Source organism: Salvelinus namaycush, unplaced genomic scaffold (assembly GCF_016432855.1).
Source record: "Salvelinus namaycush isolate Seneca unplaced genomic scaffold, SaNama_1.0 Scaffold1553, whole genome shotgun sequence".
NCBI lineage: Eukaryota > Metazoa > Chordata > Actinopteri > Salmoniformes > Salmonidae > Salvelinus > Salvelinus namaycush.
This window is the reverse complement of record NW_024058290.1, coordinates 1-52,500: the sequence shown is the minus strand read 5'-3', so window position 1 is coordinate 52,500 and position 52,500 is coordinate 1. Positions and strand designations below refer to the sequence as shown.

The 52,500-nt window shown below is 42.8% G+C and overlaps 1 protein-coding gene across 1 annotated transcript; it reads left to right on the top strand.

The window, feature by feature from the left end:
- The first annotated feature begins 13,970 nt into the window (after positions 1 to 13,970).
- On the top strand, positions 13,971 to 44,915 carry arrb1 (arrestin, beta 1). The gene is made up of 16 exons (XM_038983264.1): positions 13,971 to 13,990; positions 14,500 to 14,530; positions 16,293 to 16,353; positions 20,834 to 20,878; positions 21,531 to 21,727; positions 22,385 to 22,444; positions 24,163 to 24,230; positions 26,620 to 26,755; positions 31,817 to 31,901; positions 32,273 to 32,345; positions 32,597 to 32,734; positions 35,254 to 35,337; positions 39,020 to 39,043; positions 39,283 to 39,353; positions 39,489 to 39,537; positions 44,810 to 44,915. The coding sequence occupies exons 1-16, from the start codon at positions 13,971 to 13,973 to the stop codon at positions 44,913 to 44,915; spliced, it is 1,248 nt and encodes a 415-aa protein (XP_038839192.1).
- Positions 44,916 to 52,500: the final 7,585 nt, after the last annotated feature.

The following is a 52,500-nucleotide window of genomic DNA, read 5'->3' as shown; positions in this document are numbered from 1 at the left end:
GCTGTCTGTCTCTCTGCTCATGGATAGATACTAGCTAGCTGTCTGTCTCTCTGCTCATGGATAGCTGCTAGCTAGCTGTCTGTCTCTCTGCTCATGGATAGATACTAGCTAGCTATCTATCTCTCTGCTCATGGACAGATACTAGCTAGCTGTCTGTCTCTCTGCTCATGGATGGATACTAGCTAGCTGTCTGTCTCTCTGCTCATGGATAGATACTAGCTAGCTGTCTGTCTTTCTGCTCATGGATAGATACTAGCTAGCTGTCTGTCTCGCTGCTCATATATAGATACTAGCTAGCTGTCTGTCTCTCTGCTCATGGATAGATACTAGCTGTCTGTCTCTCTGCGCATAGATAGATATTAGCTAGCTGTCTGTCTCTCTGCTCATGGATAGCTGCTAGCTAGCTGTCTGTCTCTCTGCTCATGGATAGATACTAGCTGTCTGTCTCTCTGCCTCTGAGCTCTTCATTGATCCCGTTAGCCATCATGGTGGACACTGACATGCATTTGGGGGGAAAAGGGAAAGCTTGTTTGCATCTCCCTACTGAAGGCAGTCTGTCGTGGCCTGTGTGTTAAACAGGGAGAGACTGTCATCCCTCCTTCCCCTGTCCCCCCCCCCCCCCCCTCTCTCTCTTCCTCCCTCTCTCTCTACTCTTCTACTTATCTGCCTCCAACCCCTGCTCTGCCTTCCTGGACCTCGCTCTCTCTCCATCTCAAATGAGTTTCAGCAGGCTATGTTGCCAATAGAGAATGATTGATTGATAGGGTCTAGAAAGCAGATCGGAGCAGCAGGAGATGATTGATTGATTGATAGGGTCTAGAAAGCAAATAGAAAAAGCAGCATTTGATCGCAGACAGAGAGGCAGAGGGGATGGCAGCCGTTTTACGGGCTCCGAACCAACTGTGCTATTTTGTGTGTTTTCTCGCGTTGTTTGAAATTTATGTTGCTGCTATCGTCTCTTATGACCAAAAAGAGCTTCTGGACATCAGAACAGTGATTACTCACCTCGGACTGGACAAAGATGTTTTCTTTAATGAGTCCGACGTGAATTATATACTGCTTCTCCGAGACCAGGCCCAAATCCTTGTCATTTGCGTGAAGAAAAGACGGAAATACAGGGGGCAGAGTTCGGGGTGCCTTGTGAGAATTCGTCGGCAATTGGGTAAACCCACCTCTACCATCCGTTCGTTCTATTGGCCAACGTGCGATCACTGGAGAATAAACTGGATGATCTCCGTTCGAGACTATCCTACCAACAGGACATTAACAGCTGTAATATCGTATGTTTCACCGAGTCGTGGCTGAACGACGACACGGATAATAAACGGTTGTCTGGGTTTTCCGTGCATCGGCAGGACAAGAGGAGGTGGTGTGTGTCTATTTGTCAATAACAGCTGGTACTCAATGTCTAATATTAAGGAAGTCTCGAGGTATTGCTCACCTGAGGTAGAGTACCTCATGATAAGCTGTAGACCACACTATCTACCAAGAGAGCTTTCATCTATATTTTTTGTAGCCGTCTATTTACCACCACAAACCGATGCTGGCACTAAGACCGCACTGAACAAGCTGTATAGGGCCATAAGCAAACAAGAAAATGCTCATCCAGAGGCGGTGCTCCTAGTGGCCGGGGACTTTAATGCAGGCAAACTTAAATCCGTGTCACCTAATTTCTACCACATGTGTAACCAGAGGAAAAAAATACTAGACCATCTTTACTCCACACACAGAGATCGATACAAAGCTCTCCCTCACCCTCCATTTGGCAAATCTGACCATAATTCTGTCCTCCTGATTCCTGCTTACAAGCAAAAAACTAAAGCAGGAAGTACCAGTGACTTGCTCAATATGGAAGTGGTCAGATGACGCAGAAGCTACACTACAGGACTGATTTGCTAGCACAGACTGGAATATGTTCCGGGATTCATCCAATGGCATTGATGAAATCCGGGTGAAATGGCCACCCGGACTATTTACATTGTGCCCCCCCTTTGTTTGTACACTGCTGCTACTTGCTGTTTATTAGCTATACATATTCCCTTTACCCCCACCTACATGTACAAATTACCTGCACCTTAAAGTCAACAAGCATAATTCCAAAATGTTGAATTTATTTCAATTTAGTACAGCAGTAGATATATAAATAGTATGTGAACGTTATTAAAGTGACCAGTGTTCAATGACTATGTACATAGGGCAGACGTCTCTAAGGTGTGGTTTCCTAACTGTGGGGCAGGAGGGGTCGGCAATGAGGCCCCCCCCCCCCAAACACAAAAAATGAATAATAATAATAATAATTTGGAAGGAACTTAGTCCGGTTTTAAACTTGCTCTTGAAAGTTGTAATAGTAGAATGTACAAGGTACAATTTCTAATATTGGGTATTACATCATCAGTTCCTCTTGTCATGTTTGTCTTCACAAACCTTAGAGAGATATTTATAACGTGAAATGTCCAGATCAACCAGACCACGTCAGTCTTTACAAACCTCAGAGAGATATTTATAACGTGAAATGTCCAGATCAACCAGACCACGTCAGTCTTTACAAACCTTAGAGAGATATTTATAACGTGAAATGTCCAGATCAACCAGACCACGTCAGCTAACGTTTTTGCCAAAAGATATTGTAGTAAATGTTTGATTTACTCACATATCACATGAATAAACATTAGACATGGCAACATGTGTAGAGTAGCAAGAAAATGTGCTTTAAAACCTGAAAATGTTTTCTCTCCACCAACAAGAGGGGTGTGAACAGTTTGTGTTATGAACGGTGCTTGTGGCCATAGAAGTAGACATAGGGAGGGAGGGAGGGAGGGAGCGAGGGAGGTGGGGAGCGAGGGGGGGAGCGAGGGAGGTGGGGAGCGAGGGGGGGAGCGAGGGAGGTGGGGAGTGAGGGGGGGAGCGAGGGAGCGAGGGAGGGGGGGAGCGAGGGAGCGAGGGAGGGGGGAGCGAGGGAGGGAGAGGGGGGGCGAGGGAGGTGGGGAGCGAGGGGGGGAGCGAGGGAGTGAGGGGAGGGAGGAGGGGAGGGAGGGGGGAGCGAGGGAGGGAGGGAGGGGGGGAGCGAGGGAGGGGAGCGAGGGAGGGAGGGAGGGAGGGAGGGAGCGAGGGAGGGGGGGAGCGAGGGAGGGAGGGGAGGGAGGAGGGGAGGGAGGGAGGGAGGGGACGTTCCCCAATACCGGAAGGCCCCGATTGAAACAGTTAGTTGAAGGTTGAGCTGTAGTCGATGAACGGCATCCAGGTATTCCTTTTGTCCAGGTGGGATAGGGCAGCGCCAATGGCATCGTTCGTGGATCTGTTTTGTCCAGGTGGAATAGGGCAGCGCCAATGGCATCGTTCGTGGATCTGTTTTGTCCAGGTGGGATAGGGCAGCGCCAATGGCATCGTTCGTGGATCTGTTTTGTCCAGGTGGGATAGGGCAGCGCCAATGGCATCGTTCGTGGATCTGTTTTGTCCAGGTGGGATAGGGCAGCGCCAATGGCATCGTTCGTGGATCTGTTTTGTCCAGGTGGGATAGGGCAGCGCCAATGGCATCGTTCGTGGATCTGTTTTGTCCAGGTGGGATAGGGCAGCGCCAATGGCATCGTTCGTGGATCTGTTTTGTCCAGGTGGGATAGGGCAGCGCCAATGGCATCGTTCGTGGATCTGTTTTGGGGCGGTGGGATAGGGCAGCGCCAATGGCATCGTTCGTGGATCTGTTTTGGGGCGGTGTGCAAATCGCAGTGGGTCTAGGGTGTCAGGTAAGATGGAAGAGATATTGGTCCTTAACCTCTCAATGCACTTCATGATGACAGAAGTCATTTAGTTCAGTTACCTTTCTTGGGTTACAGGAACGATGGTGGAGTCATCAGAGTCCATGACGTCCTGCTTCAGGAGAGATGTTCAGTCTGCTAGGGTTAGGGTAAGGGTTAGTCCGGTCAAAGAACACACTAACATTAAGTGTGGCAACACTAGTAGTGAGAAATATCATTGTTTTATTTGAGGGGTCAAATGTGGGTGAAAAGCCTCTTGGTGTAGTTATCCTCACAGTAATCTCAATAGGCCTTTTTCTAAGTGTTGTTTTTCTGCACAAAAACTGTGTAACAACTGTAAACAGTGTAATAATTTGCATACCAAAGATAATATTCAACTGAGTACAGGAGCTGCAGAGTCAAATAGCCTGAGTCATCTGTTGTTGCCATGTAAACCACAACCCTAATCCTAACCTTGTTGCCATAACCCTAACCCTGTTGCCATGTAAACCCTAACCCTGTTGCCATGTAAACCGCAACCGCAACCCTAACCCTGTTGCCATGTAAACCGCAACCGCAACCCTAACCCTGTTGCCAGGTCAACCCTAACCCTGTTGCCATGTAAACCATAACCCTAACCCTGTTGCCAGGTCAACCCTAACCCTGTTGCCATGTAAACCATAACCCTGTTGCCAGGTCAACCCTAACCCTGTTACTGTAACGGCGTTCCTCCTCCTCTTCATCCGAAGAGGAGGAGCAGGGATTGAACCAAACTGCAGCGTTGTATTTAGACATAATGAATTTATTTAAGTGTAGACGAAAAACACGAACTTCACTTGAATATTTACAAAACAACAAAACGAATGTAGACGAACCTGAACATACGAACTTACATAAAACACGAACTTCACTTGAACACTTACAAAACAACAAAACGAATGTAGACAAACCTGAACATACGAACTTACATAAAACACGAAGAACGCACGAACAGGAAAAATGACTACATAAAACGATGAACGAACGAAACAGTCCCGTATGGTGCAAACAAACACAGACACGGAAAACAACCACCCACAACAATCAATGTGAAAACACCTACCTTAATATGGCTCTCAATCAGAGGAAATGAAAACCACCTGCCTCTAATTGAGAGCCATATCAGGTCACCCTTTAAACCAACATAGAAACAGAAAACATAGACTGCCCACCCAAACTCACATCCTGACCAACTAACACATACAAAACTAACAGAAAACAGGTCAGGAACGTGACAGTTACCATGTAAACCATAACCCTAACCCTGTTGCCAGGTCAACCCTAACCCTGTTGCCATGTAAACCATAACCCTAACCCTGTTGCCATGTAAACCACAACCCTACCCCTGTTGCCATGTAAACCACAACCCTACCCCTGTTGCCATGTAAACTACAACCCTAACTCTAACCCTGTTGCCAGGGAAACCACAACCCTAATCCTACCCCTGTTGCCATGTAAACCACAACCTTAACCCTAACCCTATTGCCATGTAAACCATAACCCTAACCCTAACCCTGTTGCCATGTGAACTACAACCCTAACCCTGTTGCCATGTAAACCACAACACTAACACTGTTGCCATGTAAACTACAACCCTAATCCTACCCCTGTTGCCATATAAACCACAACCTTAACCCTAACCCTGTTGCCATGTAAACCACAACCCTAACCCTGTTGCCATGTGAACTACAACCCTAACCCTAACCCTGTTGCCATGTAAACCACAACACTAACACTGTTGCCATGTAAACTACAACCCTAATCCTACCCCTGTTGCCATATAAACCACAACCTTAACCCTAACCCTGTTGCCATGTAAACCACAACCCTAATCCTACCCCTGTTGCCATATAAACCACAACCTTAACCCTAACCCTGTTGCCATGTAAACCACAACCCTAACCCTGTTGCCATGTGAACTACAACCCTAACCCTAACCCTGTTGCCATGTAAACCACAACACTAACACTGTTGCCATGTAAACTACAACCCTAATCCTACCCCTGTTGCCATATAAACCACAACCTTAACCCTAACCCTGTTGCCAGGGAAACCACAACACTACATCATGTCAGAGCTGCAATGTTTATCAGAAAGATTTACATTGTTTTTGTTTTTAACATTTTAATAATTTGTTTTGTTTAAAAAAACTCTGTCATACAGCACAGTATCTGCTATGTTTCTGGGAAGTATTTCCTGTTAGTTAATCCCACAACCGTCATTCCAAGAGGAAGTAGGGGAGGGTCTGCTACTCTGGACAGTAACAAGAGGAAGTAGGGGAGGGTCTGCTACTCTGGACAGTAACAAGAGGAAGTAGGGGAGGGTCTGCTACTCTGCTCTGGACAGTAACAAGAGGAAGTAGGGGAGGGTCTGCTACTCTGGACAGTAACAAGAGGAAGTAGGGGAGGGTCTGCTACTCTGGACAGTAACAAGAGGAAGTAGGGGAGGGTCTGCTACTCTGGACAGTAACAAGAGGAAGTAGGGGAGGGTCTGCTACTCTGGACAATAACAAGAGGAAGTAGGGGAGGGTCTGCTACTCTGGACAATAACAAGAGGAAGTAGGGGAGGGTCTGCTACTCTGGACAATAACAAGAGGAAGTAGTGGAGGGTCTGCTACTCTGGACAGTAACAAGAGGAAGTAGGGGAGGGTCTGCTACTCTGGACAGTAACAAGAGGAAGTAGGGGAGGGTCTGCTACTCTGGACAATAACAAGAGGAAGTAGGGGAGGGTCTGCTACTCTGGACAATAACAAGAGGAAGTAGGGGAGGGTCTGCTACTCTGGACAATAACAAGAGGAAGTAGTGGAGGGTCTGCTACTCTGGACAATAACAAGAGGAAGTAGTGGAGGGTCTGCTACTCTGGACAGTAACAAGAGGAAGTAGGGGAGGGTCTGCTACTCTGGACAGTAACAAGAGGAAGTAGGGGAGGGTCTGCTACTCTGGACAATAACAAGAGGAAGTAGGGGAGGGTCTGCTACTCTGGACAGTAACAAGAGGAAGTAGGGGAGGGTCTGCTACTCTGGACAGTAACAAGAGGAAGTAGGGGAGGGTCTGCTACTCTGGACAGTAACAAGAGGAAGTAGGGGAGGGTCTGCTACTCTGGACAGTAACAAGAGGAAGTAGGGGAGGGTCTGCTACTCTGCTCTGGACAGTAACAAGAGGAAGTAGGGGAGGGTCTGCTACTCTGGACAGTAACAAGAGGAAGTAGGGGAGGGTCTGCTACTCTGGACAGTAACAAGAGGAAGTAGGGGAGGGTCTGCTACTCTGGACAGTAACAAGAGGAAGTAGGGGAGGGTCTGCTACTCTGGACAATAACAAGAGGAAGTAGGGGAGGGTCTGCTACTCTGGACAATAACAAGAGGAAGTAGGGGAGGGTCTGCTACTCTGGACAATAACAAGAGGAAGTAGTGGAGGGTCTGCTACTCTGGACAGTAACAAGAGGAAGTAGGGGAGGGTCTGCTACTCTGGACAGTAACAAGAGGAAGTAGGGGAGGGTCTGCTACTCTGGACAATAACAAGAGGAAGTAGGGGAGGGTCTGCTACTCTGGACAATAACAAGAGGAAGTAGGGGAGGGTCTGCTACTCTGGACAATAACAAGAGGAAGTAGTGGAGGGTCTGCTACTCTGGACAATAACAAGAGGAAGTAGTGGAGGGTCTGCTACTCTGGACAGTAACAAGAGGAAGTAGGGGAGGGTCTGCTACTCTGGACAGTAACAAGAGGAAGTAGGGGAGGGTCTGCTACTCTGGACAATAACAAGAGGAAGTAGGGGAGGGTCTGCTACTCTGGACAGTAACAAGAGGAAGTAGGGGAGGGTCTGCTACTCTGGACAGTAACAAGAGGAAGTAGGGGAGGGTCTGCTACTCTGGACAGTAACAAGAGGAAGTAGGGGAGGGTCTGCTACTCTGGACAGTAACAAGAGGAAGTAGGGGAGGGTCTGCTACTCTGGACAGTAACAAGAGGAAGTAGGGGAGGGTCTGCTACTCTGGACAGTAACAAGAGGAAGTAGGGGAGGGTCTGCTACTCTGGACAGTAACAAGAGGAAGTAGGGGAGGGTCTGCTACTCTGGACAGTAACAAGAGGAAGTAGGGGAGGGTCTGCTACTCTGGACAATAACAAGAGGAAGTAGGGGAGGGTCTGCTACTCTGGACAATAACAGGAGGAAGTAGGGGAGGGTCTGCTACTCTGGACAATAACAAGAGGAAGTAGTGGAGGGTCTGCTACTCTGGACAGTAACAAGAGGAAGTAGGGGAGGGTCTGCTACTCTGGACAGTAACAAGAGGAAGTAGGGGAGGGTCTGCTACTCTGGACAATAACAAGAGGAAGTAGGGGAGGGTCTGCTACTCTGGACAATAACAAGAGGAAGTAGGGGAGGGTCTGCTACTCTGGACAATAACAAGAGGAAGTAGTGGAGGGTCTGCTACTCTGGACAATAACAAGAGGAAGTAGTGGAGGGTCTGCTACTCTGGACAGTAACAAGAGGAAGTAGGGGAGGGTCTGCTACTCTGGACAGTAACAAGAGGAAGTAGGGGAGGGTCTGCTACTCTGGACAATAACAAGAGGAAGTAGGGGAGGGTCTGCTACTCTGGACAGTAACAAGAGGAAGTAGGGGAGGGTCTGCTACTCTGGACAGTAACAAGAGGAAGTAGGGGAGGGTCTGCTACTCTGGACAGTAACAAGAGGAAGTAGGGGAGGGTCTGCTACTCTGGACAGTAACAAGAGGAAGTAGGGGAGGGTCTGCTACTCTGGACAGTAACAAGAGGAAGTAGGGGAGGGTCTGCTACTCTGGACAGTAACAAGAGGAAGTAGGGGAGGGTCTGCTACTCTGGACAGTAACAAGAGGAAGTAGGGGAGGGTCTGCTACTCTGGACAGTAACAAGAGGAAGTAGGGGAGGGTCTGCTACTCTGGACAGTAACAAGAGGAAGTAGGGGAGGGTCTGCTACTCTGGACAATAACAAGAGGAAGTAGGGGAGGGTCTGCTACTCTGGACAATAACAAGAGGAAGTAGGGGAGGGTCTGCTACTCTGGACAGTAACAAGAGGAAGTAGGGGAGGGTCTGCTACTCTGCTCTGGACAGTAACAAGAGGAAGTAGGGGAGGGTCTGCTACTCTGCTCTGGACAGTAACAAGAGGAAGTAGGGGAGGGTCTACTACTCTGCTCTGGACAATAACAAGAGGAAGTAGGGGAGGGTCTACTACTCTGCTCTGGACAATAACAAGAGGAAGTAGGGGAGGGTCTGCTACTCTGCTCTGGACAGTAACAAGAGGAAGTAGGGGAGGGTCTGCTACTCTGCTCTGGACAGTAAGAAGAGGTAGTAGGGGAGGGTCTACTACTCTGCTCTGGACAGTAACAAGAGGAAGTAGGGGAGGGTCTACTACTCTGCTCTGGACAGTAACAAGAGGAAGTAGGGGAGGGTCTGCTACTCTGCTCTGGACAGTAACAAGAGGAAGTAGGGGAGGGTCTGCTACTCTGCTCTGGACAGTAACATAATGTCTTCCTGGAATCATTAAGACCCTGCATAGAGGGAGGACAGGGAGAGAGAGTGGGAGGGATAGGGAGGGAGAGCGGGCGGGATAGGGAGGGAGAGCGGGCGGGATAGGGAGGGAGAGAGAGAGGAATGACAGGGAGGGCGAGAGAAAGGAGAGGGAGGGCAGGAAGGGGGAGCGAGGGAGGACAGGGAAGGAGGGAGGGAGGATCGGAGGGAAGGGAGGGAGGGAGGATACGGAGGGACGACAGGGAGGTACAGTAATTGCATTGGACACCATTTAACAGTCAGGATAGGAGAGCGCCATCGGTGCTGAGTAAAGGACCGACCTGGATCCAAATACTGTTTGTTGTCTTTCAATTACTTGAACTGCGTTTGATTAAGCTTGACTGCAGCAATGAAACCAATAGAATAGTGCCAAAAGTGTAAGAACATCTGGCGCTCCAGGCAGGCTCAATCAAATGCTCAAAGTATTCGAAAAATTATACAAACGCTGCTTGACCCCAGGTGTGGTGAGAATGCCTGCCTCTCCCGTCATGGTTGTACAGTATTTAGAAGCCTTAGAGAGTCTGTGTTGTGCTATTGGCCAGCTGAGTATGGAATGCTGTTTGGGTCAAAATAAGTTTTATGACAAATCAAGACCTGAATATGACCGCATGTCACATAATAATTTGACACGTTCATTCATTCTTTACGGAGTTATTACACATTGATTACACTATGCCTCATATTTCACAGCGATTCACCTATACGCATGCTATGATGCACAAGGCAGACTCACACTTCTAAGCTCAGGTCAGAATAAAAGTTTGCTAGCAGATGGATGCAAACTTTAAGCATAGCTTTAAGCACCAGATGTCAGAGCAGCTCACAGATTACTGCACCTGTACATAGCCCATCTATAAATTGGCCCAAACAACTACCTCTTCCCCTACTGTATTTATTTATTTATTTTGCTCCTTTGCACCCCATTATTTCTATCTCTACTTTGCACTTTCTTCCACTGCAAACCAACCATTCCAGTGTTTTACTTGCTATATTGTATTTACTTCGCCACCATGGCCTTTTTTTTTTTTGCCTTTACCTCCCTTATCTCACCTCACTTGCTCACATTGTATATAGACTTATTTTTCTACTGTATTATTGACTGTATGTTTGTTTTACTCCATGTGTAACTCTGTGTTGTTGTATGTGTCGAACTGCTTTGCTTTATCTTGGCCAGGTCGCTGTTGTAAATGAGAACTTGTTCTCAACTAGTCTACCTGGTTAAATAAAGGTGAAATAAATAAATAAATAAAAAACAATGTTCTCCCCCAAAAACATGGCAAAACGACATCATCTGTTTCTGTAGTTATAATTAGCTAACTATCTAGCTAGGTGTCAGCATCTAAAATACCGCTAATTTATAAGACAGTTTTCATATTTGGTTGATGATGGTCGGGACCCGGTCCGGTCAAGTCACACTAGCCAGATGAAGCTAGCTAGCTGCTTATATGGTTAGCTTGGGACAACAGGGATAGGTATGTAACGACCCTGGGTTTATAAGCGTGGAAATCGACTCTGCCGCACGAGCATGCTTTTGCGGCACAGTCGATAACGCGCTGGACTTTGGGATCCCACTTCTGACACCAATGTAATGAAACGGCAGGGAGCAGGTCTCGAACCCTTGACCTTCTAGCCCAAAGTCCAGCGCGTTATCGACTGTGCCGCAAAAGCATGCTCGTGCGGCAGAGTCGATTTCCGCGCTTATAAACCCAGGGTCGTTACAGGTAGCTGGCTAGCATGTTTGGTTCGTTATCTAGCTGGCTAGCGTGTTTAGTTCATTATCTAGCTGGCTAGCGTGTTTAGTTCGTTATCTAGCTGCCTAGCGTGTTTAGTTTGTTATCTAGCTGGCTAGCGTGTTTAGTTCGTTATCTAGCTGGCTAGCGTGTTTAGTTTGTTATCTAGCTGGCTAGTGTGTTTAGTTCGTTATCTAGCTGGCTAGCGTGTTTAGTTTGTTATCTAGCTGGCTAGATAGTTATTTTCATGAACTGAAGTACGATTTAAATAGGAGACTAATAAGTAGCTGCCTAGCTAATACTTAGACACATGGATTCCTAAATCATTGCTAAAAATATAGAAAATGATTGCAGTTTCTGGTCATTGTTTTCAGTCTGGTTGCATTGATGCTAGGTACCAGGCTAAAGCTAATTACAGTAGCTACTCCACACTGTCTCCAGAAGTTGCTAATAACGTCAGTATCAAAGATACATTTGTGAGTGACTTCCCAACGTAGCAGGTAGACAGCCTATCTCCAGTTTCCAAACGGTCATCAACGTTGACAAAATGCTTGATTATTATTCTGTATTTTGACTAGCTAGGATGAATCAGGTGCAACTGCTTGGAATGTGGCTGGCAAAAGATCACCGTCCTTTCTCCCCCGCCTCTGGGATGGTTGCATGTCGGGGAGAATGTTGGACTACCTAGCTAACATTCTTTTGATCCTGCTAGTTTGATCCTGATCTTATTTCAAATGCTCACAAAGACGTTTTCCCGTTTGGTCTGACAAATCATGTCGTATTTACCAACGCGGTATTGTAAACACGTCATGGCGGTGTGTGTGATTTTTGTTGTTGTTGCAGATTCGTTTTAGTATTTATTTCATGCTTCAAATGGTGTTATTATGTTTAGAGAGTCCGTGTGTTGTACTACAGCCATGCTGCTCTGATGTTAACAGGGAGATCTAGAATGGAAATAATGGGCTTGGCAACATTGTGATGTTATCTAAGGTTATTATAGTTTAGTGATTTTCTATTCGTTTTATCTCTATTCGTTTTGGGGGGGGAGTGGGGGGGGATTCAGTTTAGTTTCAGTTATCAGACTTGATTTACTACGTATGTAGGATCTTAATATGATCACTCTTTTTTTTGCTGAGAATTTTCCTTATTGGCAGGAAATGCAAACTTGTAGTGTATTTGAGTTGTAGTGTATTTGAGTTTTAGTGTATTTGTCATTTCTGCTTTCCACTTTCAGACTTGATTTGCACTAACGAAAAATGTATCAACCCCTACAATGTTTTATAATCCACGTAATAATTCACATTTCCTGACGCTGCAGGATTATTTTCCTGTTGTAGCAAACTGGCTAAAATATGTGGTATCAATTTGAAGAAAAAAAACATTTCTATTTCGTTTTTTTATATGATTTAGTTTTAGTGTTAGTGACAGAAAGTCTCCTTATGCATGGTTGTCTAGGAGGCGTTTATGTGTTGTAGGCCTATAGCAGAGGTACTCTCTCTATGTGAGAGGGTCCAGTCACACACATTTCCTGGAGGTGGCAAAGGTCCGGATGGATATTGTCATTTATCAGCGTAGTAACAAACCTCCACCTTGCAACCCCAAACTGTTCACAGCCCTTTTTGTTGATGGAGAGAAAAATGTGGAGTTTTAAACTAATTTTCTGTAATTCTACACATTACGCCATGGAGTGAAGAGAACATTTAGTCGTTTTAAAGCTAATTTCCTGCAATTCAACACATTTTTCGAGTCTCCTTTTTATGTCTGTTCATAATACCAGGAGTCGAATCTAGACGGATTCCAAAAAATGTAGTAATATCTCTAATAATAATATCACACCTTGTCTTTATCCTGCAAGTCTTTGTGGGTGCAGGTCAGATGAACTTTGAGGTTGGTTGGGCTTTTCATCTCTGTTCCACTTACACTTCTGACACAATACAACATACTGAGAAAACATCTATTTTTTTTAAAATACACAGGGTGGTCTATTCAGGAATCAAATTACCGGAGATTATTATACACATCAAGGGCTTGTTTGGATTTAACCCATTTTTAAAGATTGTTTATATAACTTTACCTTGTTTAAGAAGACAATAAACAGGGGTATTTTTCAAAAAACATTTGTGAATGAAATATAATAATGAAATATGTTCATATTTTTGAATAAAACATTGTAACCATTTTAACCTGATGGTACCATTTAATTGGATCAAAGTCAATTGCATTTAGACTTCCTCAATAGACTTTACAATATCCCCTTTTCTTAAATACTGATGTTAATTTTTTACAAAACTGTCATTGTTAATTATCTTGATTAACTTCTCAGGCAGACTGTAGCTAATGACTAATCTGGATTAGTTAGTCTTGATAGACTCTCCATTTTAGTAAGTGGAATATGTCCAAAAATGGATAACTCCCTTTGTAGCCAACTATTGAGAATAATTGGACTCTTCTGTCAATTATTCTGTATATTGGACTTTTCCCTAAATATTAAATCCTTTGTAATTACAATATCTTAATATTTGACTTAATCTTTAACTGGTATATAATGCACAGTAATCAACGGGTGATCATGAATAGCCATTAATTAAAAAAAATATAACATTTAAATGTAAACCAGAAGGTTTCAAATGCTGGAATCTGTGCTGTGTTCTTAAAGGAACAGAGTAGTGTCATCTGCTAATTGACTGATAGCCAATGAACAGTAATGGTGAGCTGGGACATCCTTGACGAATTCCTCTCGTCACGTCAAACCTTTTAGCTGTTCCATGCTGAAGAGATACTGAACTAGTATTACCATCATCTAACATTCCAATCACCTTTACACATTTCACCAAAAACTAAATATTCCAGTGTTCAATGTACTTAAAAATAATCCCACATTGCCTTTTGCGAACGATCACTGCTGGTGTTGGGTTTGCTTCCGCCATTGTTCACTCCTATGGTTCTATCAGGTTTCAGGTAAGACCCAAGCATTTACCCACCAGATTCAGAAGCTTGAAAACCCCATTAGGGAAAAAAAAACATTTTTATTTCAGATAGTTGTCTTACTGGACAAATATGGAGCTGGTACAGTCTTACTATTTGAATGAAGAAACTGATTGAGAAATGATATCAACTCCTAAATATCTCTCTCTATTTTCTCCCCCCCTATCTCTCCCCATCTCTCTCTCTCTCTCTCCCCCCATCTCTCTCTCTCTCTCTCACCCCATCTCTCTCTCTCTCCCCATCTCTCTCTCTCTCCCCATCTCTCTCTCTCTCCCCATCTCTCTCTCTCCCTACATGTCTCTCGCTCCCTTTCCCCCCATCTCTCTCCCCATCTCTCTCTCTCTCTCCATCTCTCTCTCTCTCTCCATCTCTCTCTCTCCCCATCTCTCTCTCTCTCTCTCTCTCTCCCCCCATCTCTCTCTCTCTCTCTCTCTCGCTCTCCCTACATGTATCTATCTCTGTCTCTCTGTGTCCTTTTTCAGGGTATTCAAAAAAGCAAGTCCCAATGGAAAGGTGAGTTCTACTTTGTGTTATTAATAATGACTTATTACATAATAACAGCATAATGAGCAACATTCCTCTACTAAGACTTTTCTTAGACAATCCAGAAGGAATCAACTAACCTCCATTAAAGTGTTTTTGATCACAGTGTAACCAGTCTAGCGTTATAATACTTTTCAAAGGTTTAATTTAGCTGGAGATAGCAGCTATAATAACTACCTATCTGATAGCAGCTATAATAACTACCTATCTGATAGCAGCTATAATAACTACCTATCTGATAGCTGGAGATAGCAGCTATAATAACTACCTATCTGATAGCAGCTATAATAACTACCTATCTGATAGCAGCTATAATAACTACCTATCTGGTAGCTGGAGATAGGGTTAGGGTCAATAGGACTCTGCTAAGAGCTGTGATTCTCCTGTCGGGGCCGTGCTGACTGGGCGGTGCTGGCTGGGCGGTGCTGACTGGGCGGTGCTGGCTGGGCGGTGCTGACTGGGCGGTGCTGGCTGGGCGGTGCTGGCTGGGCCGTGCTGACTGGGCGGTGCTGGCTGGGCCGTGCTGACTGGGCGGTGCTGGCTGGGCCGTGCTGACTGGGCGGTGCTGGCTGGGCCGTGCTGACTGGGCGGTGCTGGCTGGGCCGTGCTGACTGGGCGGTGCTGGCTGGGCGGTGCTGGCTGGGCGGTGCTGGCTGGGCGGTGCTGGCTGGGCCGTGCTGACTGGGCGGTGCTGGCTGGGCGGTGCTGGCTGGGCGGTGCTGGCTGGGCCGTGCTGGCTGGGCCGTGCTGGCTGGGCCGTGCTGGCTGGGCCGTGCTGGCTGGGCCGTGCTGGCTGGGCCGTGCTGGCTGGGCCGTGCTGGCTGGGCCGTGCTGGCTGGGCCGTGCTGGCTGGGTCATGCCTGTGTCTCCATGTACAGTAGTCTGTAGGCCACAGCAGAGTAGATGGCTAGCTGTCTGATGCACCGGTCCTCACAGCAGCAGCAGCAGAGACTGTGGGAAGAATATGAAGCAGCTGCCTGGAGCTGACTCAGCTCCTGCTCTCTTTAGCTAGCTGGCCGTGTCAGGGTTCTAAACAGGGTTCTAAACAGGGATCTAAACAGGGTTCCACACATGGTTCTACTCAGGGTTCTAAACAGGGTTCCAAACATGGTTCTACTCAGGGTTCTCCACAGTGTTCTAAACAGGGTTATACACAGGGTTGTCCACAGGGTGCTTCACAGGGATCCACACAGTTCTTAATATAGTTCTCCACAGGGTTCTAAACAGGGTTCTACACAGGATTCTACTCAGGGTTCTAAACATGGTTCCACACATGGTTCTACTCAGGGTTCTCCACAGTGTTCTAAACAGGGTTATACACAGGGTTGTCCACAGGGTGCTTCACATGGATCCACACAGGGTTCTTCATATAGTTCTCCACAGGGTTCTAAACAGGGTTCTACACAGGATTCTACTCGGGGTTCTAAACAGGGTTCTACAAAGGGTTCTAAACAGGATTCTAAGCAGAGTTCTCCTGGTCAACCACAGGATGAACATGGGATATTGGGGACAGACATAGTGAATGTAAATACTTACAGAAGCCTGAAGATGCATTCCTCATTTATTCATCAATATTTACACTGTTGAGACAATTGTAACACATTTCAAGGGTATGTGATATTTTAGTCCAAAAAATATATATAATATTTAGCTTTTTAGAACTGTGAAATCTGGTACTTAAACTCATTATCTCATTACACTATTCTCTGCAACCCCCTGTTGTCATCCTCAGCTCACAGTGTACCTGGGGAAGAGGGACTTTGTGGACCACGTTGACCTGGTGGAACCCGTAGGTAAGACAAACCTAACCTCTTCTAGTTAACACAACCCTAACCATAACCTCCTCTAGTTAACAAAACCCTAACCATAACCTCCTCTAGTTAACACAACCCTAACCATAACCTCTTCTAGTTAACACAACCCTAACCATAATCTCCTCTAGTTAACACAACCCTAACCATAATCTCCTCTAGTTAACACAACCCTAACCTTATGCTCTGTGTACTGTGTGTCCCACTCTACCACCCTGCTCTGTGTACTGTGTGTCCCACTCTACCACCCTGCTCTGTGTACTGTATGTCCCACTCTACCACCCTGCTCTGTGTACTGTATGTCCCACTCTACCACCCTGCTCTGTGTACTGTGTGTCCCACTCTACCACCCTGCTCTGTGTACTGTCTGTCCCACTCTACCACCCTGCTCTGTGTACTGTATGTCCCACTCTACCACCCTGCTCTGTGTACTGTCTGTCCCACTCTACCACCCTGCTCTGTGTACTGTCTGTCCCACTCTACCACCCTGCTCTGTGTACTGTCTGTCCCACTCTACCACCCTGCTCTGTGTACTGTATGTCCCACTCTACCACCCTGCTCTGTGTACTGTCTGTCCCACTCTACCACCCTGCTCTGTGTACTGTATGTCCCACTCTACCACCCTGCTCTGTGTACTGTCTGTCCCACTCTACCACCCTGCTCTGTGTACTGTCTGTCCCACTCTACCACCCTGCTCTGTGTACTGTATGTCCCACTCTACCACCCTGCTCTGTGTACTGTATGTCCCACTCTACCACCCTGCTCTGTGAACTGTCTGTCCCACTCTACCACCCTGCTCTGTGTACTGTCTGTCCCACTCTACCACCCTGCTCTGTGTACTGTCTGTCCCACTCTACCACCCTGCTCTGTGTACTGTATGTCCCACTCTACCACCCTGCTCTGTGTACTGTATGTCCCACTCTACCACCCTGCTCTGTGTACTGTATGTCCCACTCTACCACCCTGCTCTGTGTACTGTCTGTCCCACTCTACCACCCTGCTCTGTGTACTGTATGTCCCACTCTACCACCCTGCTCTGTGTACTGTGTGTCCTACTCTACCACCCTGCTCTGTGTACTGTCTGTCCCACTCTACCACCCTGCTCTGTGTACTGTATGTCCCACTCTACCACCCTGCTCTGTGTACTGTATGTCCCACTCTACCACCCTGCTCTGTGTACTGTATGTCCCACTCTACCACCCTGCTCTGTGTACTGTCTGTCCCACTCTACCACCCTGCTCTGTGTACTGTATGTCCCACTCTACCACCCTGCTCTGTGTACTGTATGTCCCACTCTACCACCCTGCTCTGTGTACTGTATGTCCCACTCTACCACCCTGCTCTGTGTACTGTCTGTCCCACTCTACCACCCTGCTCTGTGTACTGTCTGTCCCACTCTACCACCCTGCTCTGTGTACTGTATGTCCCACTCTACCACCCTGCTCTGTGTACTGTATGTCCCACTCTACCACCCTGCTCTGTGTACTGTCTGTCCCACTCTACCACCCTGCTCTTGTAGGAGTAAATGAGATGTATAGGACAGCACATAGATGTATAAAATGGCTGACCATTAAAAATAGACCACAGTAATGAAAGGGAGAGACACATGGTCTGCTGACCTGACACTAATGATAGAGAGACACATGGTCTGCTGACCTGACACTAATGATAGAGAGACACATGGTCTGCTGACCTGACACTAATGATAGAGAGACACATGGTCTGCTGACCTGACACTAATGATAAAGAGATTCATAGTCAGCTGCTTCTAAAAAGAAGGCCTATAGGACAGAATCTGCTGATTCCAATAAAGGCAAACTGAACAAAGAGTACATTGACACATTAATGAAAGGAAGTGAGACATTATGCTGACACACTAAAAGATAGAGGGTCCAGCCACCATTATAATCTAACTGAAAACAGATATGGGCGTTATTGGGCGTGAACAAGTAGGAAGCTTGAACTAAAAGATAATGGTGGTGAAAGACTTAAGAAAAGAAAGGTCATTTGCATAAGGGATGGACATAATATTATGTGTGTATAAATATAACAGCTAGGGTTCTGGGAAAGTGTGTGTTCCGCGGGACATTCCGGCTGGCAATGCTCTGTATTAAAAGCCTAATTGATTTCACAAGTTCTTACGAGTGTTATATTTCTGAGACGATGTTCCACGACATATTTGGCGAGCTTGCCAGGAGGGACAGGGACTGAGGAATGGCGTTCAGGGTTGGTGATAGTTTCTTTGGACAATCCTGCAAACAATATGGCCACAACTATAACAAGGTAAGCTTGTTCTTACATAGTTGAAATGTTTGTATGGATTGCTTCAGAGATCCTGTCTCAGCGAGAGGGGCGCCACGTAAGTCTCTCTTTCAAATTTCCTAAAAAGAAACCAGTAAATACTAAAAATGTTCCACGACACTCTGTGAACTGTCTGTCCCACTCTACCACCCTGCTCTGTGTACTGTATGTCCCACTCTACCACCCTGCTCTGTGTACTGTATGTCCCACTCTACCACCCTGCTCTGTGTACTGTATGTCCCACTCTACCACCCTGCTCTGTGTACTGTATGTCCCACTCTACCACCCTGCTCTGTGTACTGTATGTCCCACTCTACCACCCTGCTCTGTGTACTGTGTGTCCCACTCTACCACCCTGCTCTGTGTACTGTCTGTCCCACTCTACCACCCTGCTCTGTGTACTGTGTGTCCCACTCTACCACCCTGCTCTGTGTACTGTCTGTCCCACTCTACCACCCTGCTCTGTGTACTGTATGTCCCACTCTACCACCCTGCTCTGTGTACTGTCTGTCCCACTCTACCACCCTGCTCTGTGTACTGTCTGTCCCACTCTACCACCCTGCTCTGTGTACTGTGTGTCCCACTCTACCTTCCTGCTCTGTGTACTGTCTGTCCCACTCTACCACCCTGCTCTGTGTACTGTATGTCCCACTCTACCACCCTGCTCTGTGTACTGTCTGTCCCACTCTACCACCCTGCTCTGTGTACTGTATGTCCCACTCTACCACCCTGCTCTGTGTACTGTCTGTCCCACTCTACCACCCTGCTCTGTGTACTGTCTGTCCCACTCTACCTTCCTGCTCTGTGTACTGTCTGTCCCACTCTACCTTCCTGCTCTGTGTACTGTATGTCCTACTCTACCACCCTGCTCTGTGTACTGTATGTCCCACTCTACCACCCTGCTCTGTGTACTGTCTGTCCCACTCTACCACCCTGCTCTGTGTACTGTATGTCCCACTCTACCACCCTGCTCTGTGTACTGTATGTCCCACTCTACCACCCTGCTCTGTGTACTGTATGTCCCACTCTACCACCCTGCTCTGTGTACTGTGTGTCCCACTCTACCACCCTGCTCTGTGTACTGTATGTCCCACTCTACCACCCTGCTCTGTGTACTGTATGTCCCACTCTACCACCCTGCTCTGTGTACTATATGTCCCACTCTACCACCCTGCTCTGTGAACTGTATGTCCCACTCTACCACCCTGCTCTGTGTACTGTCTGTCCCACTCTACCACCCTGCTCTGTGTACTGTCTGTCCCACTCTACCACCCTGCTCTGTGTACTGTATGTCCCACTCTACCACCCTGCTCTGTGTACTATATGTCCCACTCTACCACCCTGCTCTGTGTACTGTATGTCCCACTCTACCACCCTGCTCTGTGTACTGTCTGTCCCACTCTACCACCCTGCTCTGTGTACTGTCTGTCCCACTCTACCACCCTGCTCTGTGTACTGTATGTCCCACTCTACCACCCTGCTCTGTGTACTGTCTGTCCCACTCTACCACCCTGCTCTGTGTACTGTCTGTCCCACTCTACCACCCTGCTCTGTGTACTGTATGTCCCACTCTACCACCCTGCTCTGTGTACTGTATGTCCCACTCTACCACCCTGCTCTGTGTACTGTCTGTCCCACTCTACCACCCTGCTCTGTGTACTGTCTGACCCACTCTACCACCCTGCTCTGTGTACTGTATGTCCCACTCTACCACCCTGCTCTGTGTACTGTGTGTCCCACTCTACCACCCTGCTCTGTGTACTGTATGTCCCACTCTACCACCCTGCTCTGTGTACTGTCTGTCCCACTCTACCACCCTGCTCTGTGTACTGTCTGTCCCACTCTACCACCCTGCTCTGTGTACTGTGTGTCCCACTCTATCACCACTATAGTATTCCTCTGTAATGGGGTTGATTCAGAAGCACTACTTGTGGTGGTTGGGAGACCCAGCTTTATGCACCGCTCCATAACACTTACTATGGTTTAGTCGGCAGGGTTTTGTGTGTTTGACTTCAAGCAATGTGTGATATTATCGATAATTCTCTGATGAAAATCACCTGTTTTTCCTTGAGACGTTGCCGTGTTCAGTCGGCTACTGTGTCTGATGATGAAAGGTGTTTGATTTCACCTCGATAACATTTACATCTCGTTATTTTTCCAGACGGCGTGGTGTTGATAGATCCGGAGTACCTGAAAGAGAGAAAAGGTACTGTAAAAAGATAATGTTTACTGTGAAAGAGAATGTCTACTGTGAAAGATAATGTTTACTGTGAAAGAGAATGTCTACTGTGAAAGAGAATGTCTACTGTGAAAAGAGAATGTCTACTGTGAAAAGAGGAATGTCGACTGTGAAAAGAGAATGTCTACTGTGAAAGATAATGTTTACTGTGAAAAGAGAATGTCTACTGTGAAAAGAGAATGTCTACTGTGAAAAGAGAATGTCTACTGTGAAAAGAGAATGTCTACTGTGAAAAGAGGAATGTCGACTGTGAAAAGAGACTGTCTACTGTGAAAAGAGAATGTTTACTGTGAAAAGAGAATGTCTACTGTTCTAATAGCAGCTTGAAATTAAGCTTAAATCAACCAGTGGACAAAACTGCTTGTCATGACGTCATTAGTGGTCATCATGACCTCATTAGCCTGATCATCATGATGTCATTAGTCTGCTTATCATGACATCATTAGACGGGTTGTGGTTTCAGCAATATATTGCATTTCTAAAAGGTATAATTAAACAAACCCCCGAGGTGCCTTACTGATATATCGGTCTGATACACCACGGCTGTCAGCCAATCAGCATTCAGGACTCGAACCACCCAGTTTTATAATGATATTTCACTCTTTTCTTCTCTCCTCAGTGTTTGTGACGTTGACTTGCGCCTTCCGTTATGGACGTGAGGACTTGGATGTTCTGGGCTTGACGTTTCGAAAGGACCTCTTCGTGGCCAACATCCAGGCCTTCCCTCCAGTGCCCGAAGACAAAAAGAGGTTAACTCGCCTTCAAGAACGCCTGATCAAAAAGCTTGGGGAACATGCTCACCCTTTCACCTTCGAGGTAATGGTCGACACCACTGTGACCATCTCTATTAGGAGTAGTTGTTGTTATTTTTGTGTTTTGTGTTTATTGTTTTTTGTCGTATGTGAATTGTGTAATGTTTTTGGTACCGTGCAGTTTAGGGACTACAGTGGAAATAAGTCTCTCACTCCATTGTACTGTGTGTATATGTATTATTTTAACTGACAGGTAAAATGTATCCATCAATGATCTCGTACTAATTTTAAACCTCCTGTCAGCTGTTTTAAGTACTAATTTTAAATCTCCTGTCAGCTGTTTTAAGTACTAATTTTAGACCTCCTATCAGCTGTTTTAAGTACTAATTTTAAACCTCCTGTCAGCTGTTTTAAGTACTCATTTTAAATCTCCTGTCAGCTGTTTTAAGTACTAATTTTAGACCTCCTATCAGCTGTTTTAAGTACTAATTTTAGACCTCCTGTCAGCTGTTTTAAGTACTAATTTTAAACCTCCTGTCAGCTGTTTTAAGTACTAATTTTAGACCTCCTGTCAGCTGTTTTAAGTACTAATTTTAAATCTCCTATCAGCTGTTTTAAGTGCTAATTTTAGACCTCCTGTCAGCTGTTTTAAGTACTAATTTTAGACCTCCTGTCAGCTGTTTTAAGTACTCATTTAGAAATTTCATATTTCTGTTGACAGATTCCACTGAATTTACCGTGCTCAGTCACCCTGCAGCCTGGACCGGAGGACACGGGGAAGGTGCTTCTTGGGTTCAGCCAAAATCTACACTACTGGTCACAAGTTTTAGAACACCTACTCATTCAAGGGTTTTTCTTTATTTTTTAAACTATTTTCTACATTGTAGAATAATAGTGAAGACATCCAAACTATGAAATAGCATATATGGAAACATGTAGTAACCAAAAAAAGTGTTAAACAAATCAAAATATATTTAAGATTTTAGATTCTTCAAAGTAGCCACCCTTTGCCTTGATGAGGGCTTTGCACATTCTTGGCATTCTCTCAACCAGCTTCACCTAGAACGCTTTTCCAACAGTCTTGAAGGACTTCCCACATATGCTGAGCACTTGTTGGCTGCTTTTCCTTCACTCTGCGGTCCGACTCATCCCAAACCATCTCAATTGGGTTGAGGTCGGGTGATTGTGGAGGCCAGGTCATCTGATGCAGCACTCCATCACTCTCCTTCTTGGTCAAATTGCCCTTACACAGCCTGGAGGTGTGTTGGGTCATTGTCCTGTTGAAAAACAAATGATAGTCCCACTAAGCCCAAACCAGATGGGATGGTGTATCGCTGCAGAATGCTGTGGTAGCCATGCTGGTTAAGTGTGTCTTGAATTCTAAGTAAATCACAGACAGTGTCACCAGCATAGCACCCCCACACCATCACACATCCTCCTCCATGCTTTACAGTGGGAAATACACATGCTGAGATCATCGTTTCACCCACACTGCGTCTCACAAAGACACGGCGGTTTTGAACCAAAAATCTCCAATTTGGACTCCAGACCAACGGACTGATTTCTACCGGTCTAATGTCCATTGCTCGTGTTTCTTGGCCCAAGCAAGTCTCTTCTTCTTATTGGTTTCCATTAGTAGTGGTTTCTTTGCAGCAATTTAACCATGAAGGCCTGATTCACACAGTCTCCTCTGAACAGTTGATGTTAAGATGTGTCTGTTACTTGAACTCTGTGAACCATTTATTTGGGCTGTAATTTCTGAGACTGGTAACTCTAATGAACTCATCCTGTTTTAGGCTGGGTTTCTGTACAGCACTTCGAGATATTAGCTGATGTACGAAGGGCTATATAAAATAAACTTGATTTGATCCTCTGCAGCAGAGGTAACTCTGGGTCTTCCTTTCCTGTGGCAGTCCTCATGAGAGACAGTTCTTGAAAGTTTCCGTATTGACTGACCTTCATGTCTTAAAGTAATGATGGACTGTTGTTTCTCTTTGCTTATTTGAGCTGTTCTTGCCATAATATGGACTTGGTCTTTAACCAAATAGGGCCATCTTCTGTATACCACCCCTACCTTGTCACAACACAACTGAAGCTCAAACGCATTAAGAAGGAAAGAAATTCCACAACTTAACTTTTAACAAGGCACACCTGTTAATTGAAATGCATTCCAGGTGACTACCTCATGAAGCTGGTTGAGAGAATGCCAAAAGTGTGCAAAGCTGTCATCAAGGCAAAGGGTGGTTACTTTGAAGAATCTCAAATATAAAATATATTTTGATTTGTTTAACACTTTGTTGGTAACTACATGATTCCATTTGTGTTATTTCATAGTTTCGATGTCTTCACTATTATTCTACAATGTCGAAAAAGCCTTGAATGAGTAGCTGTGTCCAAACTTTTGACTGGTACTGTAAAAGTTACAATCCATAATGACATTTATGCAGAAAAAGAATCCAACCCAAAGTGAAATCCTGTTTTTATATCTTGTCTCTGAAGGCCTGCGGGGTTGACTTTGAAGTCAAAGCTTTCTGCTCAGAGAACGTCCAAGACAAAATACATAAAAGGTAAAACTATTTAATAATAATGATACACAATGTTAAGCACATAAATACGTAAATTATTAAATGTAGTTCAAATTATGTAGTGATGTTTTGGAAAAATACTTTTGAAATCAGTCCAGAAGGTCTCAGAGATCTTAATTTCACACCATGAAGTTCAGACTTGATTGGGTGGGGAGGTCCTATAAGCACCAACAGGATAAATGGAGTCACACCACAATGACTGCATCAGCAAAATGGCATATATGTATATATATATATAGCTATTATTATTACCTCATATATATACAGTGGGGAGAACAAGTATTTGATACACTGCCGATTTTGCAGGTTTTCCTACTTACAAAGCATGTAGAGGTCTGTAATTTTTATCATAGGTACACTTCAACTGTGAGAGACAGAATCTAAAACAAAAATCCAGAAAATCACATTGTATGATTTTTAAGTAATTAATTTGCATTTTATTGCATGACATAAGTATTTGATCACCTACCAACCAGTAAGAATTCCGGCTCTCACAGACCTGTTAGTTTTTCTTTAAGAAGCCCTCCTGTTCTCCACTCATTACCTGTATTAACTGCACCTGTTTGAACTCATTACCTGTATAAAAGACACCTGTCCACACACTCAATCAAACAGACTCCAACCTCTCCACAATGGCCAAGACCAGAGAGCTGTGTAAGGACATCAGGGCTAAAATTGTAGACCTGCACAAGGCTGGGATGGGCTACAGGACAATAGGCAAGCAGCTTGGTGAGAAGGCAACAACTGTTGGCGCAATTATTAGAAAATGGAAGAAGTTGAAGATGACGGTCAATCACCCTCGGTCTGGGGCTCCATGCAAGATCTCACCTCGTGGGGCATCAATGATCATGAGGAAGGTGAGGGATCAGCCCAGAACTACACGGCAGGACCTGGTCAATGACCTGAAGAGAGCTGGGACCACAGTCTCAAAGAAAACCATTAGTAACACACTACGCCGTCATGGATTAAAATCCTGCAGCGCACGCAAGGTCCCCCTGCTCAAGCCAGCGCATGTCCAGGCCCGTCTGAAGTTTGCCAATGACCATCTGGATGATCCAGAGGAGGAATGGGAGAAGGTCATGTGGTCTGATGAGACAAAAATAGAGCTTTTTGGTCTAAACTCCACTCGCCGTGTTTGGAGGAAGAAGAAGGATGAGTACAACCACAAGAACAACATCCCAACCGTGAAGCATGGAGGTGGAAACATCATTCTTTGGGGATGCTTTTCTGCAAAGGGGACAGGACGACTGCACCGTATTGAGGGGAGGATGGATGGGGCCATGTATCGCGAGATCTTGGCCAACAACCTCCTTCCCTCAGTAAGAGCATTGAAGATGGGTCGTGGCTGGGTCTTCCAGCATGACAACGACCCAAAACACACAGCCAGGGCAACTAAGGAGTCGCTCCGTAAGAAACATCTCAAGGTCATGGAGTGGCCTAGCTAGTCTCCAGACCTGAACCCAATAGAAAATCTTTGGAGGGAGCTGAAAGTCCGTATTGCCCAGCGACAGCCCCGAAACCTGAAGGATCTGGAGAAGGTCTATATGGAGGAGTGGGCCAAAATCCCTGCTGCAGTGTGTGCAAACCTGGTCAAGAACTACAGGAAACGTATGATCTCTGTAATTGCAAACAAAGGTTTCTGTACCAAATATTAAGTTCTGCTTTTCTGATGTATCAAATACTTATGTCATGCAATAAAATGCAAATTAATTACTTAAAAGTCATACAATGTGATTTTCTGGATTATTAGATTCCGTCTCTCACAGTTGAAGTGTACCTATGATAAAAATTACAGACCTCTACATGCTTTGTAAGTAGGAAAACCTGCAAAATCGGCAGTGTTTCAAATACTTGTTCTCCCCACTGTAAATAGCTATTATTATTACCTCATATTGCTATATAGTATTGCATTGCTGCCCAATAACTCAGTGTGTCTAACCCTTGTGTCTGAACAGGAAGTCAGTGTGTCTAACCCTTGTGTCTGAACAGGAAGTCAGTGTGTCTAACCCTAACCCTTGTGTCTGAACAGGAAGTCGGTGCGTCTAACCTTAACCCTTGTGTCTGAACAGGAAGTCAGTGTGTCTAACCCTAACCCTTGTGTCTGAACAGGAAGTCAGTGTGTCTAACCCTAACCCTTGTGTCTGAACAGGAAGTCAGTGCGTCTAACCTTAACCCTTGTGTCTGAACAGGAAGTCAGTGTGTCTAACCCTTGTGTCTGAACAGGAAGTCAGTGTGTCTAACCCTTGTGTCTGAACAGGAAGTCAGTGTGTCTAACCCTTGTGTCTGAACAGGAAGTCAGTGCGACTAACCCTAACCCTTGTTTCTGAACAGGAAGTCAGTGTGTCTAACCCTAACCCTTGTTTCTGAACAGGAACTCAGTGCGCCTGGTGATCCGTAAGGTCCAGTACGCCCCAGAGAAGCCCGGCCCCCAGCCCATGGCTGAGACCACCAGACAGTTCCTGATGTCTGACAAGCCACTGCACCTTGAGGCCTCACTGGATAAAGAGGTGATGAACATGTTTGTTTCTGCTGGTAGAGGACATCTCTACATTACTCTACATTCTTAGGCCTCACTCCCCCCTATCTGAGATATCTACTGCAGCCCTTAACCTTCACATACAACACCCGTTCTGCCAGTCACATTCTGTTAAAGGTCCCCAAAGTACACACATCCCTGGGTCGCTCGTATTTTCAGTTCGCTGTAGCTAGCGACTGGAACGAGCTGCAACAAACACTCAAACTGGACAGTTTTATCTCAATCTCTTCATTCAAACAGTCAATCATGGACACTCTTACTGACAGTTGTGGCTGCTTTGCGTGATGTATTGTTGTCTCTACCTTCTTGCCCTTTGTGCTGTTGTCTGTGCCCAATCATGTTTGTACCCTGTTTTGTGCTGCTGCCATGTTGTGCTGCTGCCATGTTGTGTTGCTACCATGTTGTTGTCATGTTGTGTTGCTACCATGTTGTGTTGTCATGTGTTGCTGCCTTGCTATGTTGTTGTCTTCGGTCTCTCTCTTTATGTAGTGTTGTGTTGTCTCTCTTGTCATGATGTGTGTTTTGTCCTATATATATATATTTTTTTTTATCTCAGCCCCCGTCCCCGCAGGAGGCCTTTCGGTAGGCTGTCATTGTAAATAAGAATTTGTTTTTAACTGACTTGCCGAGTTAAATAAAGGTTCAATGAATTCAAATAAAATAAGTTGCATTACTCTTCATTACTATACATTACTCTACATTATACTACATTACTCTACATTACTATACATCACTGTACATTACTCTACATTACCCTGCATTACACTACATCACTCTACATTACTCTTCATTACTATACATTGCTATACATTGCTGTACATTGCTCTACATTACTCTGCATTACTCAGCATTACTCTTCATTGCCATACATTAGTCTTTATTATACTACATTACTCCACATTATACTACATTACTCTACATTGCTCTACATTACTCCACATTACTCCACATTATACAACATTACTCTACATCACTCTACATTGCTCTACATTACTCCACATTACTCCACATTATACAACATTACTCTACATCACTCTACATTACTCTACATTACTCTACATTACTCTTCCTTACTCTTCGTTATTCTACATTACTCTACATTACTTTACATTACTCTTCATTCCTCTACATCACTCTTCATTACTCTACATTACCCTGCATTACTCTTCGTTATTCTACATTACTCTACATTACTCTTCATTACTCTACATTACCCTGCATTACTCTTCGTTATTCTACATTACTCTACATTACACTACATTACTCTTCATTACTCTACATTACTCTTCATTGCAGTTCATTGCTCTACATTACTGTGCATTACTCTGCATTGCTCTACATTACACGCGATTACTCTACATTACAGTACATTATACTACGTTAATCCACATTACTCTACATTACCCTACCTTTTTGTATTGTATTTATTATGGATCCCCATTAGTTCCTGCCATGGCAGCAGCTAGTCTTCCTGGGGTTTATTATGGATCCCCATTAGTTCCTGCCAAAGCAGCAGCTACTCTTCCTGGGGTTTATTATGGATCCCCATTAGTTCCTGCCAAGGCAGCAGCTACTCTTCCTGGGGTTTATTATGGATCCCCATTAGTTCCTGCCAAAGCAGCAGCTACTCTTCCTGGGTTCTGGCAAAATTTAGACAGTTATACATTTTAAAAACATTACAATACATTCATAACAGATTTTACAACACATTAAGTGTCTGCCCTCAGGTCCCTACTTCACAACCACATATCTACAACACAAAATCCATGTGTACTTGTGTGTATAGTGCGTATGTTATCATGTGTGTGTCTGTGCCTATGTTTGTGTTGCTTCACAGTCCCCGCTGTTACATAAGGTATATTTTTATCTGTTTTTAAAATATGATTCTACTGCTTGCATCAGTTACTTGATGTGGAATAGAGTTCCATGAAGTCATGGCTCTCACAAATACAAGTAGTGATGAAGTCAATCTCTCCTCCTTTTGAGCCAGGAGAGATTGACATGCATATTATTAATGTTAGCTCTCTGTGTACATCCAAGTCCCTCTGTAATACAGTAGGGGAAGAGGTAGTTGTTTGGGCTAAATTATAGATGGGCTATGTACAGGTGCAGTGATCTGTGAGCTGCTCTGACAGCTGGTGCTTAAAGCTAGTGAGGGAGATAAGTGTTTCCAGTTTCAGAGATTTTTGTAGTTCGTTCCTGTCATTGGCAGCAGAGAACTGGAAGGAGAGGCGGCCAAAGGAGGAATTGGCTTCGGGGGTGACCAGAGAGATATACCTGCTGGAACGCGTGCTACGGGTGGGTGCATCTATGGTGACCAGCGAGCAGAGATAAGGCGGGACTTTACCTAGCAAGGTCTTGTAGATGACCTGGAGCCAGTGGGTTTGGCAACGAGTATGAAGCGAGGACCAGCCAACGAGAGCGTACTGGTCGCAGTGGTGGGTAGAATATGGGGCTTTGGTGACAAAACGGATGGCACTGTGATAGACTGCATCCAATTTATTGAGTAGGGTATTGGAGGCTATTTTGTAAATGACAACGCCAAAGTCGAGGATCGGTAAGATGGTCAGTTTTACGAGGGTATGTTTGGCAGCATGAGTGAAGGATGCTTTGTTGCGAAATAGGAAGCCGATTCTAGATCTAACTTTGGATTGTAGTAGAGTAGTAAGACATGTATAAAAGCAACAGATACCATTAATAAGAAGGGGCTAGAAGCGTCTTATATGGTGAGCTACCGAGTGGCTAGGACAGGCAAGCCCCGTACTATTGTGGAGGACTTCATTCTTCCTGCTGCCGGGGGAAAAGGCAGAAAAAAAACTATACAGACAATGCCTTCATCAAACAACACTGTTTCACGATGCATTAGTGACATGGCAGGAGATGTTTTGAAACAATTACTGCTTCGCATACCAGTGAATTGTGTGTGTTACAGCTGGATGGGAATGGGAATGCCTTGGCAGCAACAGCTTGAAAGACGGTTTGGACACTACAGTGAAAATGGTTCACTTTGTTAAAGCAAGGCCCCTGAACTCTTGTGTATTTTCTGCGTTATGTAATGATATGGGCAGCGACCATGTAACGCTTTTACAACATACAGAAGTGCGCTGGTTATCAAGGGGCAAAGTATTGACGTGTTTGTTTTTTTAATTGAGAGATGAGCTTAAAGTTTTCTTTACCGACCATTATTTTCACTTGTCTGACCGCTTGCAGGATGACGGGTTTCTCACACGACTGGCCAATCTGGGTGATGTTTTTTCTCACCTGAATGATGTGAATCTAGGATTACAGGGACTCTCTGCAACTATATTCAATGTGCGGGAAAAAACTGAGGCTATGATTAGAAGTTGGAGCTCTTTTCTGTCTTCATTAACAAGGACAACACACAGGTCTTTCCATCATTGTATGATTGTTTTGTGTGTAAATGAACTCAAGCTCACGGACAATGTCAAATGTGATATAGCAAAGCACCTGAGTGAGTTGGGTGCGCAATTACGCAGGTACTTTCCCGAAACGGACGACACAAACAACTGGATTCGTTATCCCTTTCATGCCTTGAACATGTTATTGATGCAGAGTTATGTGCATCCTTTCAAGCACACCCTTCTCATTAACCTGTTGTGAGTTATTCACCATTTTCGATTAACAAATAAGGTTTAATATGTAAGATAGTTAAATAAAGAGCAAAATTATTGATTATTATTATATTATTATTTGTGCCCTGGTTCTATAAGAGCTCTTTGTCACTTCCCACGATCCGGGTTGTGACAAAAACTCACACTCATTCTTATGTTTAATATATGTATCGTATAGTGTGTGTGTGGCAGGTTTACAATGATGGCAAAAAACGACATTTGAGAGTACTTTGACCCTGTTGCTAGAGGGGGTACAGCTGGAGGTTGAATGTTTGAAGGGGTACGGGACTATAACACGTTTGGGAACCACTGCTCTACATCATACTACAGTATACTGCATTACTCTACAGTATAATACATTACTCTACATTATACTACATCACTCCACACCATACTATATTATACTACATTACTCTACGTCATACTACAGTATACTGCATTACTCTACATTATAATACATTACTCTACATTATACTACATCACTCCACACCATACTATATTATACTACATTACTCTACAGTATACTACATTGTACTACATTACTCTACATGCTGCTACATCACTCGACATTATACTACGTTACTCCACATTATACTGCATTACTCCACATCATATTACATTATTATTATACTACGTTATACTATATTACTGTACATTCTACTACATCATACTACATTATACCACATTATACTACATTACTCTACATTATACTACATTCTTCTGCATCATACTACATTATACTACATTACTCCACATTATACCACATTACTCTACATCATACTACATTACTCTACATTATACTACATTCTTCTGCAACATACTACATTATACCACATTATACTACATTACTCTACATTATACTACATTCTTCTGCAACATACTACATTATACTACATTATGCTACATCACTCTACATTATACTACATTACTCTACATCATACTACATAATACCACATTACTCTGCATTATACTACATCGTACTACATTATACCACATTACTCTACATCATACTACATTACTCTACATTGTATTACATTACTCTACATTATACCACATTACTCTACATCATATTACATCATACTACATTACTCTACATTGTATTACATTATACTACCTTACTCTACATTATACCACATTATACTACATTACTCTACATTATACTACATTACTCTACATAATACTACATTACTCTACATAATACTACATTACTCTACATTATACTACATTACTCTACATTATACTACATTACTCTACATTATACTACATTATACTGCATTACTCTACATGATACAGTGTTAATCCACATTACTCTACGTTACTAGGCCTGCTGTTTTTCTGGGGGGAGGAGGGTGTTTGTTTGGGGGGTAATACAGTAATGTCTTTTGCATCTTTCCTTCCAGATCTACTACCACGGGGAGCCAATCAGTGTCAACGTTCACGTCACAAACAACACCAACAAGACAGTGAAGAAAATGAAGATTTCAGGTGACTGCAACATACACATCAGTATCAAATTACTGGTAGTCCTGTGTGTTTCTTTCAGAACGTTGATACGTTCTACAGATGTAGGATCTTTGACCTATATTGTCATAGCAACAAAACAAAAAAATATCCTTGCAGCAACAGGATTTTGAATGTTTAGTCCATAATGTTGTTTGAACGGTGGTTAATGTTATTAGCTGGCCAAAAGTAGGCTACATGAAACGTGCGCTACTGTTAATGTAACACTGTATTATTGTGAGGTTTTCAGTGAATTCATGTAAATCATGACGCTCATCTAAAATGTCCTGCAGTGCAACCAAAGAGTGATCGAATTAAGATACTACATCTGTAAGGATTGTAATTTCTATTCACAGTGCGTCAGTATGCAGACATCTGCCTATTCAACACGGCACAATACAGATGCCCGGTCGCAACAGAGGAGACAGAGTACGTTTCTTTACCTTCTTTATAGAGATATAGAGATACAATACTATCTTCATAGTGTTTCTTAGGATTGAGACATTGCTGGATGGTATGCCTGGTTAACCGTCATAAACACAAATTGAGACTATAAGTCAATGAAAAAACAGGCCAAGCATTAGTCATTATCACAGATAAGAACCATCTTCATGTACAGTACGTCAACCTCATGTACCTGATCTGGTGTTATTGATTACAATTGATTATTGTTGTTCCAGTGACGTGGTGGCTCCAAGTTCAACGTTTTGTAAAGTTTACACCCTCACCCCCTTCCTCAACAACAACCGAGAGAAACGTGGTCTGGCATTGGACGGGAAACTGAAACACGAGGACACAAACCTGGCTTCTAGTACATTGTGAGTACAATATGTTAAGCTATTTTATACAATGCTGTGCTAGGCTATAATATACTATGCTATACTATGTTATTGTATACTATGTTATACTATATTATATGATGTTATACTATACTATGCTAAACTATACTATGCTATACTATTCTAAACTATGTTATACTATACTATGTTATACTACACTACGTTATACTATAATATTCTAAACCATTTTATACTAAATTATGTTATACTATGATATACTATACTATTTTAAACGATGTTATACTATACCATGTTATACTATACTATTCTGTTCTTTACTATGTTATACTATTCTATACTATGTTATACTATACAATCATATACAATGTTATACTATACTATACTATACTATACTATACTATGTTAACTATTTTATACAATACTATATCATAGTTATACTATACTATTCTATACTATGTTATACTGTACTATACTATTCTCTACTATGTTGTAATATTCTATACTATGTTATAATATACTATTCTATACTATGTTACACTATTCTGTAATATGTTGTGCTATACTATTCTATCATATGGTATAATATACCATGTTATACTATTCTATACTATGTTATAATATACTATGTTATACTATGCTATTCTATACTATTATATGCTATGTTATACTATACTATTATATACTATGCTTTACTATACTATACTATTATACTATACGATGCTGCTATACTATACTATGCTATTATATACTATGATATACTATTCTAGTATATACTATGCTGTGCTATACAATACTGTTATACTATACTATAATACAGTGCCAGTCAAAAGTTTGGACAGACCTACTCATTCAAGGGTTTTTCATTATTTTTACTATTTTGTACATTGTAGAAAAATAGTGAAGATATCAAAACTATGAAATAAGACATATGGAATCATGTAGTAACCAAAAAATAATTTTGTAAACAAATCAAAATATATTTTATATTTGAGATTCTTCAAAGTAGCCACCTTGCCTTGATGACAGCTTTGCACACTCTTGGCATTCTCTCAACCAGCTTCATGAGGTAGTCACCTGGAATGCATTTCAATTAACAGGTGTGCCTTGTTAATTTGTTAACTTTCCTTCTTAATGCGTTTGAGCCAATCAGTTGTGTTGTGACAAGGTAGGGGTGGTATACAGAAGATGGCCCTATTTGGTAAAAGACCAAGTTCATATTATGGTAAGAACAGCTCAAATATGCTAAAATAAACGACAGTCCATCATTACTTTAAGACATGAAGGTCAGTCAATCTGGAAATGTTCAAGAACTTTGAAAGTCTCTTCAAGTGCAGTTGCAAAAACCATCAAGCGTTATGATGAAACTGGCTCTGATGAGGACCGCCACAGGAAAGGAAGACCCAGAGTTACCTCTGCTGGAGAGGATAAGTTCATCAGAGTTAACTGCACCTCAGATTGCAGCCCAAATAAATGCTTCACAGAGTTCAAGTAACAGACACATCTCAACATCAACTGTTCAGAGGAGACTGTGTGAATCAGGCCTTCATGGTCGAATTGCTGCAAAGATACCACTACTAAGGACACCAATAAGAAGAAGAGACTTGCTTTGGCCAAGAAACACGAGCAATGGACATTAGACCGGTGGAAATCTGTTCTTTGGTCTGATGAGTCCAAATTTGAGATTTGTCTTTGTAAGACGCAGAGTAGGTGAACGGATGATCTCTGTATGTGTGGTTCCCACCGTGAAGCATGGTGGAGGAGGTGTGATGGTGTGGGGGTGCTCTGCTGTGTCATGTTAAGGTTTCCCCCACTGTGGAGGGATAAAAGTTAGGCTCGCTGGAGTTAGGCTCGCTGTCTTCAGACATATTGTGTATTGACCCTATTATTGTCTTGATGTTGTCATCTGATATTTTCTCCTATTACACAGTTCATATCTGAATACAACAATCGCACCAGTTTCCACAATCCCACCAACAATCCCACCAGCTTCCACAATCCCACCAGCTTCCACAATCCCACCAGTTTCCACAATCCCTCCAGTTTCCACAATCCCACCAGCTTCCACAATCCCACCAGCTTCCACAATCCCACCAGCTTCCACAATCCCACCAGCTTCCACAATCCCACCAGCTTCCACAATCCCACCAGCTTCCACAACCCCACCAGCTTCCACAATCCCACCAGCTTCCACAATCCCACCAGCTTCCACAATCCCACCAGCTTCCACAATCCCACCAGTTTCCACAATCCCACCTGCTTTCCACAATCCACCCTCCACACCCCAGCTTCCACAATCCCTCCAGCTTCCACAATCCCATCAGCTTCCACAATCCCACCAGCTTCCACAATCCCACCAGCTTCCACAATCCCTCCAGTTTCCACAATCCCATCAGCTTCCACAATCCCACCAGCTTCCACAATCCCTCCAGCTTCCACAATCCCTCCAGCTTCCACAATCCCAGCTGGTGAATGAATGGTGATAATCAGAAGATGTCAGTCAGTGTATTTTTTATAGATTGTTTTTGTCCCTTCAACAGGTTAAGAGAGGGAGCCAACAAGGAGATCCTGGGTATCATCGTATCCTACAAAGTCAAAGTGAAGCTTGTTGTGTCTCGAGGAGGGTATGCACTTTAAACATACATCTTGGTGTTAGATTTAGAGTTTAAACATACATCTTGGTGTTAGGGTTTAAACATACAGCTTGGTGTTAGGGTTTAAACATACATCTTGGTGTTATATTTAGGGTTTAAACATACATCTTGGTGCTAGGGTTTAAACATACATCTTGGTGTTAGATTTAGGGTTTAAACATACATCTTGGTGTTAGAGTTTAAACATACATCTTGGTGTTAGGGTTTAAACATACATCTTGGTGTTAGAATTAGGGTTTAAACATGCATCTTGGTGTTAGATTTAGGGTTTAAACATACATCTTGGTGTTAGAGTTTAAACATACATCTTGGTGTTATATTTAGGGTTTAAACATACATCTTGGTGTTAGATTTAGGGTTTAAACATACATCTTGGTGTTAGGGTTTAAACATACATCTTGGTGTTAGAATTAGGGTTTAAACATGCATCTTGGTGTTAGAGTTTAAACATACATATTGGTGTTAGAGTTTAAACATACATCTTGGTGTTAGGGTTTAAACATACATCTTGGTGTTAGGGTTTAAACATACATCTTGGTGTTAGATTTAGGGTTTAAACATACATCTTGGTGTTAGAGTTTAAACATACATCTTGGTGTTAGATTTAGGGTTTAAACATACATCTTGGTGTTAGATTTAGGGTTTAAACATACATCTTGGTGTTAGGGTTTAAACATACATCTTGGTGTTAGATTTAGGGTTTAAACATACATCTTGGTGTTAGAGTTTAAACATACATCTTGGTGTTAGATTTAGGGTTTAAACATACATCTTGGTGTTAGATTTAGGGTTTAAACATACATCTTGGTGTTAGGGTTTAAACATACATCTTGGCGTTAGATTTAGGGTTTAAACATACATCTTGGTGTTAGAGTTTAAACATACATCTTGGTGTTAGAGTTTAAACATACATCTTGGTGTTAGATTTAGGGTTTAAACATACATCTTGGTGTTAGAGTTTAAACATACATCTTGGTGTTAGATTTAGGGTTTAAACATACATCTTGGTGTTAGGGTTTAAACATACATCTTGGTGTTAGAATTAGGGTTTAAACATGCATCTTGGTGTTAGATTTAGGGTTTAAACATACATCTTGGTGTTAGAGTTTAAACATACATCTTGGTGTTAGGGTTTAAACATACATCTTGGTGTTAGAGTTTAAACATACATCTTGGTGCTAGATTTAGGGTTTAAACATACATCTTGGTGTTAGAGTTAAAACATACATCTTGGTGTTAGAGTTTAAACATACAGCTTGGTGTTAGATTTAGGGTTTAAACATACATCTTGGTGTTAGAGTTTAAACATACATCTTGGTGTTAGATTTAGGGTTTAAACATACATCTTGGTGTTAGATTTAGGGTTTAAACATACATCTTGGTGTTAGAGTTTAAACATACATCTTGGTGTTAGATTTAGGGTTTAAACATACAGCTTGGTGTCAGGGTTTAAACATACATCTTGGTGTTAGGGTTTAAACATACATCTTGGTGTTAGAGTTTAAACATACATCTTGGTGTTAGATTTAGGGTTTAAACATACATCTTGGTGTTAGATTTAGGGTTTAAACATACATCTTGGTGTTAGATTTAGGGTTTAAACATACATCTTGGTGTTAGATTTAGGGTTTAAACATACATCTTGGTGTTAGAGTTTAAACATACATCTTGGTGTTAGGGTCAGGGTTTAAACATACATCTTGGTGTTAGAGTTTAAACATACATCTTCGTGTTAGATTTAGGGTTTAAACATACATCTTGGTGTTAGGGTTTAAACATACAGCTTGGTGTTAGATTTAGGGTTTAAACATACATCTTGGTGTTAGATTTAGGGTTTAAACATACATCTTGGTGTTAGAGTTTAAACATACATCTTGGTGTTAGGGTTTAAACATACATCTTGGTGTTAGATTTAGGGTTTAAACATACATCTTGGTGTTAGGGTTTAAACATACATCTTGGTGTTAGATTTAGAGTTTAAACATACATCTTGGTGTTAGGGTTTAAACATACATCTTGGTGTTAGATTTAGGGTTTAAGCATACATCTTGGTGTTAGATTTAGGGTTTAAACATACATCTTGGTGTTAGGGTTTAAACATACATCTTGGTGTTAGATTTAGGGTTTAAACATACATCTTGGTGTTAGAGTTTAAACATACATCTTGGTGTTAGGGTTTAAACATACATCTTGGTGTTAGATTTAGGGTTTAAACATACATCTTGGTGTTAGAGTTTAAACATACATCTTGGTGTTAGAGTTTAAACATACATCTTGGTGTTAGAGTTTAAACATACATCTTGGTGTTAGATTTAGGGTTTAAACATACATCTTGGTGTTAGAGTTTAAACATACATCTTGGTGTTAGAGTTTAAACATACATCTTGGTGTTAGAGTTTAAACATACATCTTGGTGTTAGGGTTTAAACATACATCTTGGTGTTAGAGTCAGGGTTTAGACATATATCTTGATATATCTCAGCATATTCATTTTGCCTAATAACCGTAACCCTATTTTATTGGTGTCTGTGGGTTAGGGTTATGTTCATAGACATCCTATTAAATTACTAGAGGGGAAATGTCATAAACTCTCAAAGTTCTAGAATGGTATGAAAATGGCAGCCATTGTGGTCAGGGAGAAATCTAAACCAGTCTAATGAATGGCAATAGAGACATAGGTGGTGCATTTCCTGATTTAACTTATGCAGGATAGTAAGTAAGTAAGTAAGGCATGTGCTATATAAAAATTGCGTAATTGAATTATTGTCATCTAATTATAAAGTTTTACACAGTTTACACAGGTTTTACACAAATGTTCTGTATTAATAGCTTCTAAAATATATGTAAACAGACCATAAATGTCTCAATGTTGTTTTTTTGGAAAGCTGCGAGTGTTACAATGTGACGCAATATCAGTACTTGCTGCATTTATAACTTGTCTTAGGGCCCTATTCAATCCGTATCGTGGAAATTCAGCGTTACAGCGTGATTGAAATTTAAAGGCAACGATTCCGCTTCAGTGGAGACAACGTTCACGTAAAACGCTGCGTAATGTCGGCTCCATCGGAAATTATCTTCATATTTCGATCGCGCAATCTGTAACGCTCCAGCGATACCGACTGAATAAAGTCCTACCGTCAACTGATGCCAGCCAGTGTGTCGCTGCGGATTGACTGTATTTTTTATGTTTGGAATGTTGGGCATATTGGCAGTTAACTGGAAAAATGATTGGAATCATTCCACATAAACTGTCTGGTTAGCTATTAATTAATTAATTCCATTTTTATTAATCTTTGTTTTTAAAGGGAAGTCATCCTGAGACTAGGATCTCTTTTACAGATGAGCCCTGCATAAATACATCAAACACATGCAATATATAATATACAAAATTACAAAACATATTTACGAAAAAAACCAACAAACATATTGTGACGATCATTTTCAAATTCATTGTTTTACACAATATCTTATCACGGCACTGGCTGACCACTGGCTTTACCAGCTCCCTTACCAAAATGGCTGACCTTTTATGCCATCATAAGAAGGTTAATGTACATTCTAGAAGTTCTAATTCCTAATTTTATGTTACTGTATTGCTGTCTGAGGTAAAAAAATAAAAATAAAAAAAATGACAATGTTTCATTGATTTCAGAATCTTAGGAGATCTTGCAACAAGGTAAACATATATGTTTCTGTAAGGACATGTTGCATGCCAATATTGGTGGCTAGAGATGTAGAGCGATTTTGTTTTGCTGAAGAGATGTACATATACTGTACGTGTTATAAAAGAGCAGACTGTACTATTAGTATAATAAATACAAGATGTAACGTAATACTACATTGAAATGCTAATTCATAAACTTGTTTGTTCATCATACATCAATCATCGACATGTAGTTTCATTTTCTTTTCCAGTGATGTCCATGTTGAGCTCCCCTTTACGTTAATGCATCCCAAACCGATCGAAGATGCAATCTACAGAGATGGTATGTTTTTTTTCCCGACACATGCAGTATTTTCAGTTCACACGTTTTCAATGTCTTTCTGTATCAATCAATCAACAAAAAACCTTTCTTGGTCTAAAATGGTTGAATTATAATGGTCCATTAATTCTATTTCAGCTGCAGACGAGGCGCCAATAGACACAAACTTGATAGAATTTGACACAAAGTAAGAAGCTCTACCTCTGGTCTGTCTGATAGTTTTTCACAGTTATAACATAGTCACCCTGTTTGTCTATCTGTCTGACACTCTAACATACTGGCCCTTGCTGCTTGCTGCCTCTACTTGCTGCTTACTGCCTGCTGCTTACTGCCTGTTGCTTACTGCCTGTTGCTTACTGCCTGCTGCTTACTGCCTGCTGCTTACTGCCTTCTGCTTACTGCCTGCTGCCTCTACTTGCTGCTTACTGCCTGTTGCTTACTGCCTGCTGCTTACTGCCTGTTGCTTGCTGCCTGCTGCTTACTGCCTGTTGCTTACTGCCTGCTGCTTACTGCCTGTTGCTTACTGCCTGCTGCTTACTGCCTGTTGCTTACTGCCTGTTGCTTACTGCCTGTTGCTTACTGCCTGTTGCTTACTGCTTACTGCCTGTTGCTTACTGCTTACTACCTGTTGCTTACTGCCTGCTGCTTACTGCCTGTTGCTTACTGCCTACTGCTTACTGCCTGTTGCTTACTGCTTACTGCCTGCTGCTTACTGCCTGTTGCTTACTGCCTGTTGCTTACTGCTTACTGCCTGCTGCTTACTGCCTGCTGCATACTGCCTGCTGCACCACTTGTCCTCGTCAATAAAACATGGCTTCACTTCCTCCTGTTTCATTTCCTCTCTATAAAAGTCCATCTCTGGCCATGCAGCCTAACAGCCCATCTCTGGCCATGCAGCCTAACAGCCCATATCTGGCCATGCAGCCTAACAGCCCATCTCTGGCCATGCAGCCTAACAGCCCATATCTGACCATGCAGCCTAACAGCCCATATCTGACCATGCAGCCTAACAGCCCATATCTGACCATGCAGCCTAACAGCCCATCTCTGGCCATGCAGCCTAACAGCCCATCTCTGGCCATGTAGCCTAACAGCCCATCTCTGGCCATGCAGCCTAACAGCCCATCTCTGGCCATGCAGCCTAACAGCCCATCTCTGGCCATGCAGCCTAACAGCCCATCTCTGGCCATGCAGCCTAACAGCCCATCTCTGGCCATGCAGCCTAACAGCCCATCTCTGGCCATGCAGCCTAACAGCCCATATCTGACCATGCAGCCTAACAGCCCATATCTGACCATGCAGCCTAACAGCCCATATCTGACCATGCAGCCTAACAGCCCATCTCTGGCCATGCAGCCTAACAGCCCATCCCTGGCCATGCAGCCTAACAGCCCATCTCTGGCCATGCAGCCTAACAGCCCATCTCTGGCCATGCAGCCTAACAGCCCATCTCTGGCCATGCAGCCTAACAGCCCATCTCTGGCCATGCAGCCTAACAGCCCATCTCTGGCCATGCAGCCTAACAGCCCATCTCTGGCCATGCAGCCTAACAGCCCATCTCTGGCCATGCAGCCTAACAGCCCATCTCTGGCCATGCAGCCTAACAGCCCATATCTGGCCATGCAGCCTAACAGCGCATCTCTGGCCATGCAGCTTAACAGCCCATCTCTGGCCATGCAGCCTAATAGCCCATCTCTGGCCATGCAGCCTAACAGCCCATCTCTGGCCATGCAGCCTAATAGCCCATCTCTGGCCATGCAGCTTAACAGCCCATCTCTGGCCATGCAGCCTAACAGCCCATCTCTGGCCATGCAGCTTAACAGCCCATCTCTGGCCATGCAGCCTAATAGCCCATCTCTGGCCATGCAGCCTAACAGCCCATCTCTGGCCATGCAGCCTAACAGCCCATCTCTGGCCATGCAGCCTAACAGCCCATCTCTGGCCATGCAGCCTAACAGCCCATATCTGGCCATGCAGCCTAACAGCCCATCTCTGACCATGCACATTAACCAGCAAAATAGGCCCAATTATGAATAATACATTCAATATTCAATGTCTTTCGTGTAATGTAGTCTCTCCCAGCACACCTCTTTAGCGTTTCAATCCCCCTGTTTTATGGCCATTTATATGACTGACAGCAGGAAAGAGATGTATCCATGGCAGGTTTCTGTAGCTCTCAGGCTGTTAGAAGCATTAGTGTTGTTGATGGACTTGTATCATGATCTGCTGACAATACCATTTCAGACGTGATGTGCTGACATGTTTCTACGCCCCTGTAATGTCTGTAAATGACTATGACCAGGATTCGATCCAAAATGCGTTTTGTCCGCAATGCGCACGTTTTAAAAGGCAATGTTCCTGGTGTTCGCCGGAGCCTACGTTCACGGTAAACGCTGCATATTGTATGTCGGGTTCAGTGGGAAGTTAACTTTTAAATGGTGCATTGTCCAACTCCGCGATCGGATCGAATACCGAAATAAATAACGGCAACAATAACAACACAACAACAACGACAACAACAGAATAAGCTAAGACGTTTTCTGAGCTGACCATAGGCCTACAGTAAATAAATAATCTAAATAATTGTGTGGTAATCTTGATTTCACCCCTTTTTGAACCACCTATGTGTAATGCAATATGAACGGGTTATAAAGAGTTATAAAGGACTTGGAGCGTTATAACTGCTTAAACAGTATAGTCTCTAATCAATGCACTTTACTAAACATCTGATCTAGTACACTTTACCAAACATCTTTGATCTAATACACTTTACTAAACATCTGATCTAATACACTTTACTAAACATCTGATCTAATACACTTTACTAAACATCTGATCTAATTCACTTTACTAAACATCTGATCTAGTACACTTTACTAAACATCTGATCTAATTCACTTTACTAAACATATGATCTAATACACTTTACTAAACATCTGATCTAGTACACTTTACTAAACATCTGATCTAATACACTTTACTAAACATCTGATCTAGTACACTTTACTAAACATCTTTGATCTAATACACTTTACTAAACATCTGATCTAGTACACTTTACTAAACATCTGATCTAGTACACTTTACTAAACATCTGATCTAATACACTTTACTAAACATCTGCTCTAATACACTTTACTAAACATCTTTGATCTAATACACTTTACTAAACATCTGATCTAATACACTTTACTAAACATCTGATCTAGTACTCTTTACTAAACATCTGATCTAATACACTTTACTAAACATCTGATCTAAAACACTTTACTAAACATATGATCTAATACACTTTACTAAACATCTGATCTAGTACACTTTACTGAACATCTGATCTAATACACTTTACTAAACATCTGATCTAAAACACTTTACTAAACATCTTTGATCTAATACACTTTACTAAACATCTGATCTAGTACACTTTACTAAACATCTGATCTAGTACACGTTACTAAACATCTTTGATCTAATACACTTTACTAAACATCTGATCTAATACACTTTACTAAACATCTGATCTAAAACACATTACTAAACATCTGATCTAACACACCTTACTAAACATCTGATCTAATACACTTTACTAAACATCTGATCTAATACACTTTACTAAACATCTGATCTAATACACTTTACTAAAAACCCGATCTAATACACTTTACTGAACATCTGATCTAATACACTTTACTAAACATCTTTGATCTAATACACTTTACTAAACATCTGATCTAATACACTTTACTAAACATCTGATCTAGTACACTTTACTAAACATCTTTGATCTAATACACTTTACTAAACATCTGATCTAATACACTTTACTAAACATCTGATCTAATACACTTTACTAAACATCTTTGATCTAATACACTTTACTAAACATCTGATCTAATACACTTTACTAAACATCTGATCTAGTACTCTTTACTAAACATCTGATCTAATACACTTTACTAAACATCTGATCTAAAACACTTTACTAAACATATGATCTAATACACTTTACTAAACATCTGATCTAGTACACTTTACTAAACATCTGATCTAATACACTTTACTAAACATCTGATCTAAAACACTTTACTAAACATCTTTGATCTAATACACTTTACTAAACATCTGATCTAGTACACTTTACTAAACATCTGATCTAGTACACGTTACTAAACATCTTTGATCTAATACACTTTACTAAACATCTGATCTAATACACTTTACTAAACATCTGATCTAATACACTTTACTAAACATCTTTGATCTAATACACTTTACTAAACATCTGATCTAATACACTTTACTAAACATCTGATCTAGTACACGTTACTAAACATCTTTGATCTAATACACTTTACTAAACATCTGATCTAATACACTTTACTAAACATCTGATCTAGTACACTTTACTAAACATCTGATCTAATACACTTTACTAAACATCTGATCTAAAACACATTACTAAACATCTGATCTAACACACCTTACTAAACATCTGATCTAATACACTTTACTAAACATCTGATCTAATACACTTTACTAAACATCTGATCTAGTACACTTTACTAAACATCTTTGATCTAATACACTTTACTAAACATCTGATCTAATACACTTTACTAAACATCTGATCTAATACACTTTACTAAACATCTTTGATCTAATACACTTTACTAAACATCTGATCTAATACACTTTACTAAACATCTGATCTAGTACACTTTACTAAACATCTGATCTAATACACTTTACTAAACATCTTTGATCTAATACACTTTACTAAACATCTTTGATCTAATACACTGAATCAAAATGGCTCCCCGTCTGCCATGAATCAAAATGGCTCCCCGTCTGCCATGAATCAAAATGTCTCCCCGTCTGCCATTAATCAAAATGTCTCCCCGTCTGCCATTAATCAAAATGGCTCCCCGTCTGCCATGAATCAAAATGTCTCCCCGTCTGCTATGAATCAAAATGTCTCCCCGTATGCTATAAATCAAAATGTCTCCCTGTCTGCCATGAACCAAAATGTCTCCCCGTCTGCCATGAACCAAAATGTCTCCCCGTCTGCCATGAACCAAAATGTCTCCCCGTCTGCCATGAACCAAAATGTCTCCCCGTCTGCTATAAATCAAAATGTCTCCCCATCTGCCATTAATCAAAATGTCTCCCCGTCTGCTATGAATCAAAATGTCTCACCGTATGCTATAAATCAAAATGTCTCCCTGTCTGCCATGAACCAAAATGTCTCCCCGTCTGCCATGAACCAAAATGTCTCCCCGTCTGCCATGAACCAAAATGTCTCCCCGTCTGCCATGAACCAAAATGTCTCCCCGTCTGCTATAAATCAAAATGTCTCCCCATCTGCCATGAATCAAAATGTCTCCCTCTGTCTGCCATCAATCATTAATGCACTTAAACTGTAGTTCTGGATCCTGACTAACTGAGTTTACTCTCTCCAGCGACGATGACATCATCTTTGAGGATTTTGCGCGGCAGCGGCTGATCGGAGCGAAAGACGATGAGGATGAGGAGGGTACAGACTCTCCCAAGCTGAACCACAGATAGAGGAGGGAGATGGAAGCTGCTGTGTTGTTCCTGTGTTGTGGTACAGAGGAGCTACTGTGACTGGAGGAGAGAGGGAGACCCTTTAGAGTCCAGGGAGACCTTTTAAACACACTCACAGTGGTGCCGTTGTCCTGTTTTTGTTCACATTCGTCTTCTCCATACAGCAAGGATGTTAGAGAGAAAGTGTAGAGGAAATGAGGCCTAGGTGTGGTTTGAGGTGGGTGGACCTTGAGGCCTAGTCGTGGTGTGATTTGAGGGGGGTGGACCTTGAGGCCTAGTCGTGGTGTGGTTTGAGGTGGGTGGACCTTGAGGCCTAGTCGTGGTGTGGTTTGAGGAGGGTGGACCTTGAGGCCTAGTCGTGGTGTGGTTTGAGGGGGGTGGACCTTGAGGCCTAGTCGTGGTGTGGTTTGAGGGGGGTGGACCTTGAGGCCTAGTCGTGGTGTGGTTTGAGGGGGGTGGACCTTGAGGCCTAGTCGTGGTGTGGTTTGAGGGGGGTGGACCTTGAGGCCTAGTCGTGGTGTGGTTTGAGGAGGGTGGACCTTGAGGCCTAGTCGTGGTGTGGTTTGAGGGGGGTGGACCTTGAGGCCTAGTCGGGGTGTGGTTTGAGGGGGGTGGACCTTGGAGTATGGACATGGAGGAGGAGGTCTTGCTAAAAGCAGCACAAACTTGTGATAAATAAACTCCAGTGGTAGCATACCATTAATGACTTTATTATACATGGTTTCATTAGGACTGAACAGTCACCTTTAACGACTCTGTTATACATGGTTTCATTAGGACTGAACATTCACCTTTATAGACTTTATTATACAGTGCCTTGAGAAAGTATTCACCCACCTTGGCATTTTTCCTATTTTGTTGCCTTACAACCTGGAATTAAAATAGATTTTTGGGGGGTTTGTATCATTTGATTTACACAACATGCCTACCACCTTGAAGATGCATAATATTTTTTATTGTGAAACAAAGAAATAAGACAAAAAAACGGAAAACTTCAGTGTGCATAACTATTCACCCCCCCTCAAAGTCAATACATTGTCAAGCCACCTTTTGCAGCAATTACACCTGCAAGTCTCTTGGGGTATGTCTCTATAAGCTTGGCACATCTAGCCACTGGGAGTTTTGCCCATTATTCAAGGAAAAACTGCTCCATCTCCTTCAAGTTGGATGGGTTCCACTTGTAAACAGCAATCTTTAAGTCATACCACAGATTCTCAATTGGATTGAGGTATGGGCTTTGACTAGGCCATTCCAAGACATTTAAATGTTTCCTCTTAAACCACTCGAGTGTTGCTTTAGCAGTATGCTCATTGGTCATTGTCCTGCTGGAAGGTGAACCTCTGTCCCAGTCTCAAATCTCTGGAAGACTGAAACAGGTTTCCTTCAAGAATTTCCCTGTAATTTAGCGCCATTCATCATTCCTTCAATTCTGACCAGTTTCCCAGTCCCTGACAATGAAAAACATCCCCACAGCATGATGCTGCCACCACCATGCTTTACTATGGGGATGGTGGCCCCGGGGTGATGAGAGGTGTTGGGTTTGCACCAGACATAGCATTTTCCTTGATGGCCAAAAAACTAAATGTTAGTCTCATCTGACCAGAGTACCTTCTTCCATATGTTTGGGCAGTCTCCCACATGCCTTTTGGCGAACACTGAACGTGTTTGCTCATTTTTTTCTTTAAGCAATGGCTTTTTTTCTGGCCACTCTTCCACAAAGCCCAGCTCTGTGGAGTGTACGACTTAAAGTGGTCCTATGGACAGATACTCCAGTCTCCGCTGTGGAGCTTTGCAGCTCCTTCAGGGTTATCTTTGGTCTCTTTGTTGCCTCTCTGATGAATGCCCTCCTTGCGTGGTCCATGAGTTTTGGTGGGTGGCCCTCTCTTGGCAGGTTTGTTGTGGTGCCATATTCTTTCCATTTTTTTTTATAATGGATTTAATGGTGCTCCGTGGGATGTTCAAAGTTTTGGATATTTTTATAACCCAACCCTGATCTGTACTTCTCCACAACTTTGTCCTGGACCTGTTTGGAGAGCCCATTGGTCTTCATGGTGCCGCTTGCTTGGTAGTGCCCATTGCTTAGTGGTGTTGCAGACTCTGGGGCCTTTCAGATCATGTGACACTTAGATTGCACACAGGTGGACTTTATTTAACTAATCATGTGACTTCTGAAGGTAATTGGTTACACCAGATCTTATTTAGAGGCTTCATAGCAAAGGGGGTGAATACATATGCACGCACCACTTTTCCGTTTTTAATTATTCTTTTTTTTGTGTATGTCCATTACATTAAATAAAAATGTAAATATATTTAAATTACAGGTTGTAATGCAACAAAATAGGAAAAACACCAAGGGGGTGAATACTTTTGCAAGGCTCTGTACATGGTTTCATTAGGACTGAACAGTCACCTTTGTATTGAAATTATATTTAATGTAACTACAGTTCTGGCCTTCATATGTAAGGAAAACTGGAACTACTGCCTAAACCAATAACTTGATAATAGCAATGCACAGAGCAGGACAGTCCCACTGTATCACCCCAAGAGCAGGACAGTCCACTGTATCACCCCAAGAGCAGGACAGTCCACTGTATCACCCCAAGAGCAGGACAGTCCACTGTATCACCCCAAGAGCAGGACAGTCCACTGTATCACCCCAAGAGCAGGACAGTCCACTGTATCACCCCAAGAGCAGGACAGTCCACTGTATCACCCCAAGAGCAGGACAGTCCACTGTGTCACCTCAAGAACAGGACAGTCCACTGTATCACCCCAAGAGCAGGACAGTCCACTGTATCACCTCAAGAACAGGACAGTCCACTGTGTCACCCCAAGAGCAGGACAATCCACTGTATCACCCCAAGAACAGGACAGTCCACTGTGTCACCCCAAGAGCAGGACAATCCACTGTATCACCCCAAGAGCAGGACAGTCCACTGTATCACCTCAAGAACAGGACAGTCCACTGTGTCACCCCAAGAGCAGGACAATCCACTGTATCACCCCAAGAACAGGACAGTCCACTGTGTCACCCCAAGAGCAGGACAATCCACTGTATCACCCCAAGAGCAGGACAGTCCACTGTATCACCTCAAGAACAGGACAGTCCACTGTGTCACCCCAAGAGCAGGACAATCCACTGTATCACCCCAAGAACAGGACAGTCCACTGTATCACCTCAAGAACAGGACAGTCCACTGTGTCACTTCAAGAGTAGGACAATCCACTGTATCACCTCAAGAACAGGACAGTCCACTGTGTCACCCCAAGAGCAGGACAATCCACTGTATCACCCCAAGAACAGGACAGTCCACTGTGTCACCCCAAGAGCAGGACAGTCTACTGTATCACCAAGAGAAGGACAGTCCACTGTATCACCCCAAGAGCAGGACAGTCCACTGTATCACCCCAAGAGCAGGACAGTCCACTGTATCACCCCAAGAGCAGGACAGTCCACTGTATCACCCCAGGAGCAGGACAGTTCACTGTGTCACCCCAAGAGCAGGACAGTCCACTGTATCAACCCAAGAGCAGGACAGTCTACTGTATCACCCCAAGAGCAGGACAGTCCACTGCATCACCCCAAGAGCAGGACAGTCCACTGTGTCACCCCAAGAGCAGGACAGTCCACTGTGTCACCCCAAGAGCAGGACAGTCCACTGTATCACCCCAAGTGCAGGACAGTCCACTGTATCACCCCAAGAGCAGGACAGTCCACTGTATCGCCCCAAGAGCAGGACAGTCCACGGTATCACCCCAAGAGTAGGACAGTCTACTGTATCACCCCAAGAGTAGGACAGTCTACTGTATCACCCCAAGAGCAGGACAGTCCACTGTATCACCCCAAGAGCAGGACAGTCCACAGTATCACCCCAAGAGTAGGACAGTCCACTGTATCACCCCAAGAGAAGGACAGTCCACTGTATCACCCCAAGAGCAGGACAGTCCACTGTATCACCCCAAGAGCAGGACAGTCCACTGTATCACCCCAAGAGCAGGACAGTCCACTGTATCACCCCAAGAGCAGGACAGTCCACTGTTTCACCCCAAGAGCAGGACAGTCCACTGTATCACCCCAAGAGCAGGACAGTCCACTGTATCACCCCAGGAGCAGGACAGTCCACTGTATCACCCCAGGAGCAGGACAGTCCACTGTATCACCCCAAGAGCAGGACAGTCCACTGTTTCACCCCAAGAGCAGGACAGTCCACTGTGTCACCCCAAAAGCAGGACATTCACACAACAACAAATTACTGACATAAAAGTATTCATTTTCAATTAGCCTTTACTGTAAATAACAAGCTTATCACCCCCCCCCCCCCCCCCCCCCATAGACTAACTATTTTATCAGGAAGATCATTTATCTATTTATATGAATGAGTGGCCTTGTTCTTTTGCATGAAACATACCGGTACTTTCTATGTTTTATGTGACACTTATTTTCCCAATTCCTCCCAGGTAGCCTAGCGGTTTAGAGCATTGGGCCAGTAGCCTGAAGGGTTGCTGGTTTAAATACCTGAGCCAACAAGGTGACACATCTGTTGATGTACTCTTGAGCCAAAATGGTGAGCAAGGCACTTAACCTTCATTTGCTAATTTGCTCCAGGGGTACCGTACTACTATTGCTGACCCTGTAGAGCAACACATTTCACTGCACCTATCTGGTGTATATGACCATTAAAAATATATATATATATATTTCCTTTTTTTTTCTCAAAACAGTTCAATTATCACAACAACAATATCTAGTTTGTTGAAGCTTTATATCCATGTACTATTTGTTTATAGAATGTTGTTCATATTGTATGCTTCATATAATACATTTCTCACATATATAGAGTATAGTATGTGCCTCAATTGTAAGTTATATTTTTTATATGAGTCAGAGAGCCCATTCCCAGCAGAGAGCTGAAGACCTTTGGGGATATCATGAATCATAATTACACAGCTCCTTGCTAAAATTGTTGCCGTAAAAAAAATACATGTAGATTAAGGGCTGAATTCAATCGATATCGCGTTAAAATGTTAAAGGTAATTTCCGATTGAGACGATATATGCAGCATTTACCGTGAGTGCAGTCTCCATCGAAATGCGGCAACATCGCCTTTAAATGTCTATGGAGATGTAACAGATACGCGATACGAGTTGATTCCAGCCCTACTATCCTCCGTCTAGCAAGCTATTGGCTAAGGCTGTACTATCCCTATAAGAAATGCATGTCAATTTAAAGTTGATCTGGTCACTCTTGAAATACTATGGCTTGTTAGGCCTAGATTCCATCAGATCAAAGCGTTAACCCGGTGATAGCCGGCACCCGCGTAGTTGATGTTTTTGGAGGTGTCGGAAGGCGGAACTGTTTTCGGAGCTGTCAAATCGGTGAGCTGCTACACTTGTGATGATTGTCAGGAAGCCACACCCATCCGACTAGAGTTAGACGTTCCGAACGAGAAAGTGTATATTGCATTATAGAAATAATTATGCTCAAATTTAAAACAAAATTAACGAGGACTTTTATCAAGGTGTAGATTACATCACACATTCCAGGGTTTTTTAAAAATACATTTTTATTATTTTACTTTTATTTAACTAGGCAAGTCAGTTAAGAACAATTTCTTATTTTCAATGACGGCCTAGGAACAATGGGTTAACTGCCTTGTTCAGGGGGCAGAACGACAGATTTGTACCTTGTCAGCTCGGGGATTCGATCTTGCAACCTTCCGATTACTAGTCCAACGCTCTAACCACTAGGCTACCTGCCGCACCAGGTAGCCTTTGAACTTGTAAACAAGGCTGCATGGGATTTCTCATTGCAACTCCGCGTCGACAATGTCAATGTCCACTTCAGGTGTAATGCCTGGAGCCGCTTGTGGATTTGACAGCTCTAACGCAGTTCCACCTCTGACACCGCCGTAACAACCACTATTCGGGTGTCAGATATCACTGATCTAATAGAATCCAGCCACACATCTACAGTTCAGATAGAATGCAACGGAGAGGTTTTGGACATGTAGAATAGGGGTTAGGGGTTAGGGGTTAATGTAATATAATACTGTAGGGGTTAAGGGTTAATGTAATATAATACTGTAGGGGTTAGGGGTTAATGTAATATAATACTGTAGGGGTTAGGGGTTAATGTCATATAATACTGTAGGGGTTAAGGGTTAGGGGTTAATGTAATATAATACTGTAGGGGTTAGGGGTTAATGTAATATAATACTGTAGGGGTTAAGGGTTAATGTAATATAATACTGTAGGGGTTAGGGGTTAATGTAATATAATACTGTAGGGGTTAAGGGTTAATGTAATATAATACTGTAGGGGTTAGGGGTTAATGTCATATAATACTGTAGGGGTTAAGGGTTAATGTAATATAATACTGTAGGGGTTAGGGGTTAATGTAATATAATACTGTAGGGGTTAGGGGTTAGGGGTTAATGTAATATAATACTGTAGGGGTTAGGGGTTAATGTAATATAATACTGTAGGGGTTAGGGGTTAGGGGTTAATGTAATATAATACTGTAGGGGTTAGGGGTTAAAGTATTATAATACTGTAGGGGTTAGGGGTTAAGGGTTAGGGGTTAATGTAATATAATACTGTAGGGGTTAAGGGTTAATGTAATATATTACTGTAGGGGTTAGGGGTTAATGTATTATAATACTGTAGGGGTTAAGGGTTAATGTAATATAATACTGTAAGGGTTAGGGGTTAATGTAATATAATACTGTAGGGGTTAAGGGTTAAGGGTTAATGTAATATAATACTGTAGGGGTTAGGGGTTAATGTCATATAATACTGTAGGGGTTAGGGGTTAATGTAATATAATACTGTAGGGGTTAGGGGTTAGGGGTTAATGTAATGTAATACTGTAGGGGTTAGGGGTTAATGTAATATAATACTGTAGGGGTTAGGGGTTAGGGGTTAATGTAATATAATACTGTAGGGGTTAGGGGGTTAATGTAATATAATACTGTAGGGGTTAGGGGTTAGGGGTTAATGTAATATAATACTGTAGGGGTTAGGGGTTAAAGTATTATAATACTGTAGGGGTTAGGGGTTAAGGGTTAGGGGTTAATGTAATATAATACTGTAGGGGTTAGGGGTTAATGTAATATAATACTGTAGGGGTTAAGGGTTAATGTAATATAATACTGTAGGGGTTAGGGGTTAATGTAATATAATACTGTAGGGGTTAGGGGTTAGGGGTTAATGTAATATAATACTGTAGGGGTTAGGGGTTAGGGGTTAATGTAATATAATACTGTAGGGGTTAGGGGTTAGGGGTTAATGTAATATAATACTGTAGGGGTTAGGGGTTAATGTAATATAATACTGTAGGGGTTAGGGGTTAATGTAATATAATACTGTAGGGGTTAGGGGTTAGGGGTTAATGTAATGTAACACTGTAGGGGGTTAAGGGTTAATGTAATATAATACTGTAGGGGTCAGGGGTTAGGGGTTAATGTAATGTAACACTGTAGGGGTTAGGGGTTAATGTAATATATTACTGTAGGGGTTAGGGGTTAAGGGTTAATGTAATATAATACTGTAGGGGTCAGGGGTTAGGGGTTAATGTAATGTAACA

What these genes read in the sequence shown, in the direction of transcription:
- arrb1 (XM_038983264.1), top strand. Translation starts at nt 13,971, where the DNA reads ATGGTTCTATCAGGTTTCAG. An exon ending in CAAGACAAAATACATAAAAG is followed by an intron (nt 24,231 to 26,619) that starts GTAAAACTATTT and finishes GTTTCTGAACAG; the next exon opens with GAACTCAGTGCGCCTGGTGA. An exon ending in AGATGCAATCTACAGAGATG is followed by an intron (nt 39,354 to 39,488) that starts GTATGTTTTTTT and finishes ATTCTATTTCAG; the next exon opens with CTGCAGACGAGGCGCCAATA.